The 69,981-nt window shown below is 36.2% G+C and overlaps 1 protein-coding gene across 1 annotated transcript; it reads right to left on the bottom strand.

The window, feature by feature from the left end:
• Positions 1 to 17,142: 17,142 nt before the first annotated feature.
• Positions 17,143 to 67,597, bottom strand: LOC131029237 (caltractin). Its single transcript, XM_057959658.2, has 7 exons — positions 67,397 to 67,597; positions 44,028 to 44,154; positions 43,895 to 43,931; positions 43,759 to 43,786; positions 17,867 to 18,019; positions 17,673 to 17,775; positions 17,143 to 17,394 (listed from the first exon to the last, which is right to left on the bottom strand). Exons 1-7 carry the CDS (start codon positions 67,397 to 67,399, stop codon positions 17,333 to 17,335), a joined length of 513 nt encoding a protein of 170 aa, XP_057815641.1. The 5' UTR covers positions 67,400 to 67,597; the 3' UTR covers positions 17,143 to 17,332.
• Between the last annotated feature and the right edge of the window lie 2,384 nt (positions 67,598 to 69,981).

Raw genomic sequence — 69,981 nt, 5'->3', positions numbered from 1 at the left:
GTGAAGAGATTGATGAAAAGAAAGTTATATGCTTGGGAGGTTGGATATAAAGTACTACCATGGCAGCAAAACCAAAGAAGTGCTAATGTAATTCAAAATACAGAACCTTTCAACAATGGATCGTATTACAGAGGAAGAGGCCAAGATCGAGGTAAAGGACAAAGGTCTAATGCCACCTATTTTAATTGTGGTAAAATAGGCCATTATGCAATAGAATGCTAGGGAGAAAAGAGGGATACATGTAGATTTTGCAGCCAAGAGGACCATGATATATTCAACTTTGAGAAGGTAAGACAACACTATAATAATGTGATGACAACACAAAGGGATACTCTGTAGAGTTCAAATGCACCCAAAGGGGCAAGTCACCTCCATAAAAAACCAAAGCCACCTAAGGAAGAAATAAGGAGATGTTACATGGCTAGAAGAGATGTTAGATATACATCTAATGAAAGTAATATAGAACAAGAGGAATCTCACATGGACTCTGAGCTAGACAAATAAGGGAAAAATATATTGCTCAAAAGACATGGGACCAAGATCGGGAAGAAACCAGTAGTCAAAATGAAAGAGGAAAGATTTGAAGAAGAGGAGTAGTTTTTCCCAACTAAGAAACAACAAGATCAAATTATTGAAAAAACCTAGAGGATAGTGGAACAAGAGTAAAACAAGGAGAAGAAATAGATCGGTTACTTCACTATCCAAGAAGTCAAGATCCTCAAACAAATGGCATAGATGGTAGGACATCATGACCTCCTAGCAAAACTAAAGTGATTTAGCAAAAACTAGAACAAGCAAGTAGCATCGCAAGTTAGATTCATTTGGAAGCATTGGAAGACAAGACCAATCATGATTGATCTCTGCATTCATCATAAGAATATTAGTGGAGTAATTTTGGACTTGGGAATAGATGTTAAGTTGTTGTAAAGGAGTATATGTGAAGTAGGAGTTAATGCACGTCTTGGATGTATATGCCCTTAATTTTTTTTATATTCAGGACTCTCCTCTCACCTTCACTAGTTTAGTAATATCTTGGTGAGAGTATTGAGAGTCTTACGCAATTTCTCTTATCTTGTCTCTATTTTTCTCTCATTCCAAATCTCTCTTCTTTCAACTATTTTTATTTTTGATTATTTGTTTCTTGGAGTTGCATGTGATCTAAGACAGACATTAGATCTCACCTTGGTTCTTGTAGCTTCTCATGATATTTAAAAATACTCTCTTCCAATTGTGTTTTATTTTTCTCATAGCTTTTGTAAGTATGTAAGTTTAAATGCACCTCAACATGTTATATGGGTTACATTTATAAATTTTAACTTTGAAAATATATTGAGTAATGATTAATAAACCCTAGGCATTAAATATCAAATAAAATTTCAAAATGAGAACCAAAACCACCAACTAGAACAACTAGAACAATAATATATTTTTGGTGATGTCGATTGCCCATTTTCCTAGATGCTACTACATCATTTTAGGTGAAATCAATTCAATTTAATATGTTTAATTCAAAACCTTTTTGCTAGAGACTATTTTGTTGGCTAAGAGTGATACATGAGTTTTTTATTTTACCCCAAGTGCACAAATAAGATAAAATCTTAAGGGGCATAAGATAAGTTTTATTTGCCAATAAATGTAGGGTAAAATAACATGTCTCTCCTAATTAACATTGACAAATTAATTAAAATAAAACATGAAAAAAATCATCCAATGATAAAGAACTAGAATTATTGATGGCATTCAAAATAAAATCATATTATTTTAATAAATAAAATAATAGTTATTGGTTTGATGTTGATTTGATTGTAACTGTAGACACATAAATTTTTCCACTAATTAAATGAATATTTAATATTTATTTAATGCACTAATATTCCTCTATTAATTAAATTTACATTTAATTAATTCACCTTAGCTTATTCTTCTATCCTAGTTAAATAAATTTCCTAAATTTATTTAATTACTAACTATAGTCTCATTTATTAAATAAATTAATAAATTTATTTAATTCCCTCCTTCCACTCATTTAAATCAATTAAACATTTATTTAAAAACCCAAACCAAATCCTTATTTAAATAAATCAATATTTTTATTAAAAATATCATTCACTCGCATTCTCCTACAAATGCAAGCTGCACTACCTATTTTAATTAAATAAAACATTTAATTAAAAGGCCTATTTATCCTCACCCACTTGCCAAACCCACTTTCTCACTAATTCCCTTCTGGATTCTTCTAATCCCTTCTAATTAACCTAATCCCTCTTCTAATCATTTGTACAATCCTAAACCAAAATTAACCCTCAACCCATCATCTCAACTATTTAAGACTCTTATAGAGTCATAAATGCTTCCCTTCTTCAACACACTAACCCACATGGGTTTTGACCCTTTGGTCAAGGCTTAACCATGGGTAAAATTTGCACAAGAGTTTACCCATTGGATAATAACCTTACCCTTGGATAATAGCTTTATCCAATAACCCCAACCATGGAGGGTAACCCTCATGTCATCTCAAGCATTAAATGCTTCTTCCCTCTCCTCTCAAGGCATCTCATGTTGACAATTGTTATCATGGGATTGGGTTGAAAATCATCACATGGATCATGAGTCGTGCAATATTAGTCCTCCACAAACCAGATCAATCTTGATCATCCAATCTTCTATTTTTCCTATAAATAGAGCTTCATTCCTCAAGCAAAAGAGGGAAAGATTTTAGCATTGTTACTAAATTGGGATTAGCACAGATACTTAAGCTTTCTCATAGCATTACTCTTTGCATTTGCATAGCACTAGTGTTTCATTTTCAACCATCTTGAATCTCCATTTGGCATCCATGGTTAGTGTTAAAAACTAAGAGCTACACTCATTTGGATCTTGGAGAGGAGAGAAACAAGGGAGAAGTAACAAAGGCATCATGGAAGCATTTTAGGGAGGCTCTTCTCCTTTCTTTTCATTATGTTAAGCTTCTTTTATGCTTTTTAATCTCCTTTGCTATGTATTGGAATGGTTTTTAGTTCATTTGTTTTGGGTTTCATGGTTGGAAACTAACATACTAACACTTGAACCTTGTTTTTGGCTTGTCCCTTTTTCCATGCATTGGTATCATATTTTAATTAATTATAATAGATATCATTTTGATTGTATAGAATTCATTAACTACTTCACCAATATACACAAAACAAGGAACTATTAGATTACCACCTTGAGAATAATATTATTTTTTCTCTTTGGTTCACTTTTACGACTATAAACTAGCCTTTAAGCATGTCAATCTAAACATCATTATGCCGAGAGGTGTAACTATAGTGAAAAAAAAGAGGTTATATATGAACATGTTAACAAAAACTATTAAAGGGCCTACATACAAAAACAATAAAAAATATAATTATAATTATAAAATAGTTTTTAACTAAACAAAACTAAATAAAATAACTTTAATGTAAATATACTAACTATAAATAACTCTTAAGTAAATAAAAATATTTTTTTGAATATAAACATTTTACAAAAGTAGAATATTCAAATAAATATCAATTATTAATAATTTTAAATTATATAAATTTTTTCATTAAATATTAAAAATGCTATTCTTAAAATTAAATAGCTTATGAAGTGAAAATTAAAGTAATTCTTATTTTTTATGCAATATTTTCTTTTGATTTCATGCATTGTTATTAAAAAATTAAATAACTTTTCAATAAAATATAAAATACATAATATGACAAATAGACTTGTTTAAAATATAAAATGATAACAATTTTAAAAATACTAATTTTATTTTTATTTACTTAAGTACATATAGTTATTTACTATTTTATTTATCAAATTATATAATATATATTTTTTATTAAAACAATAAAAAGTAACAACAATGTAAATAGATAAAAATAAACAAAAACAACTACCTCTATATTGAATATTTGGAGAATGGGGAGAGTGCATAACGCTGATAAGAATGGACAAAATTCGGAAGGAGACGATGAAGATAATAGTCGTGAGGCTTGTGAGAAGAAGGAGATTAACCCCTGCATAGACATGACATAGGAAGTAAAAATTGATCGGAAATTAATGCAGAACCAGGCAATCATCTGCAGGATTGTGGGGAAGAGAAGGTCGAGGGTATCAATCAAAAATTGGATTGACCGAGAATGGAAATTTGATTGCATTATCAAATTTCTCCCAAAAATTTCTTTACGGTGGTGTTTTCTCTGGAAGATGATAGGAATAAAGTTTTACAAGGAGGTGTATGGATGGTGGAAGAGAGCCCTCTGTTATGGACCCTTAATTTTAACCCTCTGTTATGTTATCCCTATGAAACCCCAATATGGATCCAATTATTCAACCTTCCTATTGAATATTGGAATGAGGAGTGTTTGGACAAAATAGGGCGATCGCTTAGAACACTAATGGAGGTCGACGAAGATATCTCAGATGGAGACTTGTATGTGTACGCCCAATTGAAGATAGCCACAGTCAGGAAAGTGCCAAAGCAAATTTGTTTGGTTGTCAACGGGTGGAATTGGATGCAAAATATCTAAATAGAGGAAAGCAAAAAGTTTTGCCTGAGATGTAGGAAGAGAGATCACTGCAATTTAGATTCTAAGGCATGATTAAGGAATCAATCTAGATGGACTCCCAAAAGAAATGTGATGGAGAGCAGTCTGAAAATGGCAGTTAAGTCAGTTACTAAAGGAGTCGCAGACAAGGTTGTTGCAATGATGGGGGCAACGAATAGTCTAAGTCCGAAGAAGGCTTCGGTGGACATCGGACAAAACACGGCCCACACCCTAGGTCTTAAGGAAATCCTGATAGAGGGGGCTAAGGGTCCGAAGGAAGTAGGGCCAATGCCAGACATCTCATCAGCCCCTTGTCTTAAGGGGTTCCCAAGTTCTTTGAGGATGATGGTAGATAAGGAGGACTCGGGGGAGTCGTTATCAAAAGGTGAATGGTTCTCCGAAGGAGACAACCAGGGGGAGGATATCCTAGATATAATTGATAGGAGATGTCTTAGTCAATCTGCGACATCTCAGATTGGTCTGTCGAAGAAGAGGAGAGGTAGTAAAATGAACAAGTAGAAGAGAGAAGATGAAGCCTTGAAGAAGGGGTTTCTGAGCATCTCTGAGTTCCTCAAGATATCCAAGGGAGCCAAGATCTCCCTTGGAGAGAAATGAGATTCCTCTCATGGAATGTCAGGGGACTCTCGGCCCCTGACAAGAGAAGACTAGTTAAACGTAGCCTCATTAAGGAGAACCCAGAGATCATCTTTATACAAGAGACTAAGTTTAACTAGGATAGTGGTGCCAATTTTGTGAAGTATTATGGTGTATGGGAAGGGGTTTTTCAAGATTCCTATGGTCAGACAGCAGGGTTAGGAGTTATGTGGAACTCAAAACACTTAATTGTGTCGATTACTGAGACAGGAAAATATTGTATGCTGGGTGAAGGGCGTATCATCAACTTTGATTACTCTTTTCAATTTATTAATGTGTATGGTCCCTCTAAGCCAGAAGATAAAGACGTTTTATGGAGCACACTGATGGAGTTGATAAGAAGGAAGAACTTCAAAAATTGGATTGTAGGTGGGAATTTTAACACAATTTTAAGTTTGAAGGGCAAAGCTATGGTGGATTTTGGTATATTTGTGAATGAGTCGCATCTTTGTGATATTGAACCCAACAATGGAAGGTTTGCATGGACTAATAGGCGAGAAGGTTTCACAAACGTATTGAAGAGGTTCGATCGATTTCTCATTTCAAATAACTGAGTGGAAAGTGAGAATTCCTTCTCGGTATCTATCCTGCCCTTTTCAACCTCGGACCACTTTCCAATTTTGTTGAAGGTGGATATGCCTAATCGCAAAGGGAAAAGTTACTTCAAGTTTCAATCTATGTGGTGGCTGGATCATTCCTTGATCGAGCATTTGGAGAGATGGTGGCAGGAGAGTAATTGTTCCAATGGTATGCTCAGCTATCGCTTCACCTATTGGCTGAACTTTATAAAACAGAGACTCAAGGAATGGAATGTTAGACAATTTTAAAACATTTTTGTTGAAAAGGCAAAAATAGAGGAGGATTTAGAGAGTTTGAATTCCATAGTCATTGCAAATGGGATGGAGCTTGCAGAATACAAAAAGGACTATAATCTTAAAGCAGAGTTAGCAAAGATCCTAGCGAGGGAGGAAGCCTATTGGAAAGACAAAGGCCGAACCATGTGGCTTAAGGAGGGAGATTCCAATTCTGGTTTCTTCCATGCATCGGTTAAATCCAAGAGGAGCCTAAACAAGATCAATAGAATCACGAATGCAAGGGGGCAGTGGTGTTATGGGTTGGATGAGATTGGAGCAAAGGCAGTCAAATACTTTGAGTCAGTACTCTATAATAGAATAAGGATGCAGGATGATGAGCAATGTCTAGAGGTGCTTGAAGGGATTCCTAAGCTGGTCACATCAACAAACAATGATTTTTGAATGACAAATTTTCAAGAGAAGAGATTAGGAAGGCAGATTTTGATCTACATCTGAACAAGGCTTCGGGACCGTATGGATTTCTGGCCAGCTTCTTCCAACGTTGTTGGTCATTTATGGGAGAGGATATTTTCAAACTCATGGAGGATATGAGGAAACATAAAAAAATTGTTAAGAGTATGAACAACACAATGGTAGTGTTGATCCTGAAGAAATCTGATTGTGAATTTATGTCAAAGTATAGACCTATCTCGTTGTGTAATGTCATCTTCAAAATCTTCACCAAAGCTTTGGCTAACAAACTAAAGAAGATATTATCCTTCATTATTGCAAAAGAACAAAATGGATTCACTCCTGGTAGGGATATTATTGATTGCAGTATTCTAACCTCAGAGGTATATCACTCGGCTAAAAGCAATACGCTCCAAGGTATGGCAATTAAGTTAGTTGTAAGTAAAGCATATGATAGGGTTTCTTGGTAATTTTCGGTCAAAGTTTTGGGAGGAATTGGATTCTCTGAAGAATGGATTAATATTATCCTAGCTTGTATAACTAAACCTATACTCTTGATCATGGTAAATGGATCTCTTTTTGGTTTTTTCGAATCACATAACGGTCTCGGACAAGGAGACCCTCTATCCCCCTTTCTCTTTGTGTTGATGGTAGAAGCATTGATTTGGATGATCAAAAGAGCTACAAGGTGCAGAGTGTGGAAAGGTATTGAGGTTCATGAAGGGCTAGAACCAATCACCCGCTCCCAATTCGCAGATGATACCATGATTTTTGGGGAAGCTTCTATTCGGGAAGCTTAGGCTACCAAACACACATTGGAGCAATACTCAGGGGTATCGGGTCAAGTGATGAACAAAGACAAGTCGGAAATTTTCTTCTTCAACACAAGTAAGAAAGCCCAAAATAAGATTACTGCAATATTGGGATTCAAAATTGGAAAGCTTCCTTCTAAATATTTAGGAGTCCCTCTTTTCAAAGGGGCAGGAAGTAATACTCTATGGACAAAATTAGTGGATAAATGTCAATCTAAAGCGAGTAGTTGGCAAAATAAGTGGTTATCTCAGACAGGTAGGATTGTGATGTTAAAGGCAGTGCTATCAGTCATCCCTATTTATGTGATGTCATGCTTCAAGATTAATAGGGAAACAATAAAGAAGATAGAGAGTATCTTTAAGAAATTCATATGGTCAGGGTCCAAGGAAACCAAGAAGATTCCTCTGGTCAAATGGGACACGGTGTGTTTGGATAAATCAAAGGGTGGGGTGGGCATGAGAAGTATGTCCCTACAAAACTTTGTGTTAGGGGCCAAGTTAACATGGAAAATGTTTAAACAACCAAACAAGTTGTCGTGTAGGGTTATGAGATATAAGTATTTGGATATTGATGACCCGTCAAGAATACTTACAATGGCCAATTCCTATGGAGGTTCTTCAATTTGGAAGTTTATGGGAGAGTAGAGGTATCATTTCAGATCATATTTCCTAGAAGGTTGGCAACGGAAGGAAGGTAGGGTTCTGGAGGGACTCGTGGAATGGAGGGGTGACTCTACAAGATATCCTTGTAGACAAGACTGTTATTCCAATTCTGGAGGACATGGTAGGCAAATATGTGGTGGATTATATTCTGAATATAGGGTGTGTGGGGGACAAGGTTCAATGGTCTGTTGAAGATGGTGACTTGATCAACGGCGATGATAAAGAGAAAATACTCTTAGAGATTGAAGGAAGATAGGTTACGGTGGGTAAGGAGAAAGACGAGATTATATGGTGTGTGGCTTCTTCAGGAGAATATAGTGTAAAATTGGGTTACGAATTGATGAAGAAGCAGTCGAGAGAAAGGTGACATGCAGGTCTTTGTTGGAATAGTAGGGTAGCACCAAGAGCAAGTGTGTTTTTATGGGTCACTCTCCATGATAATATATTAATAGGGGAGCAGCTAAAAAAATATAGGAATTGCAAGGCCCAGTGTCTATCCATTATGTGTGAATGCAGAAGAGGATGCCAACCATTTGTTATTTAGATGTCAATTTTCAACCTTATGTTGGGACTAGTTTTTGTCCTCGGTTGGATGGCAGACTGCCAAACAACAAAATATTTTTGACTTCCTAAGTAGTTGGCCGATTATGGGGAGGAACTCTATTTGGGGAGATATATGGATTGTGGGACCGTCTATGATCGTGTGGAAAGTTTGGAAAGAGAGGAACTCTTGAATATTCAGAGATAAGGCACACTCGGTTTGCTAGGTAATTGAGGATATCAAAAAAAAAATCAGCGAAGTATTGATGGCTAAAGTGCAGGAAAAGAAAGTTAAGTTTATCTCTAAATGGGATGAGGACATGCAGAAAATCTGGGAATACCCCAAAGTCCCGGAGGGATTCTCCTTGTGCAAGGAGGATAGGAGGAATGTTAGATGGTGGATACCTCGAGCGAGATGGGTCAAGCTCAACTTTGATGGAGCGTCCCAAGGTAATTCGGGAATGTCAGGATTTGGGAGCATTATCATAAATGAAAAGGGTGACCTTCTTTGGGAAACATATGGTTTTTTGCGGACTTCCTCTAATAATGATGCAAAGAGGGAATCCTTTCTGAGGGGACAAGCTATGTGTAGCGAAAGGATTCCAAAAGGTGGAAATTGAAGGCGACTCTCTACTATGCATAAATGCTATTATTAAAAATCAAGTCGTAAGTTGGAGGATGAGATAGTGGGTGGAGCAAATTAAGGTTTGGATGGATAAGTTGGTTGACTAATCGATCACCCATACATAAAGAGAGGGCAATAAAGTTATTGATTTGTTGGCGAATAAGGGAGTGGACGGTATTCCGAAAGATGTGGTGATAGGACGGGAGGATATGTGGTTCGAGTTGAGCCAGATGGTAGAGTTAGAGAGTTGATAGCTCAGTGTCCCAGAGGCAAGGGATCGGATGAACACACTAATTTCAAAAATTATGCTCTGTATGATCTCTTCAGTAAGACAAAACTTGTGTGTTTGAATGAATGCAGAGCCATCATGGCAGTTCCGATTATTCTATTTTGCATGTCTTTGGGATTTAATCAGCAGCTCATTAAAATTTCTTTGCATACTTAATAAAGGCGAGATGCTTCCTATTGCCAAGCTGCTGCAGAGTATTCAAACTCTATGTGAGGAAGCACCTTGACGACTCCTCCTTGTAAAAGAAGGCCGCGCATTTATAGTCACTCAAACTCCTCCTCCTGCATTCCACCACCTTACTCTACAATTGGGCGTGGTGTTGAAGAATGCCAATTGGAAAACGGTATCAAGGAGATCTCAACAGAATGGATTGGTAAGTAGCACTGTACTCTACAATGTAATCCCCCAGTTCTCCTTCATTCACAAAGGAGAAAGGGCCTTGTGCTTTCAAAACATACTCCTACCACTAGGGGAAGGGTATCAATAGTGGACATAGTTTCAATAGTGGATATCTTTTTGTGAACCCAACCCTCCAGTAGTAGATTGTAAAGGTGCCCAAAAAATTGATAATGAAAATTTCATTAATGACTATCACATGTACCAATAGTGGATAATTTTTTAGCTTTTTTGCCCATAATTAGCTTGTTTGAGCACCACTACTGACCCATTTGTGCACCACTACTAGGACATTTGTGCATAACTACTAGGGCATTTGTCCATTACTACTGGACTACTACTGGATATTATGAGTTATCTACTATTGTCACAAAGGTGTTTATATATGGGACGACACTTTTAAATGACCACTTTTTGACCTTTCCGCATATAACGAATTCCACAACATGCATCGTTACTACCGAGAAGTCGGATCCTTAGTTATAAGTAGTTAAGTCGTATACAGAGACAACCAAAAAAAAATTGAAATCTGGCATACGGTTTGAGAGTTCTATGTGCGCAAAGTTAGTTATGTCCACTATTGGTACGCTTCCCCTACCAGTAGAAAAAATATCAGCTTACAATCCATTGTTGCGACTAAAAACTCAAGATATGTGGAGTACAAAGTACATAGAATGATGTCTATTTAAAGTGAGCAAAAAGGACGAGTTAATTTAGTCAATGTTGATTGAGATGGTAGCTATCCAAAACTAGATCCCAATCCCACCAACCCAATGTTTACGTGATGAATAGACAACTCATATTGGCAGCTAAAAATTTGCAGTTGAATTCATTGTTCAAAGCTCTACAATCGAAAAAGAAAAGTTGACAATTGATATTAAGAATTAAGGCAAGTGGCTCCTAATTATAGCAAGCACTAGGGGAAGGGTACCAATAGTGGACATAGTTCCAATAGTCGACACCTTTTTGTCAACCCAACCCCCCAGTAGTAGATTGTAAAGGAGCCCAAAAAATTGATAATGAAAAGTTCATTAATGAATATCACATGTACCAATAGTGGATAATTTTTCAGCTTTTTTGCCCTTTATTAGCTCATTTGTGCACCACTACTAGCCCATTTGTGCACCACTACTAGGACATTTGTGCATAACTACTGGGGTATTTGTCCATTACTACTGGACTACCACTGGATATTATGAGTTATCTAATATTGGTGCAAAGGTGTTTATATATGGGACGACACTTTTAAATGACCAGTTTTTGACCTTTCTGCATATAACGATTTCCACAGCATGCATCGTCACTACCCAGAAGCCAAATCCTTAATTATAAGTAGTTAAGTCGTATACAGAGACAACCAAAAAACAATTGAAATCTAGTGTATGGTTTGAGAGTTCTATGTGCGCAAAGTTAGCTATGTCCACTACTAGTACGCTTCCTCTAGGTATTACTTCGCTAAATTGGGTATTTCTAGGGGCGCACATTATCTGTTGTCCATCTCTTCAAGTAGCTTTTTAAATTTAATGTACATTTTCTCGTCTACATCGGTAGTACTGTACTAATCGTTATCATACAGTTGGTGGTTTTTGGAGTGGATCCAATATGTGAATGAATGAATGAGGGGAGGAAGAATTTTAATGACATGTATGAGATCAAGTAGTTTTTGTGATTCAAATTTGAGAACAAAGCAATGAATGTTAAAGAATCAATCAACAAAGTCTAGAAGCAAATATCAAGTGATTACTAATCTTTGTTGATCGAATTTCTTTTGCTGTGAATTTTGACTAGATAATCTGTCATCTTTACAATTCATGCCTCCTTAAACAAAATATTTAGAGACTCAACTTTTATTATATCTATATATTTGCTTTGAATGTTCTCAAAAGTTAAGCAGTCCACAATGTAATGTCATTCTATTTCCACTTACCCAAACCAAACGAATGCTTTTAATGACATCCACGAGACTAAACAATCTAAGAGACCAAGAATAATAGGCTTAATTGATCTTCAAAATTCTTTCATTGGATCTCTACTATGAACCTTGACTAGGAAGCTAGCAATATGGTTAATCCTACTTTGATGATCTAAAGATTCAATTATATAATTTCAACTCAGACTTCTTACTATAAGAGCATTTATAAATGGATTGATGAGTTAGTAAATATTTAGTAAATAGAAATATTATGCTTGAGTTTGGGATGAGTAGAATTAGTGAGTGTCAAGAATTCTTTATGTTTCATTCACATGGACATACAATGAGTGTTAAGAGTACTATTCATATTAACAAAATATGGGTTGATAAGTAGGAGTTATTTTTCCATAAAAGTATGGCTTCTTAAGAAATATTGTTTGAAATATAGGTAAATGAATTTGACTCTAAATTACAAATTTGAATCTTGAAATCATTACATAATGTACTAATTCATTTTTTTAAATTCAAATTGTCTAGAATGACTCAAATTTGTTGTCAAACATATTATACAAGACAATGCATATATGAAATGCACTCCAAACTTTCTCATAAAAATTCACTCACATATATTAAAAATTAAGTCACTATAAAATCATAAAGAATGTGTTACATAATTTATCTTCATTGCTATTGGAATAAGTATTTATGAAAAGGCATAATAATTTCAAAGTGTCTATCTATAATTTTTTAAAAATAACAATTCTATAAAAATTGATTAAATTAATATTTTATATTGCACTTCATAATGTATGATTGAAAGAAACTATATACTAATATTTACTAAATAAACGACGCAAAAATCAAAAAAATAGAATAATAAATAAACATAAAACAATAAAATAAAGATTTATTTAAAATGAAAATATATCTTGGGATGCACAGGTTAGAGAGTTCTACAATGGGTGATTTTTCTAGCATGTCACGGGTTAGGGTTTGTAGGCCCTTGCTACACCTTTCTCCTCCATATTTTGTTTTATGTGAGTTGGGGCAAGGCATTTGAGGAGCGGTGCAGTGTGTAGTTGGGCACAGGGGGTTTTGTTATTTGTTGTTGTGTTGTTACAACTTTAGGTGTATTTTTTTTAGTTTTGGGGCTTGGTTGCGTTTTTTTTTTAGTTTTCTAGGTGGAGGGGATACCCTTCTCCTTTGTTGGTGAATTATAGATCTCAATGGTTGTTAAAGAGAAGCAAAAATTATCCAACTTTTTGAGATGTTGATGGGGGTCAGTTTGTCCTCACCCATGCATGCAAGTGTGGGTAATCTCTTAAGCAATTTCAAGCATGGGGAGGACCTATATCAAATTGTTAGGCCCTAGAGAAAAGTGAAGATCAACCAATTGTAGTGATTCAACCAGACTCAGTTGCAGAAGATGTAAATTATTTGTCCAATCATGGTTTAATCTATGAGTTTATGGGGATTTGGATCTCTCCCCCCGTTTTGGAATCATGGGCTCATTAGACTTGGAATCCCAAGGGTGATATGAAGGTGATGCTAGTGGTTAATAATTACTTCATGGTAGTGTTCTCTTGCATGGTTGATGGAAACGAGGCCTTTGAAGGAGGCCCCTATTTTTATAACCAGATAAGACCATTAATTAATCATTAGCATGTTGGATTTAATCCTATGGGGGAGTTTTCATCAAGTGTTCCTATTTGGGTCTAGCTCCCTCAATTTTCACTAAAAGAATGATATTTTGCACATGGTTGCTTTGTTGCTTGGCAAGTCAACGGATATGTCACAACAAATGTTGGATAAGAAGGTAATCTCTTATGATTGTGTTTATGTTGAAATTGATTTAAATAAACATCTATCAGGCTCTACGAAATTTTTCTTGGGTCCACTTCATGGATTGAACAGCTTGATTATGAAGCTGCTCCATTTTGAAGTTGGAATTACCATGAATACGAGCACATGTAGAAGAAATGCCCAAAATTTGTCCCTACAAGGGCTTTAACTAATTTCCCTCCACACCTTGTGCCAAATTTAGATAAAGGGAAAGGCCCTGTGTTAGAGGGGGGTGTAGATAAGAAGGCTTTCCTCCTAGTAAAGCCTTATAACAAGGGAAGGGGGAAAAAGAGGACTCTCAAGGATAGAGAGCTCAATGGAATATATAATAGGTTTGATGCCTTAGAAGACTTTCAACAATAGGAGGTGACTCAAAAAGAGATACTTTCTGAATATGGATAATGGGGATGGACAGGGTGGTATCTAAAGAAGATGTTAGCCAAAACAAGTTGTAAATAGAACCACCTACTTCGTGTAGATAGATACAAATCGGGTTCAAGGGGTTTCTTACGATTTGGAGCCAAATACGAAAAAGGAATTAACAAAGTTCAACCTTGGTTGTTCTTTATCCTCTACAAAATATTGGGGCTCTAGAATTAGGAAAAGGCAATTGAACCCCTCCTATTATAAGACTGCAACAAAATAGACTATAAAAGGGTGGTCTAGAAAAGCCTTCCAAGGTGTGATGAAAGAAAGACTACGATAAAATTAAATTTATGAGAGAGGCATTAGTGGATTCAGCGTCAATAAAGACTATTAATTCTCATTTCTCTGATTCTCAAAAATGATTGTCTTATCATGGAATGCTAGGGTGTTGAACAACATCCCTAGACAAAAAATTGTTCATGATGTCATTACAGTATATTCTACATATGGTATGTTTATTTAAGAGTCAAAGCTATCAATGGAGGGGTTGCTCAACATTGCTTCCAAGTTATGGTGGAGGGGTCAATGCCAATGCATCGGTGCACAAGGTTGTGTTGGGGGGGTTATTTGTCCATGGGACCCACTTGGGTTAGTCAGACATACACTTGGTTTTTATTTTTTCCTAAAAAATGTACTACTACATCAAAATTTCAAATTTTCACCAAATAGATTTACTTTTTTTTAGAAAACTAGTAACTTAGAAAATTCGTTTAATTTGCTACAAATTCTATTCTTACATATTTTTCAAATTATTTTAATAACCTATTTAAATTTTTATGTGAAGTTGTCTAACTCTGTTTTTTTTTTAATTTTCATTGCTACTTAAGGGCCTAGTTTGGACCTCCATGATCTTGCACTGACCCAAAAAGATTCACAATTCATTTTTAAACATACATACCTGCATACATATAATCTACACAAAATATCACATTTCACTAATCTGCATCAACTTCAAAGTCTTAATCGTTCAGCTTCTATAAGTGTTCAAAAGTAAAGATAAGTGAAAAGGTTGATTTCATTATCCTGATTTGGTCAAAAAGTGAGACTCATTATTATGGGCTAACTTATTGTTAAAACCCTCCAAATTGATATATAAATGATTATAACATCCACAAGAGGTTATTCATAGAAAACACACATGAAAAAATAGAAAATACAACCAAACCAATAACAATACAAAATTTCACGCCTAACACTCAAATACACTTTAAATCGCACACTACGAACATACAAATCTAAAATCCACCAAACTGCAACTTCTTCAACACAAAGGCAACCTCTAGAATAGATTGCTCGCTACAACCCAAGGCCTCCCATTCTCAAGTCACATGGAAACCATGAACATCTTGTCCACTAGCCTTTGATTCTAATGGTTAATTAGCCATTTAAGGTTCCACAAGCAAATGCTCTATGAGATAAAATGAAATAAGTTAGAATGAGATAAAAAGAATCATTTTTGGATTTCATATGTTGCATGCCCAAATTAAGAACCCAAAAACCCCACACCATGATTTGGGAGGGAAAACCATCTTGAACTAAGAATTGGGTCCCACTTGGTAACTCTCGATCAAACCTAGTAGTTTTCCTCTTTCTTGAAGATGCTCTAGTAAATGCAAAATTAACTCTAATTGACCCCAGAGGAATCCAATACCCCTCTTGTGTTGGCACTAATAGAATAATATTAAACTTAATATTTGTTAAGGATGTAATTTACGCCCAAATAATATACATAATAAATAAATGATTCCTCCCAATGTATCCCATCATAGACAAATTACAATTTTTTGGTTAATGAGGACTAACTATTTTTAGAAAGTGTTATTTTTGGAAAATTGGACATGATAGAATTGGGCTAATTAGACTGATTAGATTTCTAACTAGCCATGTAAATATCTCTGTAACTACCTTTTGTAAGGCTTTTTGGAGCATCCTACAGCATGTAAGTGAAGTTTGAGTCAAACCCCAAAGGAAGATCTTAGCCAGAGTAGAATGAAGTTGCTTAACAAGATCATACTCCTTACCAACATGTTGAAGCATAACATTTGCATCTTGATTATTGGTACAAGTTTTATATGTGTGAGCCACTGTGTGATAATGAGGTTGTTGCAACACATGATTAAATATACTACTTTGAGTGAGTTATTTTACATAGTTCAAATTGTAATTAGGAGGTCTAGGTGGTTCTTTAATGCCTTTGACAACAATCACTGATTTAATTTGTGGTTGGGAATTTGGGATTCCTCTAATAGTAATAACAGGTTTGTTTTGACATTGAGGAATGTAAATTGTGTTAACTAGACCTTGATTGGGCTCTTTACTCACCAAAGCTTCATCATTAGAAGAGAGCGTTAGAAACATTACTAATGATAACCCTTTTATTATGTCCTTCGATGCGGATAAAGCCCTTAGTTCAATCCTATTTTCTACTTTCTTATAACCCTACTTATTACTATCACTAAGCATTAAAAACCTCAAAAATTGTCAATCTTAATAACCTAATACCCACACTTTTCAACAGAAATACAAGCCCTATATCTCATGCACTCTCTATATACCTAATATTTTCATATGAACATGTTACACAACACAAAGAAGAACAAATTATTACTATGACTAAGCATTTTGGTGTTTTCTATTTAACACTAGATTTGGTTAAATAGTTTAATTTATTGTTTTCTTTTACCATCACTAAGACAAAAATTAGTCTATCAATAAGACTACTACTCAAAGCTTTAAAGTGATTAAATATAAGGATGTAAAAAAATAAACATAAAAATACAACCCAAAAAATTAATTATAAAGAAATGCAAAAGTTTTTTACCTAAAAATAAAAATAAAGCCAAATAAACAAAATTAGAACCCTCATCTGCTTCTTCCTATCAAATTTGTTCAAAATAATTATTTATAATAGAAAATAAATGAATATTAATTTTGTTCGACCCACCATATTATAAAACAATTAATAACACTTCTTCTAAAATGTGATGTTTTCTAACTTCGATAGTATGATGTAATTGACTTGAGCCCAGACTGCATCTCCATTTTCAAGCTATATCTTTTCTTTCAATTTTTTATTTAAATGTTTTGTAACATACATTATACAATTACAAAACTAGAATTTAATGGCCTATTCATAGATGAAATAGAAAACGGATAACATACAAAACCAAACACTAAAATATGGGCACTTTTCATTGAAACTTGATATCCCCTTCCAATTAAAGGTGCCTGTATCCTAGAAATAATCAAATTAGATTCATTATGTTTCTAAAATAACCAGGCCAACACGCCGTGTTTCTATTTTTATACAGTCAACTGAACAGAAAGAACATCTCCAGAAGCACAGGAACTAGAAAAGATTGGCTCTCTTCATCATCATGAAGAACTCTTCCAGATCAACTTCACCATCAGCTGCAGAGAGTTTACATGTTCGTGAAACACAGGGAAATACAGATCCCCAAAGCAATGGAGATCATATAGTCATCGAAACCTTTGTAAATACTAAAATCTAAGAAACGATATAACTAAAAAAATATCTGAATATCAACAGATCCACCTATGAAAATAAATGCAGGCTCCCAAATCAAAGATGATGATGATTTCAACTTTTAAGGCCCTTCAGACCAAATTGGCATGAAAACCTACTATTTGGCAGCAAAATGCTCACTAACTGCTAATAAAGATCTTACCATTATGGTCTGCCTCGTTAATCATTTCATATATCTCCTGATCTGTGAAGCTCTCACCCACCTCTCTGCTCATTCGCTGAATGTCCGCGGGAGAGATCTTTCCCTAAGAAACGTTCACATAGAAGCTAGTTGTATTAACATGCGTAGATAAGAAGAAAAGTAATGCTGACAAGCTAAGCATTTCATGCTCTTACACTCTTGTCCTGATCTATTTCTCGGAATGCCCTTGTCAATTCTTCTCTTGTATCTCGTTCTCCCATTTTTGCTGTCATCATGTATACAAATTCATCGAAGTCGATTGCCCCACTCCCATCTTTATCAACGTCGGCAATCATCTGCTTTATTTCCTGCAGTAACCAAATCAAGAGATTATGAAGAAAACTAATGAACGGGTACATGAGTATGGGAAAGAGGATTCAAACAAATTCAAGGAAGTGTTATACAAGGTAAGTGAAATATACCATTTATCAAGACTAACCAAAATTATGCATTTTTAAAGCTTTAAAACTAAATAATTCCAGTTTGTAGATATTATGATACTTCGGGGAATTTTTTTTTGTCATGTTTCACACGATATCGTTGCTGTTTCTATGATTTAGCTTCTGCCATTTCATAAATCATTCCTCGTTCTTCCCAATAGCATAAGAATGAATGGTTTACTTGTGAAACCTCTCTTGTTCGTTTGCTCTTTAAATTTTTGAATCAATGCCTGAAGATTCACCCTGAACTGTTATGTAAAGGTGTCAAAAGTAATAAATAGATGGGAACTAAACTGAAGTTATCCTTTCCGGTTACATTAATATGCATTTTTCACTTGAAAGGGATACCCAGGCTATCAGAAAATAATTAGAAACCAATGAAATCCACAAGACAACCAAAAAAAATAAAAATATGGAAACATTTCATTCTCTATAGGAAGCTCGAGTTAAGGAAAACAATATAATTTATTAAAACTCCACATTTATTCTACATTATGTGCAAGCAGTGCACAGCCTTGGATTTATGACTTAACATTATCAATATGTTAGTATTCAATATCCAATCAATCTCAATGTATGCTTAAGTTCCAAACAAAATTTTACATTCAAATTTCTCCATTTATGCACTCCATGTGCAACCCTTGCATATTGGATGCATCCAAGTTGACAACTAGTTGAATATTATCTGCACTAAGGGTCATTTTCAAGAGAGGATAACATGATAAATTATCATTTAAAACTCGTAAGAAGTTCATTAAATTTTTGAGCAAATTATTTTGTTTTCATTTTTAATTAGAATCCATAGAGGTAAAAAATGACCATTCATTAACGTTATCATATGATGACTATAAATTATAGAGGTCAAATCTGAAAAAAATAACTACTTGTTGAGATAATTATAAATCACATGGGCCAATTCCAACAAAAATTAAAAATTGACTATCCATTAGGATGTCTAAATTACACAGGTCAAATCCCACAAAAATTAAAAATTGGTCATGGAAACCTTTAACCACTTAACAGAAATACATGAGTCGGTTGTAATTAAGTTAATTGCTCATTGGTAAGAAGTGAGAGATAAGGGTGACATATAAAGCACTAGTTACACTTCCAAATAGTGAGAGGCTAGAAGAAGCTAAGAGTGCAAGGTCAAAGTGATGAATTACATCAACCGAAAATTAGAAATCTAATTGTAAAATTTTAGATTTCACCATACTAGTTTCTAATAAAATTACATGTGAATATGAAATTACTAATGAAATATTTTGTAGTTGCATTTAGTCGATAGCTTAGCTTGTGGCCCAGGCAGGTTACCTGTGTGTTTTCTAACGTTTGTACAAGGCTCACAATTTTTTATCATATATAAATAATAACAAATTTGAGACTTAGGTTTTATAGGTTTATGCTAATACACCTATCTCTTATTTGTGGCTGTAACCTTTTTAATTTTATATTTTACATAAAATGTTTGGCTACAATTTTGACCATCATTCTTCTTTATCTTTCACTAGAGATTAGTTTTCTTCCAAAGTAGTTTCGTCGTTTGGCAAATAAACAACTTGATATCCACCCCAGATGAGAATATTATGGAGGATATGCTGTAGAGTGACCAATGAATGCTATATGTTTTGTATCTGTCAACAATTATCAGCTGCTTCTATTTATGAGAACACCACGCTATTCTCTTAAAAGGAAGCTAATTATGACTGCGTGTGAACACCATGCTATTCCCTTTGAGGGAGGGAAGCATATTTTGCCTACGTGCAATAATAATAGATGCTTGCATGTACTCAATCCAATGACAGAAATCAATAATTGTCACTGGATGTCACCATCCGTTACTGACACTAGTGAGCAGAAAACCAGCCGTATTTAGGATACATTGTAATTTGTTTTGATAAGAGGTTGAATAAGTTTTATAATAGGATATGGCTTCTTGTGGTTATGTAAGGCAAGGAACAATGAGCTTTTTCAAGAAAAAAGGCCATTTACAGATTTTTGTCACAAGGCCACTTTTCTATTGTTTTGCAGGTCATGTTGGTGCCGAAAGTTCCAAAGAAATTCCATAATTTCCCATTCATGGTACTGTTACTCTTCATAAGGAGTGTCTTACGTGGAGTATCAGGTTATTTAGGCTTCTTCTAATTTTGTTCTTGATCTTCTAGGTGGTGAAGGAGAGGTATTTGTTGATTACAGCTATAATGTTCTTGGAAATGTATTGAACTATGTGGATTGCCCTGAGACTGTTCCCCCTCAAGCCCCCATCCTCTCCTTAACTCCCTTGAGGGTGAAGGCCACATTGGTTCGTTAACCGGATCTCATTTTGGGTCAAAGGGTGGGTCCAAAAGATCAAAAATTAATACTACTGAGCAGACCCCTAGAATGCCAATAAATAGTGCTTTGTCACCTACGCTTTTTTATTACTTCTCATCCCACACAGAGTTCAATTGTTGAATAGGTTGGTTCACAAAATATATCAAGAAAAGAAAGCACAATTAGCATTTGGTCTCTATGTCAAATCCTTGAAGAAGGGTAACAATGAAAACCCTTCCCAATGTTTCGAAAGGTTACAAAAATGTTCTAAACTATACCCCCGTCCTACTTACTTTGAAATGCATTAGCTGGAATTGTAGGTCTTGAGGCTGTTGACAATAAGGCAATAATTAGAAAGTTTTTAAACTCTAGGAAGGGCTTTGATTGCTTAATGCTTCAAGATAAAGATATTGGATTCTCTTTGGTGTACGCCTTAAAGTTTATCTGGCCTAGCTCTTGCTTCTTTTACACTTATGGTCAAGGTAGAGATGGGTCAGTGATTATTCTCATCCACTAATTGGGTGAATTGTGTAGTTAACTACAGTTCTCCATAGAATAGGGTGGTCTAGGTGATTCTGTCCGTGAATGCCTTTCAATTTGGGTTGTGCTCTCTATATACTTTTAATAATTATTAAGAAAGGGTTGATCTATGAAAGTGATTCTCTAATGTGATCCTTTGATAGTGGGGGAAGACTTCAATATGGTAGAAAAAAGTGACAGCAGAAGCAGGGGGCTTAAATTTGGTTGGAAGATTAAGGAGCTTTTGTTTTGATCCAAAATGAGAAAGGATACTTGGTATCTTTTATCCCCTTTAAAATACTTGAGCTATGAACAGCGGAATTTGGTTTACTTGGTGTAACAAACAAAGTGGCAACAAAAGGCTTTATTAAATTGGACAAATTCTATATTTTTAAGGATTTCTTTTAAGGCTGTATATATAATGTTTGATCAAACAAATAACAATATTAGAATTGTAAAATCTGAAAGAACTCTTAAATAAACATTAAAGAGAAGATGTATATACTATTCATTCTTGTTGCTATTATCAGTATTTAAGAAGATGGGAATTAGATGTTCCAAAGAGAGGCAGTCTAAATCCAAGCAATAGGTTAAGTCCCAAGATAGGGTGGGAATCAGCGACCCATAAGCCTTGAGGGTATAGACCCAATATAGGTAAGGGCTTGGATCTGTAAACTTTGAGGAAACCTATTGTATTTGGTCTCTAAGCGCTTTGGTAACATACATAAACCCTTTTCCCTTAAAACTGAAGTAGTAGCAAGGTTTGATATCTATATTAAGAACTATGAATAATGAAATTAATCATCTAATGAGAAAGATAAATAAGCACTTGTTAATAACTAATAAATTGAAGAATATCAATGACTAGCTTCATGATTAGTCTCTCAATCAATTTTAGTATATTGAAATAGATTAATTATGTTAATCAAGTACAGGACATTACAAGTTTGTGGGAACTCTAAATCCCTCTTTCCATGAACTGCCTTTGGGATGACATTATTTCAGTCCTTCCGAAGTTTGTCAATTTGCTTCATTTCAAACATCTTCCCCTAATGCTTGCAGTGATATCTTTGGAGGAATTGATGAATTTGCTTCAAAAAGAAGAGGCAATTCATGGTGAGACCTCAAAATTTCCAAACAATCAAGCCCTCGCATCTTGGTAGAATGGAAACCAACTTTCTTATAGCGGTCCATCAAGTTCATCCAAATTCAAACAAGAGAATACCCCTACATAGAAAAAAAAAGTGCCTCATTGTGGTAACAAGAGGCACAATTTCTAGGAGTGTTGGCACAACTCCTTTGCAGATAGTGGATCTAGCCAGCAAAAGACACCAAAGATTCTCAAGGGGATAAGAAGAAGATCCCATTAACAAACAAAGCACAACAAGCATGTTGCTTCCAAAGGTAATTTTAATGAAAAAGATGTCTTGAATGTTGTAAAGACTCATACTTCTACTTATGACCGTCCTATACAGTATGTTAATTCTAGGGCAGCTAGACATATGATAGGAGACGAGTGATTCTGCAAACTCACCCCATCAAATTCATATGGACAAGTTTCCCTTGGTGATGATAGATCATAAAGTATAGGGAATTGGAGATATTCCGTTACCAATCAAGACTCACAAGTGTCAACTTACAAAGGTTCTCTATGTTCTAGGGCTCAAAAAGAACCTCCTCTCAATAATTCAATTACTAGAGCACAATTTGAATGTTGAATTTGATTGTCATAATGATGAGAAACTTTGTCCCATTTGAGACGAGACTTGCAATGGTGAAGTTGTTGCTCATGCCTTTGGGGTTGACAAAATGTTTCAATTGGTGATGTCACACATTAAGACACGGCCCTTAACATTAAAACCAATTAATCCACTCCTCTATGGCATAGAAGATTTCATCTCAATTTGGGCTACCTTCTTGGATTGAGTAACAAGTATGGTGCGAGGACTTCCCCCCATGAAGAAAACAAAATTCCTTTGCTCCAATTGTCTTGCCAAGATGCAACATTGGGCTCCTTCTCCTGCCACAAAAACACAAGGCTCTAGTCCCTTGGACTTGATGCACACAAATTTGTATGGACCTATGACATCTATTCATAAGCATACCCACTATTTTCCACTTTTTGTGGATGATTATTACAAAAAAAAAGTGGGTCTGTTTCTTAACTGACAAAGATCAATCTTTCGAAAAATTCAAAGCATTTCATTCCCTTGCAAAACGGTCTTCTAGTCACTCCCTCAAGACCATTCACTTATATTGAACTGAGGAATCCACCAGTTAGGAGTTTTCACACTACCTACAAAAACATGGGATCAAAACATAGTTAACCATTGTCTATATGGCTCAACAAAATGGTGTTTCAAAGACTTGTAATAATACTATAGTGAAAATAGTGCAACATACATTAAAGGATGTAGATTTAGCTTTGCATTTTGGGCTAAAACGGTTCATACAATTGTGTTATTGAATCAGGCACCCACCAAAGCGCTTGAGAACATCACTCTTGAAGAAGCATGGACTAGGAAGAAGCCCTTAATTTCAAGTCTCAAAGTGTTTGGGTGTACAACCTTCATGCACATTCCATAGGTGCAAAAGACAAAGTTGGACAAAAAGTCATTGAAATGTATTTTTCTTGGGTGCTATCCAAAGTCAAATAAATATCAGCTTATGGATTCAATTACAAAGAAAGTATACAACAACATGGATGTTGTTTTTGATGAGGATAAAAGATGAAAAACCTCTTCCTCACCATCACCTATCACTTCCCGAACCCTGAGAATTATTGAACCTGATGATGAGGAACTTGATGCAAAAGCACAAATAGATGATTTGTTTCAAATGGATCAATTTCCACCTCTTTCACCATCTCAAACCTCATCTCTTGTGCACAAAAAGATTTCTAACCGGTACTACACCAAAATGAAGGATGCCAAAGTAGATGCAGTTGCAGAAAAGTTTGTAACCAGGTCAAAGACTTCAACAAGTCCCATGAGGAAGTTAAATTGGATCAAATGTTCACACTTATTTAGAGTTCCAAACCAAAAACTATGAAGCAAGCTCTTGAGTCACCACCTTGAAAGATGCCATGGATTCTGAATATCAGGCATTGTTTAGGAGCAACGTATGGAAACTTGTTGATCTTCCATCAAGGAAAGCTATTGGTTTCAAATGAGTCTTCAAGATCAAATACAAGGCAGACAGTAGCATCAACAAACAGCTTGTGACTACGATTTATGTTCAAAACAAAGGCATTGACTATGACAAAAAAATTTCCCCCACAACAAATATCATGACTATCCAAATGGTTTTGGCAATGGCAATGCAATTTGGTTCACAAGTTCATCAAATGAATGTCAAAAGTGCCTTTCATAATGGAGATTCAAAGAAGAAGCCTACATGACTCAACCTAAGGGTTATACGACACCTGGATAGCAGCAAAAAGTGCACAAACTTGTGAAATCCCTCTATGGTCTGAACCAAGCTCTCCAAACCTAGTATATCAAGACCGATGAACATCTCCTTAAACATGGATTTACAAGGAATTCATATAATCCCAATCTCTACCTCAAGGAGTGAGGAGATCATGATTTTAATTGTTTATGTCAATGATCTAGGCATCATGAGGAATTCTCTATAGATGATTGCAACAACAAAGACTAATCTCAAACAATCATTCGACATTATAGACCCTGAGCTCTTACATAATTGTCTTGGACTTGAAGCATGGAAAAAGAAAAAAACAGATTGTTGTATATCAAATGAAATATGCCATCATTAATCAAGAAATTCGGGATGGATGATTGCAAGCCCATGGCAGCACCCATAGGATTGCAACCTTTCCATCATATCCATCACCTCATATAAATGGAACTCTTTATTCTCAATTGATTGAGAGCCTCACTTACCTAACCTACACAAGGCCAGATATCAGCTTTGGTGTCAATTATCTTTTGAGGTTTATGCAGAAACCTAAACGTTTCACATTGGAAAGCAACAAAGCATGTTTTTGAGATGCATTTGTGGTACAATGGAGTATGGCTTACCAAACCAGCAGAATGAACAGTTTTGGACTATGCAGGTTCTATGGATGACAAGAGGTCTACTTTAGGCTTTGTTTTATTTTTGAGATCTCATCTGATATGATAGGGGACCAAAACAAAAAGCAAACCACCATTGCTGAGTATTCCATATAGGCAAAATATCTTGCCAAAGGAGGGAGTTGTTTGTGAGGCGCTATGATTACGTTGCTTTTTGACAAGCATGGGTGTTCCTAAGACATATCCTACAACTTTGTTTTGTAACAATCAAAATGTGTTGAAGCTTGTTCAAAAATTTATTTCTCAAGAGCACACTAGACACATTGAATTTCAGTGCTACTATATCCGCAAACATATCCAATGGCAAAATTTATTATTCCACTCAAGAGCAACATGCTAACATCTTTACCAAATCTCTTGCAACAATGAAGTTGTGATATCCTCACACTTACAACCTACAAGCCAATTCTGTGAAGTCTCTTTAAGAGACAAAATTATAAAAGAATTGACGGTTTGAGTAGGGAGAAGTCTGATGAAAACCATAGATACATCTCGATTAAACTTAATAATACCATTGCTGGTCATCTTCAATATCCTCAAGACAACAATGATGTGAAGTATAGGATCAGCATATATGTTATTAATGCCATTGATTATATTGACACATACTCTTCACACTTGGCAATACAATCAGCTATGTGGAGATCACATAAAATCAAACGATTACATACAAGAAGCATCGTTGAACATCTGACAAGTATTGATAAAATAAGAAGATGGCAAATTGAGAAGATATGGTTGGATAATGATAACAAATCAATCAAATACCAACGTCAATTATAATACCGATTTTGATACAAGTCAAAGCTAACTATCGACTGTAACTATAATGTGTGTAATCAGTAATCAAGTAATGAGGAATTCTTGCAGACAGTGACTATAGTTAGTGACTCCCCTAATATCAATTGGAGAATAACGATTAAGTCGAAGATGAATGAAGACCCCTTAATTACAAAGGGATCGGCTATTACATTCAAAACAACCTAGATATGCATACCAATGGTAATCAAAGCACTAAAGCGATCATACCATTCAGAATAATTTAGCAACATCGATAATATAAGTGTTAATGATATCGGTTGCAAACATAAGAGACATATATCAATCGACAAACTGATATTTTAATTATTGAAGGGATACGTAATATGTTGGGCAACTTAATGAGAAGTGATTGGTTAGTAATACTCATAAGACAAGCAATCATGACAAATGGCGATCAGAGTTTCAAAGACTTATCTTTGACTACGGCAAACAGAACCTTTAGCGTGGCATCAATAACCATTTACACATCAGATATCTGCGGCAAGCAAGAGTTTATGCAAGAGCGATCCTTACCGATGGTTCAATTTAGGAAGAAATTACGATACCACTAAGCATGGTTAATGGTTAATAAATATGGAGGATATAAATGACATAGTTTCGATATTTACATGTACGGGTGATACATTACAATCAAAACGAAGATATATCTTTATAAATGAAGCCAACCAAGTCGACTAAGTCAAGCAATCATTTGCTAAGGAAGAGTAAACATGGCTTTTATTAAGACGCACACTATAATGAAGAGGCACGATGGCAAAGGATGTGAAGGTCAGAACACAACTTCCCACATCATGTTCCTTCATGAGATATTTAAGAGATTGTAAGTTCTATTGAAGAAAAACATCCATGGATTAGATTAGACCAGGACTATTATTAAGTCCAAGTCCTTTGGGTATAAAGATAATCATGCAGTACAAAGAGCATTTCCATCATTGATTACCATTGCATTAATGAGCAGAGGATTGCAATAAGTATAAGGTTACTAACCAAATTCATTTAGAATATAAGTTTTAATACAAGAAGTCTCTCGCCATGGAAATTACAAAAAAGTTAATCTCAAATCCTAGAGGGTCACATAAAGGAATGGTACACTATCAAGATAAGTTCTATCTCCCAGTTTAATTTTAGATTCTTAAGTAAAATATTATTGTCTTTGCAATTGATAAAATCACATTTATAAACATAATCCAATTCTCATATTAAGTTGGAATTATTGTCTCAGGACTAAATTACAGTAAATCTGAAATGAGGACATTACAGAAGTTTGAAGTTTTTTGAACTTCCTTGATTTGTTTTCTTGAGAAAATGATGTAATAAAGGAGGATTGTCGGAATATGATAAATATAATAATACATCATCGTAATATGTCAATTATGATAGTCAACTATTATTATTAATATAATGTTGGTTTGGGTAGTTGATCAGTTTCCATCTTGGAATTGATTTAACACTTGTATATTATTCTCAATAATGAATTGGCTCATTACCTTTCTCCATTATACCAAAGGAAATAAAAAAAGGTATCTTGTGGCCTAGAATTAGTATCGTCTTACACAGAAGCTTGGTAGTAAAGGTCTCAAGAATTTTAAGCTTCAAGGCATATTTTGGGCAGTTAAGTAGATTCTTAGAGCTTTTTTTAGAGTAACTAGCAAGAAGACTGATTGGAAACGGCTTCATCCCCTTCTTTTTTCTTTGGATATTTTCCAATTATACCTGTTGATTCTCCTATATTTTAAAGTTTTTGGAGGGCTTGGGAATCAATTAAGCATTTTCTGGTTGGGCACAAAGTCTTCTCGAAGGGGAGAGCTTTTCTCGGGGGGAACCTTCAAAAGTGTTATAATCAGCAAAGTGTAACTAACAAAACGAGTGACTGGAAACAGCTTCATCTCCTTCCTTTGTTCTTCGGATCTTTTCCAATCATGCCTGTTGGTGCTCCTATATTTTAGAGCTTTTGGAGGGTTTCGGAGTCAATCAAGCATCTTCTAGTTGGGCACAAAGTCTTATCAAAGGGGAGCATGATCTCTTTCGTACAATCTTTGTAGGAAAAATTCTCCATCATCTTTTATTAGAGGGTGTTCAGCTTGGTGGTGTTTTGCTAAAGTTATTAACTACTTTGCAAATGGGTTCCGTCAAGGTCGTCTCTTTTCTTGAGGGGAGCTGAAGTATTGATTCAATATTCTTGAATCCTATAGGATAACTTCTTCCTTTCTAGCTAGATTGACCTTTCATTTAACTTAGAGATTTGCTACAAGTGAAGTGAACTGAGGACCCTCCCTTGCTTGAGGCATTTAATAAAAATCTCTATGACATGTTTGCTTTCTCCTATGAGATTTTAATGACATGTTATATGTGGGTTCTTGATTTTCCTCCCAGGTAGTCACAACGTAAATCAGAGTATATTTAGTCTTCAACAGAAGGCGTCCTGCTTTGGCTGGTTGCTTCTGTATAAAAAGCTTGTTGCAGGTACTACTCTCTCCTGATTTAGGTTTTGGGTGGGTCCTTGCTCTTGTGCAATGTTGATGAGAATTGCCTGCATGTTTTTTAAATTGTAGATAACGCTATTTAGAGTACTATTTTGGAGCAGTGCGAGTTATATATTGGCAAAGTATTTCTTGGTTTAATATTTGTTTTGTTTTATTAGTTTTGATAAGAGGTTGAACAAGTTTTATAAAAAAAGCTATAGCTTCTTCTGTCTATTGAGATTTTGTGGCTTTTATGTAGGACAAGAAACAAAGAGACTTTTCAAGCAAAAGGTCACTTACAAACTTTTATCATGAGGCCACTCTTTCTTCTATTGTTTTGCAGATCATGTCAGTGCTGAAAGTGTTGTTTGTAACTAGGGTAATATATGGGTTCGGATTGCCTTAAGGCAACATCCGAACCCATTCAGGATTGGGCCCTATCCTAAAGGGTAACGTGCCCCAAGATAAGCCCAGCCCTATACTTCATGCCATCCTAAAACCCCACGCCACATAACAATATTGGCACCAAAAGAAAGGAGGCCGACTTGCAATGATAAAGGTGAAGAAGCATATAAATAAAGATACTTTGCAAAAGACAAATCATTCATTTCATTCCCAGTGAATTAGCTCTGCCTGAAAAGTGCGAACTTACTCTTGGAGGGTGCGAAATTGTCCAGACTTATGCGAACTTGTTCTAGAGAACAAAGGAAATCTTTGGTGCAGACTTAAAAGGCTTAGAAGTGCAGATCTGTCATTCAAGAAGGATTCCGATTTGTCAAGGAAGCTAAGTATTGTATTTATATTATTAAAGGAGAATACATAATCTGACCTGTGGGTCTTTAATGTTGGGTTTTTCCTCCTTGGAGGTTTTCCCAGGATATTTGTGTTTGTCTCTTGTATACTTCCTCCATCTCTGAGTTTACTGAATTATGAGTTACTAAAATGTTATAAATTTGATTACAATCTAGGGCATAATTAAAGGATATAAATCTGATTACTAATCTAGGGCACAAAATTACATGGTATCAGAGCTAAGGTGTCTCTAACTTCTGATTTTAGTGAATCATTTGTTGCATATAGTTGTTGTTTGTTTTCAGATTAAAATGTCAGGTTTGAGGGCTGAAGATAGACTTGATGGAGCCCTTGATTTTGCTGCTTGAAAAGTCTGTATTCTATTGATCCTTGAAGAAAATGATCTACTGAAATTCGTAGAAGAAGAAAGGATGTCTCCTCCAGAAGATGCTGAAGAGCTGAAACAGTTCAAGAAAGACTCCCTCAAGGCTAGGAAGATCATAATTGAGTCCGTCAAGAATCATCTTGTCACTGTCATATCAAAGTTTGTGTCTACCAAGGAAATGATCAAACACTTGGAAGGGATGTATGAAGTCAACAACCTCAGCAGGGCTCTTGCTCTAAGACAGCAGCTTCTTCACATGAAAATGAAAGAAGAAGACTCAATCATAGCCTACTTCATGAAGATCAATGAACTAAAGGACAAGCTAAGTACTCTTGATTGTCAAATCTCGGATAAAGATCTTGTTATGATTGCATTAAATGGTCTACCTGATGAATGGGAACCATTCATTTGTAGCATTGGTGGAAGAGCCGATAGTCCCAACTTTGAGCGTCTTCAATCTGATTGCATCAAAGAGGAATCTCGAATTGAGGTAAGAGGAAAACTCAAGAACTCTCACAAAGCTAATCATGTTCTCTTAGTTAAATTTAGGAAAGGTGGACAGTGGAAGAAAGAAAAGAGAAGCAAAGATTTTAGATCCTCCTCCTATGATCCAAGAAAGAAGTCAAGAGATTCCTCTCACATTCGTTGCTTCAGATGTGATAAGTATGGTCACTATGCCAGAGACTGTCAGAATGATCCAAAGGAAAGGGAATTCAATTTAAATGAAGTTGCCAAACAAAGTGAAGATTACCTTCTTATCTCTGCGCTATCCAGCAATGTTCCTACGGACAACGATACATGGATACTTGACAGTGATGCCTCCAAACACATCTCAGGTTTTCGTGAGCATCTCTCAGATCTGATTGAAAAGGACACCAACCTTCATGTGGTAATCGGTGATGATGCTCGATACTCGGTAAAAGGTTTTGGTACTACCTCTCTAAAATTAGACTCTGGTATTTCCTTACAACTCTGTGATATTCTCTTTGTACCTGGTATTAAAAGAAATCTTATTCCATTTCTGCCTTAGAAGATAAGGGTTTGCAAATAGCATTTTCTGAAGATAAAGTACTTGCTTGGTCTAAGAAATCTAATTTCAAAACTACTCGTATTATTGGAAATAGATGTGATAGTTTACATAAACTTGCAGCTAACCCAATTCAAGCTCTCATTCATGAGACCCCTGAATCATGCGAGCTATGACATAGAAGACTTGAACATCTACACTTTCAAGCTCTTCCCACTCTCAGTAAAATGGTTAAAGGTATGCCTAAACTCAGTTCATCTCATGATGATGCTTGTAAAGGTTGTGCAATGGGTAAGAATGTAAAGAATCCTTTTCATAAAAGCGATAGTAGGGCTAAAGAAAAGTTAGAACTTATTCATTCAAATTTATGTGGTCCTATGTCTGTAGCATCTCCTAGCGGATTCCTATATTATGTTATCTTCATAGATGATTTCTCTAGGAAAACATGGATCTACTTTCTTAAATCTAAAGAGTCTGAAGAAGTCCTAAACAGATTTAAGGAATTCAAAGCCTTAGTTGAAAATATTACAGGAAATCGAATTAAAAATTTGAGGTCTGACAATGGAGATGAATACACCTCAGGTAGTTTCTATGACTTTTGTGTTAAAGCAGGAATTAAGAGGGAGTTTTGTGTTCCCTACAATCCTTAGCAAAATGGAGTTCCTGAAAGAAAGAACAGGACCATTGTTGAAGTTGCAAGAGCTATGATCCATGATCAAGACCTGCAACATTTTCTATGTGCAGAAGCATCCAAAACAGCAGTCTATATTCAGAATAGATGTCCTCATCGCGCCCTAAAGGATGTGACTCCTGAAGAAGCCTCTACAGGAATCAAACCTGACATCAGCCACCTAAGGATATTCGGGAGCCCGGTGTATGTTCATGTGCCTAAAGAAAAACGAACCAAGTTGGATCCATCTGGAAAGAAAGGCATCTTAGTGGGATACAGCGAATCTTCCAAAGCCTTCAGGATCTACATTTCAGGTCAAAGGTATGTTGAGGTAAGTAGAGATGTAACTTTTGAAGAAGTTATTGCTTTCAAAAGATCTAAAGGTTCATCATCCAACAATAATGATATGGTGATTGAAAATCAAGATTCAATGGTTGATGCTAACCCTGAGATACAGGAGGTGTCTACTGACCTTCCAGATCAGGAAGTTCAGAATGACCCAACAGAACCTATGCACTCTACTGATATACCTCAGGATATTGTGGTCTACAAGAAGAGACCACTTTGGGTTAGAAACACGATTCAAGATGCTAAAGGATTTGCTGCCCCCAGAGGAACCTTTAAAGATAGCAAGAGATTCCAAAATCACGCCAACTACATTTCTGTGATGTGTAATATCATTGAGTCTGAACCTCACAATGTCGAAGAAGCTATGTCCCATCATGCTTGGAAATTAGCCATGGATGAAGAGTATGGGTCTATCATCAAGAATGATGTCTGGGACATTGTACCCAGACCCAAAGGTAAGTTTGTTGTTTCCTCTAAATGGTTGTTTAAAATTAAACATAATGCTGATGGTAGTATTGAAATATATAAAGCTAGGTTTGTAGCTCGTGGTTTTTCTCAAAAGGAAGGAATAGATTATGAAGAAACGTTTGCCCCTATTGCTAGATATACTTCTATTAGATCTATAATAGCTATTGCTGCAGCCAAAGGTTGGGAGCTGCATCAAATGGACGTTAAGACAACCTTCCTCAATGGTGTCATTAAGGAGGTGTCATTGAGGAGGAAGTCTATGTTGAGCAACCAGAAGGTTATGTAATCCATAAAAGAGATTCTCATGTTTGCAGGTTAAAGAAAGGTTTATATGGGCTCAAACAGGCTCCTCAGGCTTGGTATGAAAAAATTGATAAGTACTTACTAAGCTTAGGGTTTCGTAAGAATGACGTTGATGCTAACATTTACCTAAAGGTTTATAATGATGATATGCTTATTTTGGTTTTGTATGTGGATGATTTATTTCTCACTGGTGAAAATAAATTAATTATAAGATGTAAGAAGGAATTAGCCTCAGAATTTGAAATGAAGGATTTAGGTCTAATGCATTACTTCCTAGGGTTAGAAGTATGGCAAAAATCCAATGAAATTTTTCTAAGTCAAGGAAAATATGCTATTGATATTTTGAAAAGATTTAGAATGATGGATTGTAAACCTATGCATACTCCTATGGAATCTAACTTAAAGAAGTTAAGTGTTTCTGCAGCTAACTCTAATTTTGCAGATCCATCTAAGTACAGGCAGTTGATTGGTTCCTTGATGTACCTAGTCAATACCAGGCCAGATATCTGTTATGCTGTGAATGCCCTCAGTCGGTTCATGAGCTTACCTAAACTTGTTCACCTGGTTGCTGCCAAGCACATTCTAAGATACCTGCGTGGCACAATTGGTTATGGGCTGAAGTATTCACTTAATACCTCAATCCTCTTGGAAGGCTACTCAAATTCAGATTGGGCAGGAAGTGTCAAGGACAGAAAAAGTACTTCAGGTATCTGCTTCAACTTGGGCTCTGCAGTGATCTCTTGGGCATGTAGAAAGCAATCTTCGGTAGCATTAAGCACTACAGAAGCTGAGTACATTGCCACATTTGTTGCATCCAGAGAAGCAGTGTGGCTTCGCAAGCTCCTTGTTGGATTATTTGGTCAAGCTAGTGGTCCTACCACCATTCAGTGTGATAATCAAAGTTGTATAAAGATGTCAGTAAATCCCATGTTCCATGACCGATCCAAACATGTAGAAACACACTATCATTTCATTCGGGACATGGTGCAAAGAGGCGCCATTCATCTAAAGTACATTAGCACGGATGAACAGATTGCGGACATCCTTACCAAACCTTTATCCAGAGTGAAGTTTGAATACTTCAGAGACAGACTTGGTGTTGTGGAAAACGGAACCCTGATTGAGAGGAAGCTCCAATCTCAGTGACTCTATCTGCAGTACTTTGAATCATTCTTTGCTTGTGTGCAAAAATGAATTGTGTCCAATCTATGCTTGTGTGCTAGATGGATAATTGTAACTATGTAAAGACCCACTTGTGTATTACACTTTCTATGCTTGTGTGCTAGAACCATCCTATGCTTGTGTGCTAGGTGGAAGATGTAATTCTATGCTTGTGTGCTAGATCCATTCTATGCTTGTGTGCTAGATCCATTCTATGCTTGTGTGCTAGATGGAACTCTAAAGGTTCAGATTATGTATTCTCTTCTTCCCTAGTTAAGAGGGAGTGTTGTTTGTAACTAGGGTAATATATGGGTTCGGATTGCCTTAAGGCAACATCTGAACCCATTCAGGACTGGACCCTATCCTAAAGGGTAACATGCCCCAAGATAAGCCCAGCCCTATACTTCACACCATCCTAAAACCCCACGCCACATAACAATATTGGCGCCAAAAGAAAGGAGGCTGGCTTGCAACAATAAAGGTGAAGAAGCATATAAATAAAGATACTTTGCAAAAGACAAATCATTCATTTCATTCCCAGCGAATTAGCTCTGCCTGAAAAGTGCGAACTTACTCTTGGAGGGTGCGAAATTGTCCAGACTTATGCGAACTTGTTCTAGAGAACAAAGGCAATCTTTGGTGCAGACTTAAAAGGCTTAGAAGTGCAGATCTGTCATTCAAGAAGGATTCAGATTTGTCAAGGAAGCTAAGTATTGTATTTATATTATTAAGGGAGAATACATAATCTGACCTGTGGGTCTTTAATGCTGGGCTTTTCCTCCTTGGAGGTTTTCCCAGGGTATTTGTGTTTGTCTCTTGTTTACTTCCTCCATCTCTGAGTTTACTGAATTATGAGTTACTAAAATGTTATGAATCTGATTACAATCTAGGCCATAATTCAAGGATATAAATCTGATTACTAATCTAGGGCACAAAATTACAGAAAGTTCCAAAGTAGTTCCATAATTTTCTCATGTGAATTACTTAGTAAGTAGGGGTATCTTGCCTACTTCTGATCTTTCTACTGTTAACCCTAAGTTGAGGACTGATCTCTTATCTTGTGATGTTCTAGGTTCTGATGTTGATGCTGCCTGGGTTTAGTTTTCAGCTGCTGAGGCTGCTCTAAAGAAGAAAAATGACAGAATTATTAAGGCTTTCGTTGATCATAAAGCTGAAACCACCAAGGGCAACGGTGATATCTTGACTAATGTTTATTGGCTGTACAAAGTGTTAGAAATTCATGCAAAAGAGATTCTTAAATCTGTTAGAATTCTCTGGTTGTTTGATATGTTGAATTCTCTTAGTGAATTTTGTATTCTGTAGCTTGATGGTGACTGCCAGGTTGCAGTCTTGATTCGTAATCCTGCTGATGTCCATTGCTTATTTAGGTTTTTGTACTAATGCTAATTTGGAAATGCCCTGTGGGCTCATATTATTTGTAAATTTTATGAACTTTCAGCAATATAAAAAAGAAGGTGAACTTTTAAAACTTATATATAAATTCAAGGGACACAAATTTACAATAGATCACTATTCCTCACAAACACCCTTTGTAACCAATGATGCTTAAGTAAGCACATAACATATCTAGGCCAGACTATCAAATGAAGTGTAAAAATTGAATAGAAGAAGATAAATGTCTTATAGAAGGTTTGAAATGGTTCAATATGTTTGAGTGTTTGTTTATACAAATTCTCAACAAGAACAGTGGGACACAACCCTGTAGTGGAGGTGAAATTCCAAGTTGCAGTTAATTCTAAAGTTAATTGTACATGAAAGATTAGCTTACCATATGCAGATGAACCTACATTGTTTTGTTAAGGCCAAAAGAAAAGTTCTCAATCCAAAAAATGACACTGGAGTTCATACAGCTTCCTATTGACAAGGCAATAAGACACTAATGGGTGTATCACATTATTTATCAGTCCTCAATATTATAGCAAACAACCACAAAGCAAAAATTGTTATCAACTGTGTACAGCAAGAAATTTTAGACTTTGAAAAAACTTATAAACCAATGAAAAAGATGGCAGCAATCATTGTATTGTTTAGTTAGCATCAAACTTCGGTTAGGAGAAGCATGGGGTGGATGTGAAGGTTGCCTTTCAGAATGACATTCTTAAGGTAGAAGCATAAATGAAGAAGCCTTAAATATTTGTTTAAAAAAGCCATGAAAATCATGTTTATAAGCTTAAAAAAAGCCTTATCTAATATTTCAAACTGACTGATCCACAAAATGAGATAACAATTTGTGCATAAAATCTGTTAGTTTTGCAGTTTCAGGTCCCGTGCGTGCATCAAAATGCACTGGGAGTGGAAGCGGTAATGGGAGCACCCTGACCGCCCCGAGTTCCCTATGGGTATATATTTTGCTTACCCATAGGGAACCCAGGGCATCAAGGGCACTCCCTAGGCAAATGTGTACCCACAAGGAACCCAAGGCGGTTGGGGCGCTCCTCCACACGCCAATGCATTGCAGGAGTGAATTTTTAGGAAAAAAAAGAAACATTTTAAATGCAAAAACACAACGGAAAACCCTAAAAAACATCCCTTACCTAAAATTTGTTCTTCTCATTGTGAATAGTGAATACAACATTTCTCTCAAATACACCCTTGCTAAGCCATTTTTGCATTTATAATTTCCATTCGCCTTGTGAGGTATCCATGATTCTTGTTTCGAATCTGTTGTATTTCAGCATGTTCTGACTGGGACGAAACTCATAGCCATCCAGCATTAGGTGGGACAAAAACCCTACCTAAGTTTCATCATTTTTTCCTTCATTTTACGCTACCACTACCTACAACTGACATCTGATCCAACGCACGTTCTGGAGCAGCAGGTCACAACTTTCCATTTGTGCCACCATCCATACATAGGAGACTTGTACCACTCTGAAAATAGGTCTGGCCTGAGACATTCTTTGAGGATAAATACGCCCAACCAGCATTGCCAGCAAGTGGACATACCTCAGACAAACAAAAGGACATTCACAGCAAGAAGGGATACCAGTCTATAGAGAGGTTGACTTGTGCTACTTCCAAGGCACACTAAAATTGTTCACTTATCATAAGTTATCAGGCTGAATAGACCCAGCAAACATACATCCTTGGCCTGCACCTAGTCTTGACGATGTCTGTTTCCAGTTGGGTGATAAGGTTATTGTGTTCCTATCTACTAAAATTGTTAATGGACATTTATTATCTATAAACTGCTGCGCATTGTAACCAGATTATTGTCTGAATATATAGCAGGAGTGTTCTGATTTTCCTGAATTAATAATTTTGTTATACCTCTCTGCATTTCTGTGCATTATACTAGCTCAGTGTCTGTTATATGCAACTATAATCTGTTCTTTGGTGTGTATACCATATTGAAACATTACTCCAATTTGTGATGGGACATTTCAGCTGGTTTTTTCGAAAGAGATCAATCACAAAGTGCCAAAAGGCTAAGATAACTTGCAAAAAGCAGATCTAGTCATCTAAGATAAGCATTTTAACTAATTCTTTTAGTTTTTTAATTAATTTTTTCGAGTTTTAAAAAAAATCATAATATCTTTTTGTAAAAAAAATAGAAACAGGTTTCAAGATTTTTTATAATGTTTTTTTGTGTTTGTTTTGAACTTTTTTATGTGTTTGTTTTGAACTTTCATTAGTTTATACATATTGTAGGGTTGCTTTTATTTTATTTATTTTTTAATTTAAAATTTTATAATTTCTTATAATAGCAAATTCAAATTGCAATCTATTTGGAATGGCCATGTTCAAGATTGATGGGTATTAAAACAAACAAACAATTTAAATATGATCAAGCATCTCCTTCATGGAAATATGTTACGATGATTGATCAACTTCCAAGAGGTGGGATTTTCATTTGGAATAGTAATGAGTGTGACGTTATATTTAAGAGCTCATATAGCCAAGTGAAAGCTCACTTTAAGTTACATACTATAAGTGGGCATGGGATTAGAATATGTGAAGGACGAAGGAGTAACCAAAAGAAAAAATTATGGCAATCGTTAAAGAACAAGAAGAAGTTGATGCTTTTAGTGAAAGAGAAAAATTAAAATCTCATCCATTAGCAAGGTAAACATCAAGGAAAACACCTACAGATTCAATAATGGGTTCCCAACATCCCTTCTTGGATATGTCCTCTATCCAAGAAGAAGATCCCTCTCCTTCCCACAAAAGAGGCCCATTGATTAAAGCATTTCAAAATGTAACAAGAGACATTGTACAAGAAAAAGTTGCATGTTGTATTTATGCCAATGGTCTTCCTTTCAAATTGGAGAGATCACCATATTGGTGGGAAATGATGGCAACAAGCAACAGTGCACCTTCTGGTTTCACAGGTCCTATGTATGAAAAGATGTGCACCACCTTATTGGAAAAAGAAAAAAAAGTTATAGAGAATCACTCAAACCGATTAGGGATTCTTGGATTGAAATAGGATTGCTTATTATTTCTAATGGTGGAAAGATTGCAAAAACCGACCTTTAATAAATATTATTACTGTTGAAAATATTAGCTAGTTCGTATACCTGATTATCAAATTTTAATGTTGTCAATGACAATTAAAATTCATATGTATTATCTCAATTAAATGTGTCATTGGGCTGGGCCCAAATGTAACGTGGAAGGCAATTAAATATGTTATTGGGCTGGACCCAAATGTAACGTGGAAGGCAATTACATATGTTATTGGGCTGGACCCAAATGTAACGTAGAAGGCAATGACAATATAATATAATTCAATAAAGATACAAGCCGACTTGAGGACAATTAGCGCCAAAAGGTTGATATAAAACCAACACCAAAATGAAGTCATTCAACCATCAATTAATTGCAAATGCAATCTGCTTTCCTACACTAGCGAACTCTTCTTCACTTGTGCGAATTCAGTTAAGGATATTGTTAGGCGAAGTTGTCAAGATCTTCAGCGAACTTGAAGGCCCTCCTTGTGCGATTCTGCTCCAGCCTATCTCAGACATCTGCTGCTGATCTCCTCTTTTGGTCATCTGCTATTGATTAGGGCTGCATCCTTCATTACTTCGCCAACTTGTTGTTTGGATAGCGATCTGAGATAAGTTCGCTATATTGTAATTGCCCACACTTGAGATAATACATATTATATTTAAGGCTGGGTTTTTCACCTCCAAGAGGGAGGTTTTCCCAGGGTATTGGTGTCTTGTGTCTTGTGTTTACTGCTGTTACTATTTATTCACAGTCTGATTATAATCTAATTGCTTAAATTAACATCTGATTGCTTAAAATCTAAGTTACCGGGTTCGCCTCTGGGCCCCCCTGGTACGGGTCCGGGTTCGACCGGGTCCGTGGTACGGGTCCGGTTCGACCTGGGTTCGACCAGGGTTCGAAAAACCCAGAGTGGGTTCGACCCTGGTCGAACCCAGTCGAACCCGGGGTCGAACCCAGTTGAACCCGGGTAGACCCAGTCGAACCTGGGTGGTTGGGCGGCCTGTAAAGTCAAAAAACAATGCAAATTTAATTTTTTTTTCAATTCCGCCTTGTAAAAAGTGAAAGTTATAACCTTAATAAGCAGAAAATTAGACGTTTTAAAAAAACAGAAAACTGATGCACGCCATGGAGTTCCGTGTGGGTTTGAAGGTTGTGATTTGGTGTTGGCGGCGGGGGCGCTGCCCCTCGACCCCGCCCTGTACCGCGACAGGGAGCGCGCCCTGGGCGCTGCCCCGGGACCCTGCAAGGGGCGCTGCCCCTCGACCCCGCAAGGGGCTCTGCCCCTTGACCCCGCTGGGGGCGCTGCCCCCAGACCCCCGCAAGGGGCGCTGCCCCTTGACCCCGTTGGGGGCGCTGCCCCCAGACCCCCGCAAGGGGCGTTGCCCCTTGACCCCGTTGGGGGTGTTGCCGGCAAAATCCAGGTCCTCAGTTTGAAAAATTAAACTTGGATGTTCTTAGTTTGAATCCATTTAATGATCAAACTTTAAATTGTTGAAAGTTGAAACAATGATACTTGAATATTTTATCATTTTGATATTAGACTTGATGTATATGATGCTGTTATGGTATGATCATGATGCTACGATTACAAGTTTATGTTGGTTTTGTTGTTTATATGATGCTATGTGACATGCTAATCTTAATTCATGCTTATAGGTTGCATATATATATAATTTACATGTTTTTGTACTAACGAACCCAAACGAACCCAAACCCCGTTTCAAAATTTTGCCGTACCGGCGTACCGGGTTCTTCGAACCCGAACCGGTACCCGAACCCGAACCGGTAACTTAGCTTAAAATTAACAATTACAAGGTCCCCAAACCAAGCAATGTTTTTGAAGGCAATTGATGGTGAGGGTCAAATCAACAATGAAGAATCCATTTCTAAAATCCTCATTGACTCCATAGAAATAGTGGGTCCTAAAAATGTTGTCCAAGTCATTATGGACAATGTGGAAAATTGCAAGGTTGCAAGGAAAGGTATGCACACATTTTCTGGAAACCATGCAGTGTACACTCCCTTAACTTGGTAATGCAAGTAACTGACACTCAAATAGAGTGGGTGAAAGCCATATACACTGAGGGTAGTGAGATCCAAATGTTGGTGACAAACCACCATATGTCACAAGGCATTTAATTTATGCCATGTTTACTTATATTTTCATGTGTTATTAACTTATTTTGCACACAAAATTAGATTGATGAGACCCGATTTGCATCACACACAAACATTTTGAGATAACTTGTGAAGGTGCAAGAGGCATTGAGCACCATGGTTATTAGTTACCAATGGAGTATTTGGAAGCAATCAAATTCAAATGGGGCCTAGAAGGTCAAGTCATTGATCCTACATGACAATTGGTGGGTTTGTGTCGAATATGTCTAGAGTTTCACTAAGCCTATATCACGTGTATGATCAGGTTTGCTAATATAGACCGGTTGTGTTTTGGGAATCTATGGTAGCATTGACTCCACGATAGAGAAAATAAAGGTCATAATAGCACAAAATGAGAATGACCCCGAAGAAAAACTTTTCTGAAGTGTGGAAAAAATCATTCATCGCTGCTGGAACAAGATGAACACACAACTGCAACTCCTTGCATATGCATTATCCCCCAAATACTATAGCATAGAATACTTTCTTTTCAAGAGAGAACTACACCATATACAGATAGTGAAGTTGCTAATGGGTACAAGTTGGTATTGCAAAGACTCTGCTCAAATCCAAAAGTGGTGACTAATATTAGGAAAGAGTTTGGCAAGTTCATCTCAAGAGAAGATCATAGTATTTGTTCTCTTTGAGACCTATACAAGGAAGCTGCTTGTACATAGTGGTACCTCCATGGGCAAGATTGTTTTTTCCTCCAGCCTCTTGCAATCAAGATTCTATCACAAGTAAGCATTTTTTTATTTTTATTTTTCAAAATCTATAGACTTTGATACTTAACATTCTTTATTTCTTTTGCATTTTTTATTTTTAAGTTGTCTTAGTTTTCTCTCTAATTTCAACAATTTGCAAGTTCTTTGACTAAATGGAATTGGAGTACATACTCCTTTATCCACTCAATGAAGCGTAACTGATTGGCTACAAAAAAAAGAAGACAATTTATGTCCATTCCAACTTGTGTTTTCTATCACATAAGCAAGATGACTACAAGGAAGGCGCAAGAAAGCATTGGGATATAGTTCATAAGTGTACCAACTTGGATACATCTATTGTAGATCTTGGTAGAGTCAATATACATGATGATAATGAGACTCCTACACATGATGTATCTAGTGGGAGTGCCACTCCGTTTGCCATGGTTCAAATGATGTTGAGCCATATGATGGATGACCTTGATGAAGATTGAAGACAATTATGCAAAAATTTTATTGTATTTATTTCAAATTTATGTAATTGTAATGATTTTCATTTGAATCATCCTAGACATATATGATATATGACATAATATGAAAATTTTGAACTATCAATTGGCATTTATCTTTATCACTAATATTGATCAATGAAGAGGCATCATACTATCAAATGTATTTACAATTCTGAAATTTTTTTATTTTTTGCATATGTATATACCAAGAAAAATGTTGTATCAGCATACCAAAACCCTATACCCAATCCCATAACAAAATTTGGCAACTTAGCATAAAATGACTTGATCGTGACATGGAGTGGTAAGAATTCTATTGTGGATTGAAAAACTATCAAATAACATTGATTTGACTTCTTCCTCGTCTAAATTATAAAATTTCTATTGAGATTATGGCAAAAAGAAGACAACATATTTATATCACAACAAAATATGCTGAAACAAATGTCACGCTGAAAATCAAGGTAGATAACAAGACTGTTCAGGGAACCCTTTAAAGTCATTTGCTTAGAAAGTTAAAAGTCAAAAGCATCTTAACTTCTACTAGGCTTAATATTAGTTATGCCACTAACACCTCTACTTATCTGTAAGTTTCAAAAGACCATCAAAATACATGAGGAACAATAAACTATGGGCTTCGTTTCCTAAAATATGAAGGGATCAAGTTGAAAAATTTCCCAAATTCAAGTTGGGCCAAAGATATGGATGAAGTTCAAGAACAGAAAAATGCATTAACCTTGACGTTGTTGTTATCTTCTCACTCAATAAGAAACAATGACAATTGCTTGATCACAGTGTTCCACGGGGATGCGTCCCTCCTGAAAATGAAGGAGTTTCCAGGACAGGGACGTCCCCGAGACGCAGGGATGCCTGGGGAACGTCCCTCCACCGCCACCAAGTTTCCTCCGCCATCTTCAAGACATTTCCTCACCAAGGAGACGTTGCTCAAAGGTTTCTTGTGTTATAAATGCCAAAGGGAACATTGTGACATCCCCGAGACTCCCAGACGTCCCTCAACCTTGGAGGGGACTTGCAAACTGACTAGCAAATTTTTAAGATTGTTTGGTAACATTGAGTCTATCTTAGGCTGTTTGGCATTATTTGCAAGTGAACATGGTTGCATAGAGTGAGTTTTAGGAGACTTTAAGGGGTTGCTTGGACCTACAATGGTGATGTTTCAAACCTGTAACATATTTTCCAGTTGTATCAGACCTGCATTGTTGTTTACAGTAATTTGAATCAAAATGTGTGTTCCCTACCTATAGTGATCATTTCAGCTGTCTTTTTAAGGTATTTTCCTTTATTGTTTTCTATTGAGTTCTAGTTTCATGCAATTTGGGCAATCTAGAAAGTGTCTTTTCAATGTGCTCCCCTATACCAACATTTGTATCAGCTTGTAATCGTTATCAGTACTGAATAGCAGAGATAGCATTGTTTCAGTTTGCATGGTTCTTATGCTTGTTAAAAAATAAAAGATCATCTAGGGTGGTCATTACACACAGATTTTTTTCATGATGACAAAATTGAAATATATTTATGCTATTATTTCCATACCTTGAACTGAAATGATAGGGGGTAATTAGAGCTTTTACTGTCTTTAGGGTTAGATCCTTTTAAGATACTCCAACACAATCTTTCTATTTCTAACTTAATGTTCAAATTCAATGCAATCATTGCAATGTGTTTACTTATTCCTTATACAGTTATACATATTTTTATAACTAATTTTTCAAGTACTAAATCCAAGCCAGATTGGACCCAAACCTATAGGTTCAAAAGGCCAAACCGGTAACATAGCCTTGGAACTAAGATAAGAAGCTAACGCCCATAAAAAGATAATGCACCACACTATTTTGAAATAATTATTATATTAGCAATAAACCTCTTTTTCATTTATCTTTTGCTTGCTCCAAACATGGAGCATTTAAGAGATGTGTGGGACATATATAAGTGATAAATTCCTTCCAGATTGATCCAAGCATTGATTTTCGTGACCTAAGGCATTGGACAACTTGTTCTATATGGAATCTCAATTTGATGTGCTTCATGCTCTTATAATCTACTAGCCCCATGGATATTTTGTTCTGATGCTTCTCATAAAGCTCTTGAAGAGGTGATAATCTTCAAAAGACAACTATAAAGTGTTTTTTGATAAATACTCAATATAATATGAACGCAATTTGATGTTTCCTAAGACTTCTGATTTTAATTCTTGTAATGCTTTTCTTCAATCCCTTTAATACAGAAAGCTTCCCATAACCAATAAGAAATAATGGTGGTTCCCATGGTCTACAAGATTTATTGACTAGGGCAAGGATAAAAAAAATCAAATTAGCCATTCTACAACAAACGAAAAATAATAGTTGATAATATCATTACTAATTAAATTACCTCGTCTGTCATCTCAAACCCCAGAGCCCTGCAAGCCAAAAATTAATGTTACAAAATAAAACAAATTCCAATATTAAACTAACCAGACTGGTTATATTTCTACTCAACATATAGTGCAGAGGTTATACAATCATACCTCATGGCAATTTTCAACTCCTTTGCATCTATTGTACCTGTATAAAACAAAAGAGAATTTTAGTAAAAAATCAGAGGCAAACATGACTATATTGCTTAATCTAATTAGATTTCCATGAGATCTAAGGCCATACCTGACCCATCAGTGTCGAATAATTCAAATGCCTCCTTAATCTCTTGCCTTTTTTGCTCATTCAATCCATGCTTACGACCTTTCCGCTTCTCACGTCCTGACACTCCTCCCACAGATCGGAAACTTGACTGAGACAGACATATAAAAGAAACATATTACTATTTCTAATCTACTCCAAAGAAAGCAGCTTCCAGAGAAATGAATCGATTGTTGGAAACATTTTTAACAATGCATTAGAAATATCACTCATTTTCATTTTTTGGCAAGGATTTAAAATGCATTACTTCAAGTTAAATATATAAGTTTCTTCCTTATTCATTAATCTTTAAAATTGAATGCACTACTTAACAGAATTATACCTTGTGGGGTAATTATATACTTTAGACAGAGCTTAAAAAAATGCAGCTCGTACTGTTTTCATCCATTCCAGCTACAATAAACAAGCACCAATTATCAGAGCAAAAGATTGTAAGAAGCCTACCTCCCTATTCAGCTCTAGCTGTGTAATATCCTGTGGATAGTTTTGTATTCTTTTGGATTCAGATCTAAATTTGCTATATCTAGTTAATGTCTCAAGGTTGCGTTGGGAATGCATTAGCATTGTGATCACTGATTGGAAAAAATGTAATTGATGACATGTGAATTTGTGACCATGAAAAGTGACTTCAAATTATGCAAAAACTTAAGTCTAGTAATAGCATATAATGTTTTGCTCAAGACATGTATAATAGCATGTGTATCTGTTGATGTGTTTTTTATGCACATGCAAACACAGAATAAAATACCAAGGTATCTTATCCTCTCTTGAACAAAGTTATTCGAATGCTGAAGATTTGCCTAACGATCAATCGAAATAACTCCAAGGTTTTGGTATATAGGGTCTCTACGTGTGGATAAGCTTTGCGGTTTGATGTGATTATGTTGGGATTCACAAACGGGACTTACATCCAATTGTCTGAATGCTCGATTAGCTGGAACTTGAGTCCTAACTACTCACTGGGAGATAAAGAAATATCAAAAGCATAGGGTTTAGAGAATCTATTCTAGGACGTAGAATGTAAGAATATAGATGAACAACTAGGTGGAGTCCTACTGGACTAGGTCTCACCATCAAACTGAACAATTCGACACCAGCTCAGTGCAATCTTCTAAGGGAGTTCTGAAGATGTTCAAATCATCACCGTCAAACACTGATCACCATTCAAGTTAATGCATAAACAATGGACGCATAACAATTTGAAGTTAAGCTCATTCAATGCCAGTTGACCACACGGGGCACACTTACAATCAGTAAGAGGCTAGTGGTATGGACTAGGTGAGTTCCACACAAGTGCATTCAACAATTTTCTCCATTCAATCTAATTATCTACCATCACACTTGAAGATCCAACAAGAAACCATGCATATTGCAAGAAACAACACATTTCACCTTAACTTCAATGAAAAATGAAGTTTATTTACAATTTTGGGCAACAATCTCTTGCCTTCTCCTCCTACTCTATTCTAATTACTACTCTACTATTCTAGCTACTATCAACTGACTATACTCCTATCGACTATTGACTATTACCTACTGCTATTAGCTATTCGCTATTAACTATTAACCCTTACAAATGAAGAGCCTGAGCTTTATATAGAGAGCTCTTTACATTTCAATGGCTCTGATTGATTTACAATCAATGGCTAGGATTACAAGATGAAAACCCTAATTAGGTTTTGTTACAACAAACTCCCTTAGCCAATGAGAAAATTACATTCAGTTTATGTGGACCAATGAATGTTGAGGGTAAGTACATCAGAGTTTGTGCCTTCGTGTATAAGCATGGTTCACTGAATCTGGACATGCTGATGTGGACCTTTCTGATTGGAGGAATAGCGACTAGGATGCCACCTTGTCTTGCGTTTGTGCTTGGTCAAGGAATGTTGAGCAATATTTCTTGATACTCAATGTGATGATGATGAGAAGAGGACTTTGATTAACTCTTCTGAAATTATCTGCTTCTTCAACGTACCCTTGCACTGACCTTGGTTGATCCTCCTTCGTCCTTGATGTACTTGATGAATGATGTACCTTTCCTTGACTCTCTTGTGTTTGATGAAGCCTCCTCTTGAAGAGGTCTTCCTTTGACCTTGATGTTGAAATATTCTTCTTGAGGTCCTCGTTCCAATCTCCCTCCAACCTGGTCCTTTTGATCTGCAAAACAAAAAAAAGATAGTGTTAAGCACATATGATATATTCATCTTGGAAGCTTGCATCTTTAAATTAACATGATAAAACCCCTTCTTGATGAATTTGTTTTCAAACTGGAGGCATGGGACAAATCTCTTAGAAAATTCACTATTGTACCTTTACAAGGTACAAACCATTAAAAAATTTCGCTCTGGTCCTTTGGAGAGGTACATGAGCACAAATGGTAAGTAAGGCTTAAGTTTTGATAAGGTTTCCACTTAGCTTGCTTGTTTAAGTCATTTAAGCTTCAAATCATCTTAGGAAAAGACCTTGTGGGCAATTTGCTTGAAATTGGGGGCAAAGGAAATGCTTTTGAGAAATTTGCTCCTATCCCTTGGCAAGGTACAGGGGCGAATTTGGAGGATAGACCTTAGGTCTTGGTGAAAACGTCAATGCTCTCACTTCATTGTCTTGGTTTTAAACTTCAACTTCCTCTCACATGAAGACATCACTAAAAATCCCAAAGAAGGTCTAAGACTAACTTCACTTTGGACCCTCTGCAAGGTACAAGGCCCTCAAAGAAATTCGCTCATGTACCTTTGGAAGGGTTAGGAGCGAATTAGTTTTTCATGCTCAATTCATACTTAATTCCCCTTCACTTTAACTTAGACTTGATTTTTTAATTCCCCTCTCATCTTAATCAAGTCAATTCACCTTCATCCTAGCTTAAAACAAGATCTTCTTAGTGCATTAGGTGAGATAGGGGGTCCTTCCAAGAGGTTCGCTCCTGTACCTTTGAAAGGGTCAGGAGCGAAATTCTTCTTTTGATTCAATTCTTTCACCATTCCTCAATACTTCACCTTGAACTTAGCTTTTGAATCCTTCTTCCATCATGATCAAGTCGATTTGTTCCCTAATAAGATTCATTCAATTGTTTGAGTGATAAATTAGGACCTTTCAAGGATTTTGCTCCTGTACCTTTGGAAGGGTCAGGAGCGAATTTGAAGCATTAGGCTTGGACAACTATCAAACATTTTCACTTCACCTTCTCTCATGTTGATCCAACCTTGAGACATGCCAAGAAGTCACTTTTAAGGGTTTCATTGCTCAAAAGACGGATCAAAGACAAGTCTTAACAACTTCGCTTGTGTACCTTAGAGAAAATATGGGACCCTTGGGATAATTCGCTCTTGTACCTTTGGAAGGGTCAGGAGCGAATTTAGCTTGATAGCTCAAATTCTTAACTTTTTGCCATTCAATCTTGTTTCAATTCACTTTCAAGGCATGCAAACATCATTTCCTCTTCAATCACGCCATAGGAGCAAGGTTTTGATCCAAATTAGAAGCAATAGAGGGCTCTAGGAAAAATTCGCTCATGTACCTTTGGAAGGGTCAGGAGCGAATTTGACACTTGGGCTTAAATTCTTCATTACTTTATGATCAAAGTTTGTTTTAATCAGTGTTCCACAGGGACGCGTCCCCCCCCTTTTTGGGCACATCCCCCCATCAGAGACGTCTCGGGGACGGGGGGACGGGGACGCGACGTCCCTCGCCGTCCCGCCACCACCACCCAAACGCCGCCGAGACGTGGAGACGTCCCCGCGTCTCCCAGGGAGACGTGGAGACGTCTGGGCGTCTCCTGGGAGATGTCTGGGCGTCTCCGTGGGAGACGCTTGGGCGTCTCCCCGTCCCTCAAGAGACGTCCAGGCGTCTCTCAAGGGACGGGGAGACGCCCAGGCGTCTCCCGCGTTCCCATGCGAAAAAAGACACTTTTTTTATTTTTTTAAGTTTTTTTAAAACATGTGCCTTTTGGGGGGGTTAAGGGGTAACCCTAATTGGACGTGGGCCCCACCCTACCCCCCAAAACAACACAAAAGCATGTTTATTTTGGATTTCACTCTCATTTTGGAAAACTGATTTTTTTTCCAGCAACTTGAAGAGGAGGAAATACTTGAAGAAGATTGATTGAAGGGGTGAGAAAAGTGACTGCAAGCGTGATAGGAGCTAGAAGAAGCAAGAAGAAGAGGAAGAAGAAGATTCTTCTACATTTTGGAGAGATTTTTCAAGCACAAGGTAGGGTTTTTCAACTTCTTCTTGTTTTTTTTTTTGTTTTACTTTCTGATTTTCATTGTTCTATGTCATTTTTGGTTTTTTTTTCCCTATTCATCTCAAGACTCAAAATGAGATTTGATGTTGAATCTTGAGGGATCATTTTGCCCTCAAGATTCAACATCAAATCTCATTTTGAGATGAATAGGAAAAAAATTTAAAAATATATTGTTAAACAAGGCTGATTTTATTTTTATTTTTATTTTGTGAAATGTAGTGTCAATTTCACAATGAGCTCCCAAGGCACGAGTGAAGATGACATGGAAATCCATTCTCATAGTGAGAATGATTCAGAATATGAACCTGAAAATGAGGGGGGTGACCATGGGGCTGATCCTGGAGCCCAATCTAGTTCTATGGCAAGTGCACCAGCTAGTACAGGTTGCCCTTCAGAGTTGTTGGCACCATATGCTAGGGGTCATTTTGATCCTAAGTCTCCTCTAAAACAGTTTGCTTCACAAATATCAATACAAGGCACTGCATCACATTCAAGTGGGGGAACAAGGAAGTGGAAGTGCAATATTTGTGACAGAGTGGTTCGGTAGCATTAGCAGGGTGAATGCACACTTTCTGTTTTGGAGAGGAAAAGGCGTGAAACATTGTAAGTTTTTGGAGGAACCCAAAAATATACAGTACAGAATTGAGTTTAACAGGCTTTGGGGGGTTCCAGATGACACAAATATTTCAATGCCTACTACTTTGTCTGCTAGGGCATCACTTCACGACAACCAGAATGTGCCAGTGCCACATACTTCTCATGCTTCGCAGGCAGGAGGAATGATGTTTGGATCTCCATCTACTTCCACTTCTACTGCTGCCAGGGCTGGGAAACGTAGGTTGCATACACCACAGAGCAACCCCATTGCTGATATGTTTAATGTGCAGCTGAGAGATGAGATAGATGAATCCATTGGCAATTTCTTCTTTGCCAATGGCATTCCATTTCATGTTACACGGTCTCCTTATTATAGGAAGATGATGGATATGGTGGCCAAGGGAGGACCATCTTATGTGCCACCAGGGGAGACGAAAATGAGGACCTCAATCTTGGATAAAAGCTATTCCAAGATCAATATTTTGATGGAGAAGATGAAGGCATGTTGGGCGGCATCGAGGTGCAGCATAGTTATGGATGGGTGGACGAACATTAGCCATCGTCCACTCATCAACGTCATGGTCACATGTGCAGAGGGCCCATACTTCCTTAGAGCAGTTGATTGTACAAGGCATCATAAAGATGCTGATTTCCAGTTTCAGGTCCTTAGGGAGGCTATTGAGGAGGTTGGGCCACAAAATGTGGTCCAAGTAGTGACAGATGCAGCCTATGTGTGTAGAGCAGCAGGGAGACTGGTTGAGGCAGCCTATAGACACATTTGGTGGACCCCATGTTGTGTGCATGCCATGAACAATGCACTCAAGGACATGGGGAAGATTGACTGGATTAGAAGAGTGGTCACCGATGTGAGAGATGTGCAGATGTTTATCTGCAACCACCACACTTCACATGCACTCTTTAGGACCTTCACAAAGAAGGAGTTCTTGAAACCAGTTGAGACTAGAATGCATCCTATTTCATTCTCTTGGAGAGAATGATTGAGTTGCAAGAGGCATTGGAACTCATGGTTATGACTAATGAGTGGAATAGGTGGGCTGAGGCCAAGACAGAGCAGGGGAGAAGGGTGAAGGAGATAGTAAAGAGTGATGTGTTTTGGACTGATGCGAAATACATTGTCTCCATCATTTCTCCAGTATTCCAGGTGATCAGATATGGGGATGGGGATGCACCTAACCTTGGAGAGGTGTATGAGTGCATTGACTCTATGCTTGACCAGATGAGGGCTGCTGTGCGAGTGAAGGACCCCTCTCTAGCATTCTACAATGAGCAAATCCGGCCTATCATTCAAAGTAGATGGGACAAGTTGAACACTCCTTTGCATATGGCTGCCTTTGCCTTGAATCCTAAGTGGTACAAGGCTAGACCGGGTAGAATGACACCGATTGAGGATGATGAGGTGAAGGCGGGTTTCTTTAGGTGCATAGAGAAGATGTTTGATTCCAGAGATGCCGACACAATGCGCACTGAGTGGGGAAGATTTGCCACTCTTAGAGGTTATTCAGATGCGGCAAAGATGGATATAGACACTATGGCACAGGAGGACCCACTTTTGTGGTGGACTTGTCATGGCCCGAAATCTTTGACCACCACTCTAGCCATCCGTCTGCTATCCCAGGTTTCCAGTTCTTCAGCTGCTGAGAGGAACTGGTCTACATATAGCTTCATCCACTCTCTTAAGAGGAACAGACTTACCTCTAAGAGAGCAAAGAAGCTTGTGGCTGTACACAATGCTTTGCGTCTCATAGACCGCAAGACACTCGTGTACAAGGAGAGTCCAGTGGCACGATGGGATGTAGAGCCAGAGGAGCCTTCACAAATTGATGAGGATGATCCTACCACTTCAGATACAGGGCTAGTTGGTGTGAGCTTGAGGGACCTTGATCTTCAAGAGTCCAGCAGTTCCAGCAAGGAGGAGTTCGCAGATGATTAGAGGCCTCCATTAGCTACATTTTGAGTTTTGTCATTTTGTCTTTGACTCTAGTCTCTTTTGTAATGCTATTGCTACACGTATTTGTATTTGGCTACTCATTGTAATGATGAATTATGTAATCATCTTTATTATTATAGACTTTGCAATGGCATCAGATATTCGCATTTTCGTTTTCCTTTTTCGATATTCATATGATAGAAATGAGAAATCTCCAATTTGACAATTTCATTTGTCAAATTTTATTTAGCATTTAGCAATTAGTATTACTAATCTAAGTAATCTTGGTATTTCCTATAGTTTCATTTGAAATCTAATTCTTATACTGTTATACTGTTATACATCTTTTCAAAACTAGTTTTTCAAGTACTATATGTATATATATGAGCACCACCACCCCGCCACCCCCCCGCCACCGTCCCCCCGCCGTCCCCAAATTTAGGCCCTTGGTCCCCCCGTCCCGGAAACACGTCCCCCTCGTCCCCCCATCCCCAACGCCCGTGGAACACTGGTTTTAATACATCTTCAAAGGCATGTCTAAGTCAATCTTTCTCTAATCAAGGCTTTGAAGCATGAGTTTGATTCAAATTGGAAGCAAGAGGGAGGCTTTTAGAAGAATTCACTCCTGTCCCTCAGAGAGGTACAGGAGCGAATTTGACATTATCACTCAAATTCCTTCACATTTAGTTCAATCATATCATGATCATATCAAGTTTAAATGCTTTGAGAACCTAGAGCAAGGATTCATTTCAAATTTGCTTGCAAATCAAAGACCCTACTAAGTTCGCTCCTGTCCCTTGGCAAGGTACAGGAGCTTAGAGAAATTTGCTCCTGTCCCTTTGAGAGGTACAAGAGCGAAATGCACAAATTGACTCAAGTTTTCATCACTTTCTAATACTTCACTAATTCAAACCTCATGATTATGCTCCCTTAAGGCGTAATGAAGTCAATTCAACCATAGGAAAGGCCTTGGAGAGAGAAATTCGTCCAATTTAGGAGCTACACATGTGCCTTGGAAGGATTCAATCCTATCCCTCTAGAAGGTACATGAGCGAATTTGACATGTTAGTCTCTCCGTCAGGATTCATATATGGAATATAACATTCAAGTATACGTGACATTTCCTTATATCTTTCTTCTTTCTTATACTTTAAGTTATATTCCATATATATTATCAAGATGTTTGAGAGTGGTTTCGGACCTCCAGGAGTTATCATGCAAAATCTAGTTTTTGGAGGATCCTTCAAATTTCCAAACTTCGTCAAATTTCAGAACATTTCAAGATCAAGATGGCATTCCAAACTTCTAAGGTGAGTTCGCTTTGACCTTGATGTAAGGGGTGGGACTTAGGAGGACACTATGAATTTAACCAAGGTTTGATGTAGCAACTTGAAGCGTGACCGGATAGTACACAAAACCCTAGGAATGATCTAAATAACCCTTAATCACTCAACTGACCTGACCTCCTTCACTCCACCTTGAGGAGATCCACCCGGCTTGATGACCTTTGAGAAACTCAATCCCTTCAATGCAAAGACTAATAGCAAAGACCCTAAAACGACCAACAACAAAACTAAAAGAGCTAACCCTAGAAAGCAAAAAGTGGAGGTCCCCATTTGCAATGGGGCAATGTGTGAATACCTCACAACAGTATCCCACAGCACCAGCCACATTTTATCCATGTAATCTGCTGGTGTAAGTTGTATTCCATGAGGGATCCGCCATTTAACTACCTGAGTAGGTACAAAAGTATCACTTTCACACAAATGTATGGAAATGGGTACATATATGATACAGTATTAGATATATAATAATTTTATGTAAATGATGAAAAAATACAATATATAAGAATTTCTAAATCATAAAAATCTAAAAAGAATTATAAAGCAACGATTATTGAAAATTAAAACATTGATTAAAAATTAAAAATAAAATATCAAAAAAAATCAAAATGGAAATATAGAAAAAAATATTTAAAACATTATAAGAAAAGATAATAACAACACAATATAAACAAACACAAACAAAAATAAAAATACTAGCACGTACTTATCTTACATATAGATCTAATTACATGCTGAGAGAGTGAGAAGTATCCAAAAGAGTTGAGGTGCCAATTCCGGGATTTTTACACTTATTTTGTGCCAAGGTGAGCAACCAGAGTCTTCTGGATAACTCTCAACAAATATATCTATTTATGAGATGGATCTGTGCTAGTCTATGTTCCTCCCAAAAATAGCTAGCTGGTGATGATTAAACACAGTGGGTCATAATGACAAAGTAAAAAAGAAACTAAAGTGAGAAATGTCTATAGCGTAGTTCACAGCTTCTGCAAATTTTAAAGATGGGGGGATGCAAATACATGTTCTGGAGGTGGCAAAAGAATTACCAGACATATATGTATATACCCTACTTACACCTACGATATCACCTAGGCTGACTTTGATAACCACATATAAGCCCTAGGCTAACCTACATAACTAAATAACAGTATACTAATGATAATATGAATTTATTTATTGTTATAGTCACATGACAACTACTCATTACCCTATATATGCCCTAAGATTAAGGGCATAACATACACCCCTCTTTAGAGAAGCGTTGTCCTCAATGTTAATCAAGTGTGGATGCTTCTAAATGAACACTTCTTCCTCCCATGTGGCATCTTCAAGTGGTAAATTCTATGCAATAGTCAATGAGTGTTTTAGTCCTCATCTTCTTTGTGTGTGATTGAAGAATGAACTCCAGTTCCAATATGATTCCTCCTTCTTCATCGAGCTCTAGTAATATTGTCTATGCAAGGATACTACACCCAATTACCTTCTCTAAATAGGAAACATGTAAAACTGGGTGTATCTTTGTTGGCGGCGGCAACTCAAGCTTGTAGGTGACACTACCTATTGTTTGCATGATTAGGTATGGGTAATAATATTTTGGGACAACTTGTCCTTTGTCTATTGCTTCAGTGACATTTGCTTATAAGGCTGCAATCTCAAGAAAACCATGTCCCCAACTTCAAAACTTATTTCACTACAATGTCAATTGCAAAATTTTCCTTGAGTCCTGAAAGAATTGGTTGTTGATGAAGCATGTGGTCCTCCACAGCCTGAACTCTTGGTGACACCCCCTATGATGATGTGATGGATGGAGGATGATATCCTTATAGTGCCATAAATTGAAACATTTTCGAACTATGAAAGGAAGGGTTATACCATCATTCTACTAGTGGTAGCCAATCTATCATTGAGAGTGCTTATTTAAAGTGAAACAACATAGATTCCCTTCCAAAAATCAGGAAAAAAATTGCAAAAATCTAAGAAATATCCACTTCCTAAATCAAGTTGATAGAAACCCTAATTCAGCAATAAATCAATTAATTCTTCTCCAATTTCTCTAAAATTTGGATTGTAAAAGCTTCAATATTTCCTTGAAAAACCCTCCAAAATCTAAGAGATATACAATTCCCAAAATGACCTCCAAAATTGAAAAAAATGCCTTACCTAACAATGTCAATATCATGCTCTAAGAACACTTGTAATGAAATAACTTGCACAAAAGAGAAAGATAATATGAAATATTTTGCAAATACTTGATAATTGTTGAGAATAACAAACCACTTCAAGGAGGAAAACCTTCAAATATCTTCAATAAGAACACAATTCACAATCCGATGATCAAATAAGAGTCACTCCCTCATATATATACCCTACTTATGCCTAGGATATTGCCTAGGCCGACTTTGATAACCAGGGATAACCCATAGGTCAGCCTAACTAACAATATAATAATGATAATACGAATTTATAAAGAATTAAAGTGGCCACAAGCCAACTACCCATAACCCTATATATACTCTAAGATTAAGGGCGTAGCACACACATTGTTGGATATGTGTTGCACACTTTGCATATGTTTACATCCCTTATAAACTATACACTCATCCACAATTAATGCAACCCTTTTTCAAGGTGCTATTTTGGCCGACGGTTTTATCCCCATTCTATTGTAATACCACTTAATGGTTTTCTATAGTGATGTACCTATAAATAATTGGACATGAATTAGGACTAAACACATGGATTAGGTTAAGCACATTCTAAAAATGCTTTATTGTATTGTAAATGGTTGAGTTCATAGACTTCATACAATGAGTGTTGTTTTTGAAAGGCTTTTCTTGAAACCAAAAACCATGAGAAGCCTCCTCTATCATTCATCTTTCAAAAACCTCGCACTAATCTGATTTCATGTTACATCCCAACAAGCTGGACTCCAAGATAATACTAAGTTACTAACCATTAATGAAAAGATAGTGGCTTATAAGTTCTTTAGTTGATTAAAGGACTTCTAAGCACTCTCAGACTTTTGAATGGCTGAAAGACCGTAGGTCAATTTTGATACAGTACTGATGTTTCTTTGTGATTTGAAGGACTTAAAATGCCATAGATCAAGATTAATCCAACAGCTCTCGTGTCACATAGCAGACATAAGGTACCTAAAGCTTCCCTTAGCTTTTAAAGGCATGAAAGGCCATTGATCTGAATTGAATGAACAGATCTTGAACCATTTTCAGAAGAAAGGAGCCCAAAAATGATATGCTCTATTAAACCTTCAAAATGCTCCTCCGTCATTGACCTTGTTGAATAAATAGACTGCTATACAAGTATCTGTTTGTCTTCCAGGGATGCTCCTGCAGTAAATGCACTACCATAAACATTGATAAGGTCAAAAATGTTTTATTGTATGAACTATGAAGTATATCTCAACATTGTAAACTTAAATATCAATATTCTATGTTAGAAATGAATAAGAAAAATGTTCAACCTTGTTCCATGCATTGACATAAACCTCAGATTCACCTAGCAACTTCTTGAAAAACTAAAACTTCTTTGAATGAAGCTACTTCGGGCCTAAGTAATCACTGAGCAAAAAGAGAAGTGGATTGTTCACTGTCCCGATGTTGCTGTTGAATCCTCTTGTTACATCCACCACTGTTGCTCTTCCAGATTGCAAAGAAGACATCAATGATGTGTTCACTGTTAAAGTATGCCCTAACCCTTTCTGTACATACTCTGTATGTGGCATGTTTACTTCACTTAGTTCATTTTCTATCAGTGTAGGTCAGTGGAATGCAGTGTCTCAACAACTTGGACTTTGAACTTTGTCAAGGTTACTATTTAATCAATTTGTACATTGAGGGCATATCAGGGTTCTTCTCTTTCCTTACTGCCAGAAAATTGTAATGAATCCAGCTATGCATTGTGCATGTGAACCAAGTATTTTCTTTGATTTGGCACGATAAGGGCAGATTTTGTCTCAGCTAATAAATAGGATGGCCAATTATATGCATCCCTGTTATAGATCCTTTCCAGGTATAAGCCAAATGCCAGAAAAGTATTTCTCAATAGTTTCTTCTTTTTCCTATATCCACTAGCCATTTGTACCAAAATTCTTGTTTCATCTAAGGCATTTAATTTGGTAACCCTTTCCATTAAACTGTCTCCGGCTCCAATTTCCAATGGCACTAGGAGGCTTGGGACTTGAAGTATTTGGAAGGGAATAAAATATGTAATTGCATTCAATGTACTGACTCTAGTGAGGATGCCCATAATGTTTCAGGTATTTTTAGGCACATCTTATTTTCTTTTCCATGTGTTTCATGGTTTCTTGCCATAATCAACTTGTATGTTGCTATTGCCTATACATTTTCTCTGAGGCAATATGTGGAGGACTTATCACATTTAATCTTCAAGTTGGTTAGCATTTGTTTTCTTTTTACATCATTCAGAACACATATATCCTTGTAAATTTTTAAGGCCAGCGACCATCCAAACATTATGATAGCATCTTCATTTATTAAACAGGTAGTGCCTTTAGCTGAGATATATCATTTAAGCCCATTACATCTACCCTCTTCATTTAATTTCTAGCTATTAAAAAGTATTGACATTCTCCTTTCTCAACAGATGTTGAATGATTCTATGAAGTTTAATTCCAATATTTCAACTAACTCCTGGGGTCCTACAAATTACAAGCATTTAAACTTGTCAGCGTACCCATTGATAACTTGGATAGCTTGATGCTTGATATTGACGGGTAGATTTTACAGCTTGTTGTAAGGAAGAGCTAAGTTGTGCATTTGGCATAAAGAGCATGGGTTATTTGCATTTTGGGGGGTTCTATAGGTGTGGCCACAATATGGTGATATTTTCCTTTACCAATGCAAATACATGGTGGTGGGCATATAAAATGTAGTACAGTGTAATGTCCCCATTTTGAAACAGGATTTAATAATAAATACTAATAATAAAATTAAAATATAAAAGAATAAAAATTAAAATATAAAAATAAAATAATTAAAATTTAATTAAGTTTTATGAATAGTTAAAAAGCATGAAATGAAAAGTTGTGACTCCCTCAAACATGAGATATAAAAGGGAGAAGAGGACCTCATTTGAGAGGGGAATATGGGGATCAGAAGTGCAGATCTGATTTAAATAAGAAGTACAGATCTGATTGTGAAAGTTTGTGTCCCTTTCAAAGGGCAGAATTAATGAAGAGTTGCACTCCTTCAAAGGGTGCTAATAGTGAAAGAATATATCTCTTGCCAAAGGGCATATATGATGAAGAGGTGTGACCTCTTCCTCATATTGAGAGATAAAAAAAAGGAAAGGGAATCAAAGCAGAACAGAACTGATCAAAAAAAGGAAAGGGAATCAAAGCAGAACAGAACTGATCACCATCGATCAGATCAGAACAAAACTATTATTAAGTTACAGGCAGTAACATCCTTGTTCTTGGTGTCAACATTAATTCATTAATATTATAGAAAAATACGGGGAAAAGGACCGGTGCTATCAGAGAAAAAGACAGGCATCATGGACGTGATTGGCACACACAGCCAGGTAAGTAGTGAATACATTTTCCTACTAATGTTTATACATACAACTCGGTTATAACAGAATCGATGTTCTATAACATAGAAACACAAAACAGTCTGCATCAATCATTCAATAATAGTAATAAGGGAAATCTATAACATTGTTCTGCATTAAAATGATATCACCTGCATCATACAACAAATATGGTCATTGGTGAATAAAGGATAACACTGCTGGCATATTTCTATATATTGGTCCATGTACACAATAATCTGAGTACTGTAACTTAATTTATAAATTCTAAACACTATAAATCAATTTATGCTGATTATAATCTAATACTGCAAAGATAGGGGTTTTAAGACACCCGATTGTATATGGAAAGATAGGGGGAACAGTTTAATAAGACACCCTGTCGCATATGATATGATAGGGGGAATGGTTTGATAAGACACCCTATCTGGTTTAATTTGATAGGGGGAACAGTTGATTAAGACACCCTATCCAGTTTGATTTAATAGAGGGAACGGTTGAGTAAGACACCCTATCCGGTTGGACTTGATAAGGAGGAACGGTTGATCAAGACACCCTGTCAAGCATCCCTAACTGTGCTGGAGGCTTCATTAGTAACCAAGTAGCAGTGTGAACAATTAATAAATCATGGTTCATGTTTCTAACTTCTGTATTAACAATTATTTATAATCAAATGTGTGCTTACTTTATTCTCTATTTATTTTATACATCAATCATTTCTTTACTTGGTTATAGTTGTTGTTATGATTACTTATTTATGTAGCATGATTTGTAGAATGTTTCCTAACTTTGTTTTGCAGGTCTTTATTCCTAAAGAGATAAAGGTACTTTCCCTCTAACCCTCTTCCTATTGGTTAAAAACCATATCCAAGGTAAATCTAGGGCAAAACTAAGGTCTCTTACAAAGGGGACATTACATGCAGGTTGTCACTAACAATGCAGTGGCCTACATGGCAGCTAAAAAGAATGCTTCAAGAGAGACATTCACCACTCTTTTAGACTCTTTACACGACCCATTCTCTTAAACTTCTTTTGGAGGGCATAGACAAAATTGATGGAAGAGACTGATTATAGAAAATCCAAGGAGCATCACAAAATATATTTATAATCACCCTTAGTTCTCTACTTGATGAGAGATCACACCAAGAGGAAGAAGCTGGTGTGACAAGGAGTCAAAAGGTTTGCAACAACTTTCTAATGTAGCAAAACATTTGTAGTTCATTGACATATTTGAAATAGATGTTTGTGAGTCAAATATGGCTACACTCAATGTAATGTCCCCAACTAGGGATTACCTGAATTTCGTCCTAAATTAGTAATTCCATAATATAGTTTATCATTTTTTCAAATTATGAGAGTGACTTAATCTATTCATTGAATAAACTTACGAATTGACGATTAAATAGATGGATTAATAGCACCTATATTGCAAAGAATGATAAACATGTCTTTCTACCTATAACCAATCATAGTTTAGTTTGGTAGGAAAGCCTTGAGAGGGTGCCTATAAACTGCTCAACCCAACTAAGCCCAAGAGCACGCAGCGTCCCACTATGACAACTCACCTCTTGGCCCACAAGAGGCAAGAACGTCCCACTATGACAATTCCATCCCTTGGGGTGGCCTACTTAGCTTGGCAGAACCGGTAAACTGCAATTCCCTGACATACTTCCTCCATTCATTTCTTTGATTGATTACGAGATAAGACAAGCATATATAAATAATCTAAGAAAATATAATCAAGTATATATATATGTATATCAAGCCAATATAAATCTTGATAACATCATTATCATATATAAATCTATTATCCTTATTCTAATTTGAATATATATATATATATATATATATATATATATATATATATATAATTATATTACCAATATATTTGGTAATTACCTACCATATAAATTATTAACACCACTTCTACCTATTGTGGCTGTAAAGTAGACAGATCTGTGTCAGATCTAGTCTGCCACAGTAATGAAATTAAATATGTTTGTCATCTTATAGCAGTCTATATTAATAGTATTATTAAATTCTGCATAATAACATTACCAAGCTTCATATATTAAGCATACGTATTAAGCACATCCCATGCATACCACCAAGAACACAAATGTTACTGCCTGTAACTTGATAACAATTATGATCTGATCTGATCAATGGTGATGTCACTAGATGCTTTTGATTCCTTCCCTTTATATCTCTCAATTTGAGGGAGAGGTCACACCTCTTCATCATGCATGCCCTTTGGCAAGAGACATACCCTTTCAACATTAGCACCCTTTGAAAGAGTGCAACTCTTCATTATTTCTAATCAGATCTGCACTTATTATTTAAATTAGATCTGCACTTCTCATTTCCAAATTATACCCCACTCTCAAATGAGGTTTTCTTCTCCCTTTTATATCTCATTGTTGAGGGAGTCACAACTTTTCCTTTCATGTCTTTTGACTTTTCATTAACTTAATTAATTTTTAATTAATCATATTTAATTATATTATTTTATATTTTAATTTAATTTTTAATGTTTTAATTTTATTATTAAATTCTATTTCAAAGTGGGGACATTACAAGAGACAAAATTAATGGAAGAGACTGATTATAGAAAATCCAAGGAGCATCACAAAACATATTTATAATCACCCTTAGTTCTCTACTTGATGAGAGATCACACCAAGAGGAAGAAGCTGGTGTGACAAGGAGTCACAAGGTTTGCAACAACTTTCTAATGTAGCAAAACATTTGTAGTTCATTGACATATTTGAAATAGATGTTTGTGAGTCAAATATGGCTACACTCAACACATTCAAAGAAGGCTAATGGACAAAGAATCATGCAAACAATGTTTGTTAATGTCTTTGTGAAGAAACTAGCAGAGATTGTCAAGATAACTTTGAACTTCAATTTAAATTTCAAATTATATCCTTTAATTTCAATTTTAAAAAGCATTTACTTAAATTTGTTTATACTTCGTAAGAGTCGAAGCCTTTGGTGAGGATTTTGTGCTTGGAATATGGGGAGCAAAACTCAATGGGAAACATTTATAAGGCCATGGACAGAACCAAAAAGACCATCCAAAACTATCACAAGGGAGAAAGAAACAGATTTGATTCCTTTTGGGAGCTCATTGATTGGAGGTGGAACGATCACATCCACCAACCTGTTGTAAAGACTAAATTTCCATAAAAAGGTAAAATGCAAAACTACTCATTGATTTTCCAAAGATTACATAAATCTATTGATAAGATACATCAGAGTCGTTAAATTACAAATTTTGGTATCAGAGCATTCCCAACCATAGTAAATGATAAAATCTCCTCATTCAATTCATCCTGTGAGATTACATTTCCTTGAGGCATTCTAGCAAACAATTGCGTACCTCATTTTGAGCTTCCACATTTTGGAAGTGCGAGTCAATTCAAACATCTCCAGTGATATTATTCATTGTCAATTGGGTGTATGTCTATAGCAATTCCAACCTTATTTTTTGGCAAAACCCACCTTCCATTATGCTGGATGCGTGTCCTCCCTCTATTTGAATGCTCCCATTTTGGCATAGGCAAGAGAATAAAATCAAAATGAAAGTAACTGAAATTTAAACCTACCATTTGTCCAGTATTGTTTGCATGTCGTGGAAATCTGCTTACACTCTAGAATTTTAATGCTCACACTTTGTATTTTGACTATGACATTTTATTTTGTGTGTTGGTAGGAGAGATGATGTTGCATGCAATCTCTCATGATTTTCTTTATGTTATTTATTTTGTTTGTAAATGCAATTATTCATTACTAAATATCAAAATTAAGATTTGCAGTAAAACATTGTGCTATTGTTGTAGATATGTTTTCCATACCTATCTTTGCAAATTACGTGGGAGTTCGATAAATATTACAGTAGAGTCGAACTTAAAATCTTTGTTTCATATTATAGGATGAACATTAGTTGAATATGTTCTCTTATTAATTGATGGATCTATGATAGAAGGTAAATAATGGTTTTGTGGGGGAAATTATCAGGAGGACTAGTTAGATGGTTAGTAGATCTTGATATTGGTTGTGTAGGGTATAATATGACTCATGATCCTATTGTATTATATATGATATGATGGATTATATTTGTAACTAAACAATACTAATTAAAGCACATAGTATGACTAGTGAAGAAAATTGAGATAAGAGTGATTATATCTACGTATTTATACAACAATAAGTGGGTACGAAAGACTATTTTATGTAGTGATTTAAGAGGTCTACATAGTCTTATCTTGTCATGAAGAATAATAAAATAAGAGTTTTATTTAATTCTTTTATTTTAGAATATGGGATCACTTAACCTTATGAGATGAAATGAGTCCAGTAAGGAAAGATTATGGTTGGAAATAGTTTTCAATGTATATTTATTAGAAACCGCAAGTAGGCAAAAGTATCTATGATTACCAATTATTGTGAGGAGGTTCATTATAACTTCTAGATAATGGCTTCTAACTTGGAATAACCCTTATAAATCTCTTAGTGGAATTATACTACGAGAATGTGATATGGGCGAAATGATGTTCAAATCTATAGTTGAATAGTGTTTTATAGTAAGCTTTATGCATCTCTTAAATGATCACTGATAAATTATTGAGTATACCCTTTCATGCAATTAAGAGTAAATCAATAATGAATCTTATTGACATCATCTTAATCGATAGATTGATGCTCATCTACGCCTTGAAGGCTTTTCATGTTTTTGCTCATTTACAATAGTGATAATCTTGTACTCGAAGTGGACTTCAAATGTGTAATTAAATAATTGTCAAATATGGGTGAATGTGCATTTACTTATATGAGTAATTTCTTCTTGACATTGTCGACATGTATATCAGTTAGTATTAATATGTTCTATATAGTTACCTAACGTTTGAAGGTATCTAGATAGATACAAAATGTTGTGTTCCTGTGAGTAGATTTTTGAAAATGCATAGATTGATGCACTTCTTAGCACTTGTGTGTCTTTGTGTGTACATGTATGCTCTATGTGCACTTGTATACTCTTGTATTCCTCTATATGCACATGTATTTATTGTGAGTTTTTGATTTGCAATGTGTGTTTTCAATATGTATTATGTGTGTAATGGACGAGTGCCAAATATGTAACAACAGGGGAGGGTAAATCTCGACACCTGATTTACCTGCCGATAGTCAGCATAAATCTTTGGCCAAAGTGTTTAATCAATATGATGTATGTTGATTTCTTTTTGTACCTCCTGTCGTATCATGGAAATAGGACTGCATGGTCATAGGTGATATGCGTGTTTTTTATTTTCATGCTGCACTGAGATTCCATCCCTTGCCAGTTTCGAGTCGCTAGACAACCTTGTGCAAGGTTGGCAGTTCTTCATGTTAAGAAGAACTCCGGGGAAGCGTAAATGCTTCGCAGTTGGGTGGTAAAGCGCTCTGGCAGTGTTCTTGCCCATGTTGTGATCATGGGAGATAGATGATGGGAGTCCCTATCAGGAAGGTTATCAGTTATGTTTTATATGTTCATTGTAGATCGACCTTATGGTCTTTTGTAACTAAAATAACTTCCTTATGTTTTTGCCAATCTCTTGGCTTAAGTAATTAAACAATGTGTCGAGTTATAACATTATGTAACTACTTTTTTGTATATTGAGCATAATGGATTTATTGAGAAAATGTTTTCTTAATTATGTGTTATTATGTGTAAAATTGTTTTAGTTATGCAAATTTAATATTTTGATCATATGGAGGTCTCTACACCTCTTCATGCAATGGGATACTACATCAACCTCAAGTTTTTCTTCCTTGATAGCTTCACAAATGCTAATGGGGGTTTATGGAGAGCCTCTCAACATAATGATACCCAATATTGAGATGGGAGGCCAAATTATTTTAGAATTGCAAAATTAAAAGCAAGCTAGGGGAGGCTCTTTTCTTTGCCACTAGCTATCTAAGGGATATCCACCCAAACACTAGGTAACAAAAATTAGAGTCCATATTTTATATCTTACAAGTTAAAAATTACATTTGTTGATAAACAATCGTTTACTGACAAACTTCTTAATTGCAGAATCTTGGCAAAAAGATTGGGATGGAACTACTCCAACACTTCAAAAACTAGCCCTTTGAATTTTGTCTCAACCTTGTAACACTTTTGACTGTAAGAGCAACTAAAGTTTATTTGAAACCCATTTACAAAAAAAGGCACAATAGCTTGATTCAACATTTGCCTCAATGACCTAGTTTTTAGGCAATACAACCTTCAGCTTCACACAAGAAACTTGGAGGGCAAGTCATAGGAGCTTATTCATCGACGAGATCACTCCTTATAGTGACTAGGCTATGCAAGATGAGGAATCCTTGTTTATAGAGAATGAAATTGTTGATTTTGAGAAGTAGGCTATGGAGGATGTAGATGCAACAAAAATAGATTGGATTGGCTGGTATCAATGTAGAAAATATTGAAAATGAAGCAGAGTCACTACCATTTAGTAGCAAGGTGGAGCCACATGCACAACCTTCTAGGCTAAGTGAAGAGTCACAGCCAAGTGCAAGGACTACACCCTCTCCCCATATTTTCATTAGAACAAGGATGAGGAAATTGTAAAATCTTGTGATTTGTAAATTGGCTAGACATGCAATTTATGATAATAATTTTCAAAGGCAATCATCATAATTCATAGTAGTTATCAACTAGCTATTGTATTAGCATGATGCAATTTTGTACTCTATTTGTATTCAAATTTAATATAAAACATTTCGCCAACATTTTATACTCATTTGATACACTTTGTGACTGAATTTTGAATAAGTTTGTATTTTTAAAGAAATGTAAGTAATTTTATAAGCTGCCAAGTTTTGTCAGGTTTTTGCCAAGTTGGAAATTTTTGGTTTATCAAGTCAGAGTATGTAAGCTTTGCAAAATACTATTCCTCGACTTAGTTCTCTCAAATATGTACATGTGTTGACATGAGCTAATATGTCCCACAAGGATATCTTTTTCTGACACCAACCAAAGCAGCCATGATCAGAAACGTGAAGATTGCATAGGAATACATATTAAAGCAGTGTTCCACGGCCGTTGGGGATGGGGAGACGGGGAGACGGGGGGACGTGGGGATGGGCTTCAGGGACGTGGGGACAAAGGGAAAAAGTTTGGGGGACGGGGACTTGAGCCTGGGGGGGCGAAACGTGTTTCCGTGGAACACTGTATTAAAGTGAAACAACACCTCTTATATTCAAAACATGATAGTTCTAAATGCAAACTATCGTAATTTTTTAAACATGCATGATTTTGTTTTTACTCTGAATAGCACGCAATACTTAAATGAAGGCTTGGCTACATTCCTTACAAAACTCAGAGATCCTTTGTGTCATATTAAATGTGTGTGCAAATGCACATCTCTTTATGTTAAATTGTGCATGACTGTGTCTTGTCAATTATAATCCAGTAACAAGATGAAGAGACTAATAGTAGTACTTGTATAAATTTCCTACCTACTGGATTCACTTGTTATAAAGCTGTCCCTTCACAAGCACATTTCCAACTGAGAACTATTTGCTAATGTGTTATGTGTAGTATTCTCCAAAGGTCAGATTTATTTTTTTGTGGTGAGTCTTTAAATATTGCTATTGTTAGTTCGAATTCGAATTTCTGTTAACTTGCCTTAAATCTTGATTTTTCTATTTTATAATGTTCTCATTGACATTAGTCTCAATTAGTACCCTGCTCTGACGTTCAATAACATCAAATTGAGCGAGGAATGTTTGAAAAAACCAATCTGTTCATCATTCATCTTCCCTCTCATTTTAGTTACCAGACAAGTTTTTATAATTCAACAAATTGAACAGTCGAGAAAGAATCTGTGAATTCTTTTAAGCAAACAATTACATTGCAGTAACCTTCAAATAAATCTGTTTATAACTGCAACATTCACTAAATCAAGGCTACAAGAAAGCAAAAACTAAATAAGTAATCATTCTCCAAATCAATGCAGAATGGTTGAATAAATTGTGTGCAAAAAAATGTGACTCAAAGGGGATTGAAATAACAAGGAAATCAACCCAAAATCACAAAACAAAACAACAATAGAGATTGAGTTAAAAGAGGTCAAACAAGCATATAGTTTAATGAAATCAAACAATATTAAACCTCCCATCGTGTAGATTTGCTCATGATAGTCAATTGGATGTGTGCTCACTCGAAAATCTAGAGCATAGCAACACTCAAATACAAAAGGAGTAAGAGATTGATAAAAATGGTTAAGGGATGGATAAATAGGTTGAGGGATGAAAAGAGATGGATGGTTGAGATTGGGGGAAGAAGATCCATGGTGGAGGATAGAGGACAGGAATTTGGTTACTTCAGGGGACAAGCCCATGTGCTTGTGTAAGAGGCCCATGTGCTTGATGTGATGGGAAGGAGTTGACTTCGCTTAATCAAATACTAAGTGTGTGCACATGCTTGGTGGAGTGGGTTAGGAGGAGATTAGGATTGGGATTAGGAGGCAAGTGTAAGAGTTGGAGGTCGTGACAGATGATGAGAGAATTAAATAAGTAGATTTATTTATTTAATTTATTTGGAAGAAGAGAACTAAAGATAGAGATAAATAATTAAAGGTAATTATTTATCTTAGGATAGGACTTAGGAAGATTAGAGAAAAATGTCAAATATTAATTAAATAATAGGATATTATTTAATCAATATAAACGAGGGGGAATTATATGAAATAAAGGTAAATTGACCAAATGACAATGTTCAGAAATGTTCTCAAAGCCATGCATTTTCAGAACAATTTATGCACCTGATTCTTCATGAGGAAACATAACGCGTTCAAACACGCTGAAATCCCCAATTTTTAGTTCTTCAGTTTCCACCTCATCCGGTCAAATCCAGCAACAGATCGCATAATAACATAGACAGAAACAGTTCGTGGCAAAATAAATTACCAAAGAATTTAAACAAAACCTGGAAAATAATCCTTAAGTAAACAGGATGTGATCTAGACACCAGAGTTTCGTCGTAAATAATTGGGAGTTTTAGAGCGTTCAAATCTTCAAGAGACATGTTACATGCTTAAATATATGAAAAACGTTGAATGTTGACTCTGGTAAACTGGTGGTGCATACCCAGGTAAACTACAACATCCAGCTTTACGAGAGGCAAATTCAATTTCAGCTGTGGCTTACCCAGACACATTACCACGCCCTATTTTATATGTGACATATCCAATTCTGAATGTCGTATACACCGAGTAAACTGACACATCTAATTTTGGAGGTAGCGTAGCCAAACTAACACATCGGATTTTGGGTGTGACATGCCCCAACAGAGATGCGAGTCCTAGATAAGTTTTTCAAAAACAGAAAACACATTGGTCGTGGCATCTAAATGGAAGGATTGCCCACAAACGAATTGTACCGATAAAAATAATATTATTTCCAGAATCGATATTGCAAAATTTATCCATATTAACAGCCTGTATAATAACAACATTAAATTGAATTTTACAGTTCCATAATGATATCTGAGGGCACTGGCCCTAATAACTCTAAATTCACAATGAGTTGAGAATACATGAAACATCAATCTGTAAATAGTTGAATCCGAAAAGAGAAAACTTACCATGTTGATGTGGTTTGCTACAAGAAAAACAAATCCCAGATCACGATGTGCACCAAAATTACTCTCGCGTATCTTTAGACTCCGCGTACCAGTAGTATTATTCGATCACAAATTAAACAGTTTTTAACTATTCCTCTGCAACATCCAACTTCGACCCACTTAATGAGGATTGACTATTTTGAATGTCTAACGGGGAAGAAATTAATGTGGGAGTCATTGTAACAAATATATTTATAATTCTGAATTATTTTTTATTTTAAAAATGTATTATTTTATTTATAGTTATGTAATATTAATGATAATACTCACTTTAATAAAATAGTATTAATAATTGATGCAATATAAATATTATATTAAACTAGCAATTGCACCTTGATGTGCAATGGGTGTGTGGAAGATGTATGGAAGGTCAATAAGGAAAAAATTGGTCTAATTTTTTGTATAAATTTGTGTAGTACATGAAATCAATTGGTAGGCTATTTAGAAATGATGTTTGTGCAACAAAGGTCTCAATGGAGAAGTGATAGCTTCAAATAAACTATGCATCCACTTATAAGGATCTAATCATAATTAAAGCAAAACCTGTGAACCAGGAATATAGTCAAGTTCCATTAGGACCAACAGGCTCGAGTTATGTTAGCAATAGCATGAGAGGGAGAGAGAGGTAGAGAGAGGGATAGAATGAGGGAGAGACAAAGGGGAGAAGGGAACGAGAGAGGGGTTAAGAGATATAGATAGGGGGAAAAAGACAGAGATATAGATAGAAATTGTGTGTGTGTGTGTGTGTGTGTGTGTGTGTGTGTGTGTGTGTGTGTGTGTGTGTGTGTGTGTGTGAGAGAGAGAGAGAGAGAGAGAGAGAGAGAGAGAGAGAGAGAGAGAGAGAGAGAGAGAGAGAATCTTGGAAAAGAAAAATAAATAGAGCGAGAAAGATATAGAATATAGATAGGAAGTGATATATATATATATATGGAGAGATATAGTGGTAGTGAGATAAAGAGATGAATAAATAGAGATAGAGGGATAGATAAAAGAAAGAATATGGAGGGATAGATATAGAGAGAAAAAGAGATATAGATATAGAGGTCTAAAAAGAGGGAGAAGGGGAGAGAGAGTGAGAGATATTGATGGATAGAGGGAGACATGTCTAGATATAGAGGGTGGGGAGGAAGATAGAGTGAGAGATGAAGGTAGAGTGAGAGAGGAAGAAGGAAAAAACAAATAGAGATATAGAGAGAGGTAGAGGAGAGTTAGAGAGAGGGGGGGGGGAGAGAGTGAGATAAACAAATAGACAAAAAGAGAGAACTAGAGATAGACAAATAGATATGGAAAGAGGGTGAGAGAAACAGTGGCAGATAAAAGGAGAGAGGGACCTAGATTGGAAGAGAGAGAGAGGGGGGGGGGGAATAGGGAGGGAATGAGGGAGGGAGAGATGAGGAGAGACAAATAAGAGGGAGAGAGATATGTAGAAGAGAGCAAGAGGAAGATTTCAATATATAGAGAGGGAGAGGGAGATATTTTGATAGAGGGTTCAATATTAAGAGATGGGGAGGGATAGGGAAAGAGATGGAGAGATAAGGAGGTAGAGGTAGAGAAAGATATGGATAGAAAGATACATAGAGAAAGAGGAGAGAGAGATTAATAGATGGAGAGAGGGAGAGGGAGTGATATAGATAGAGAGAAATACAGATAGACATAGAGGGGTAGGGAGAGAGATAGAGAGATGTGTATAGAAAGAGATAAATGAGTAAGAGGGAGATAGAGAGATGGAGATATAGAGATATTGTACAAGGGAGATGGAGAGAATAAGAGACGGATACAAGTGGAGATAATGATATATAGATAGAGATGGGGAGAGATAGAAATAGAGGGGGCAAGAGTGAGAGAGAAAGAAGGTCATAGAGACAAGTAATAGAGAGAAAGGTTTAGAGAGACAGAGAGAAACGGAGAGGGGGAAAGATAGAGATAGAGAGGGAGAGGGAGAAATGGGGAGTTTGTATATTTATGTGTTAGAGAGAGAGAGAGAGGATAAGTAGAGACACATAAAAAGAGGGAGTGATGCAAAGAGAGGTAGATAGGGGGGAATGTGCATAAAAAGAAAGGGAGGGAGGGATAGATAGGGATAGAAAGAAGAGGTGGAGTGATAGATATAACTTGGGAAAGATAGAGGGGGTGAGAGAGGGAGGAGATGGAAGGATAGAGGAAGAGGAGGAAGAGGGGGAGGGAGAAAGAGATGTAGAAAGAGGGAGACAATGAGTGAGGGGGAGATGAATATACAAAGAGAGGTGGAGAGGGATACATATAGAGAGAGAGAGTAGGAGAGATGAAGGGAGAGAAGTGTATAAGAAAAAGTTAAAAAGATGGAGATGGAGATGGAGATAGGGAGAGAGAAATAGGAATTTTGTGTCTGTGTTAGTGAGAAATACATAGAGTTAAAGATGGGTAGGGAGAAGAAAGGAATGTGTGTGTGAGTGACAAAATATGGAGATAGATATAGAGATGGAAAATATATATGTATATAGATATATAGGAGGAGAAGGGGAAGTAAATAGAGAGAGGGATAGGAGAAGTAAAGAGATATAAAAAGG

The sequence above is a fragment of the Cryptomeria japonica genome, chromosome 3 (assembly GCF_030272615.1).
Source record: "Cryptomeria japonica chromosome 3, Sugi_1.0, whole genome shotgun sequence".
In the NCBI taxonomy this organism is placed as follows: domain Eukaryota; kingdom Viridiplantae; phylum Streptophyta; class Pinopsida; order Cupressales; family Cupressaceae; genus Cryptomeria; species Cryptomeria japonica.
Note: the sequence above shows the minus strand (reverse complement) of the source record. Positions and strands in the feature narration are given on the sequence as shown.

Coding starts and splice junctions, on each gene's coding strand:
- LOC131029237 (XM_057959658.2), bottom strand. Junction 18,020..43,758: donor GGTTTGAGATGACAGACGAG/GTAATTTAATTA, acceptor TGGTTACTGCAG/GAAATAAAGCAGATGATTGC. Junction 17,395..17,672: donor TAACGAGGCAGACCATAATG/GTAAGATCTTTA, acceptor AACTCTCTGCAG/CTGATGGTGAAGTTGATCTG.